The 71,910-nt window shown below is 39.7% G+C and overlaps 4 protein-coding genes and 1 long non-coding RNA gene across 7 annotated transcripts in view; 3 read left to right on the top strand and 2 right to left on the bottom strand.

Moving 5' to 3' along the window:
* The window catches only part of LOC146467179 (mitochondrial amidoxime-reducing component 1-like), a 43,538-nt gene extending 13,770 nt beyond the window's left edge, over positions 1-29,768 (top strand). Inside the window, exons 6-7 of one of the 2 annotated variants that reach the window (XM_085126149.1) lie at positions 7,477-7,548; positions 29,481-29,768. In XM_085126149.1, the coding sequence (XP_084982275.1) occupies positions 7,477-7,548; positions 29,481-29,607 (199 nt within the window). In that variant the 3' untranslated portion in view covers positions 29,608-29,768. Of the gene's footprint in view, positions 1-7,476; positions 7,549-9,184; positions 10,980-29,480 lie in introns of those variants that run through there. The other variant, XM_085126148.1, reaches the window with a different exon arrangement.
* LOC146467180 (uncharacterized) lies at positions 24,222-29,285 on the top strand. The gene is made up of 11 exons (XM_085126064.1): positions 24,222-24,736; positions 24,835-24,897; positions 25,005-25,270; positions 25,684-25,822; positions 25,978-26,141; positions 26,346-26,425; positions 26,531-26,741; positions 26,988-27,224; positions 27,325-27,399; positions 27,508-27,661; positions 27,943-29,285. Exons 1-11 carry the CDS (start codon positions 24,577-24,579, stop codon positions 28,377-28,379), a joined length of 1,986 nt encoding a protein of 661 aa, XP_084982190.1. The 5' UTR covers positions 24,222-24,576; the 3' UTR covers positions 28,380-29,285.
* LOC146467181 (uncharacterized) lies at positions 24,596-28,026 on the bottom strand. 2 transcript variants are annotated; one of them, XR_014867764.1, is made up of 4 exons: positions 27,890-28,026; positions 27,007-27,215; positions 25,151-25,246; positions 24,596-24,840 (listed from the first exon to the last, which is right to left on the bottom strand). It is a non-coding gene; the product is annotated as an uncharacterized LOC146467181 (long non-coding RNA). The 2 variants fall into 2 exon arrangements; XR_014867763.1 differs by having other exon boundaries at positions 25,151-25,243.
* Positions 29,769-41,502: 11,734 nt separating the features above from the next.
* On the bottom strand, positions 41,503-44,870 carry LOC146467178 (uncharacterized). Its single transcript, XM_085126023.1, has one exon. It carries the CDS (start codon positions 44,839-44,841, stop codon positions 41,503-41,505), a length of 3,339 nt encoding a protein of 1,112 aa, XP_084982149.1. The 5' UTR covers positions 44,842-44,870.
* A 16,378-nt stretch (positions 44,871-61,248) lies between these two features.
* Positions 61,249-70,244, top strand: LOC146467177 (mitochondrial amidoxime-reducing component 1-like). The gene is made up of 7 exons (XM_085126150.1): positions 61,249-61,495; positions 63,783-63,956; positions 64,991-65,153; positions 66,704-66,844; positions 67,769-67,836; positions 69,221-69,292; positions 69,696-70,244. The coding sequence occupies exons 1-7, from the start codon at positions 61,287-61,289 to the stop codon at positions 69,820-69,822; spliced, it is 954 nt and encodes a 317-aa protein (XP_084982276.1). The 5' UTR covers positions 61,249-61,286; the 3' UTR covers positions 69,823-70,244.
* The last annotated feature ends 1,666 nt before the right edge of the window (positions 70,245-71,910 follow it).

The following is a 71,910-nucleotide window of genomic DNA, read 5'->3' as shown; positions in this document are numbered from 1 at the left end:
TTTGTGTAAGCTTACAAAGCGTGAACCTACACGACAAGATCGAAAGGAGCTTTTCTGGGTTTGTGTAAGCTTGCGAAGCGTGAACATACACGACAAGACCGAATGGAGCTTTTATAGGTTTGTGTAAGCTTACAAAGCGTGAACCTACACGACAAGACCAAAAGGAACTTTTCTGCGTTTGTGTTAGCTTACGAAGTGTGAACATACACGACAAGATCGAAAGGAGCTTTTCTGGGTTTGTGTAAGCTTACGAAGCGTGAACGTACACGACAAGACCGAAAGGAACTTTTCTGCGTTTGTGTTAGCTTACAAAACGTGAACATACACGACAAGATGGAAAGGAGCTTTTCTGGGTTTTTGTAAGCTTACGAGACGTGAACATACACGGCAAGACCGAAAGGAGCTTTTATAGGTTTGTGTAAGGTTACGAAGCGTGAACATAGAGGACAAGACCGAAAGGAACTTTTCTAGGTTTGTGTAAACTTATGAAGCGTGAACATAGACGACAAGACCGAAAGGAACTTTTCTGCGTTTGTGTAAGCTTACGAAGCGTGAACATACACGACAAGACCAAAAGGAGCTTTTCTAGATTTGTGTAAGCTTACGAAGCGTGAACATACACGACAAGACCAAAAGGAGCTTTTCTAGGTTTGTGTAAGCTTACGAAGCGTGAACATAGACGACAAGACCGAAAGGAACTTTTCAAGGTTTGTGTAAGCTTACGAAGCGTGAACATACACGACAAGACCAAAAGGAGCTTTTCTAGGTTTGTGTAAGCTTACGAAGCGTGAACATACACGACGAGACCGAAAGAAACTTTTCTGCGTTTTTGCAAGCTTACGAAGTGTCAACATACACGACAAGACAAAAAGGAGCTTTTCTAGGTTTGTGTAAGCTTACGAAGCGTCAACATACACGGCAAGACCGAAAGGAGCTTTTCTGGGTTTGTGTAAGCTTGCGAAGCGTGAACATACACGACAAGATCGAAAGGAGCTTTTCTAGGTTTGTGTAAGCTTACGAAGCGTGAACATACACGACAAGACCGAAAGGACCTTTTCTAGGTTTGTGTAAGCTTACGAAGCGTGAACATACACGACAAGACTGAAAGGAGGTTTCCTAGGGTTGTGTAAGCTTACGAAGCGTGAACATACACGACAAGACCGAAAAGAACTTTTCTACGTTTGTGTAAGCTTACGAAGCGTGAACGTACACGACAAGACCGAAAGGAGGTTTCCTAGGGTTGTGTAAGCTTACGAAGCGTGAACATACACGAGAAGACCGAAAGGAGCTTTTCTAGGTTTGTGTAAGCTTACGAAGCGTGAACGTACACGACAAGATCGAAAGGAGCTTTTCTGGGTTTGTGTAAGCTTACGAAGCGTGAACATACACGACAAGACCAAAAGGAGCTTTTCTACGTTTGTGTAAGCTTACGGAGCGTGAACATACACGACAAGACCAAAAGGAGCTTTTCTAGGTTTGTGTAAGCTTACGGAGCGTGAACGTACACGACAAGACCGAAAGGACCTTTTCTAGGTTTGTGTAATCTTACGAAGCGTGAACATACACGACAAGACCGAAAGGACCTTTTCTAGGTTTGTGTAATCTTACGAAGCGTGAACATACACGACAACACCGAAAGGACCTTTTCTAGGTTTGTGTATGCTTACGAAGCGTGAACATGCACGACAACACCGAAAGGAACTTTTCTAGGTTTGTGTGAGCTTACGAAGCATGAACGTACACGACAAGACCGGAAGGAACTTTTCTGCGTTTGTGTAAGCTTACGAAGCGTGAACGTACACAAGAAGACCGAAAGGAGCTTTTATAGGTTTGTGTAAGCCTACGAAGCGTGAACGTACACGACAAAACCGAAAGGAACTTTTCTAGGTTTGTGTAAGCTTACGAAGCGTGAACATACACGACAAGACTGAAAGGAGCTTTTCTAGGGTTGTGTAAGCTTACGAAGCGTGAACATACACGACAAGACCGAATGGAGCTTTTATAGGTTTGTGTAAGCTTACAAAGCGTGAACCTACACGACAAGATCGAAAGGAGCTTTTCTGGGTTTGTGTAAGCTTGCGAAGCGTGAACATACACGACAAGACCGAATGGAGCTTTTATAGGTTTGTGTAAGCTTACAAAGCGTGAACCTACACGACAAGACCAAAAGGAACTTTTCTGCGTTTGTGTTAGCTTACGAAGTGTGAACATACACGACAAGATCGAAAGGAGCTTTTCTGGGTTTGTGTAAGCTTACGAAGCGTGAACGTACACGACAAGACCGAAAGGAACTTTTCTGCGTTTGTGTTAGCTTACAAAACGTGAACATACACGACAAGATGGAAAGGAGCTTTTCTGGGTTTTTGTAAGCTTACGAGACGTGAACATACACGGCAAGACCGAAAGGAGCTTTTATAGGTTTGTGTAAGGTTACGAAGCGTGAACATAGAGGACAAGACCGAAAGGAACTTTTCTAGGTTTGTGTAAACTTATGAAGCGTGAACATAGACGACAAGACCGAAAGGAACTTTTCTGGGGTTGTGTAAGCTTACGAAGCGTGAATATACGCGAAAAGACCGATAGGAACTTTTCTGGGTTTGTGTAAGCTTACGAAGCGTGAACATAGACGACAAGACCGAAAGGAACTTTTCTGGGTTTGTGTAAACTTATGAAGCGTGAACATAGACGACAAGACCGAAAGGAACTTTTCTGGGGTTGTGTAAGCTTACGAAGCGTGAATATACGCGAAAAGACCGATAGGAACTTTTCTGGGTTTGTGTAAGGTTACGAAGCGTGAACGTACACGACGAGACCAAAAGGAACTTTTCTGGGTTTGTGTAAGGTTACGAAGCGTGAACGTACACGACAAGACCGAAAGGAACTTTTCTGGGTTTGTGTAAGCTTACGGAGCGTGAACTTACACAGCAAGACCGAAAGGAACTTTTCTGCGTTTCAGTTAAGCTTAAGGAGCGTGAACGTACACGACAAGACCGAAAGGAACTTTTCTGGGTTTGTGTAAACTTATGAAGCGTGAACATAGACGACAAGACCGAAAGGAACTTTTCTGGGGTTGTGTAAGCTTACGGAGCGTGAACTTACACAGCAAGACCGAAAGGAACTTTTCTGCGTTTGTGTGTGTTTACTGAGCCTGAACGTACACGACTAGACATAAAGGATCTTTTCTGGGTTTGTGTAAGCTTACGGAGCGTGAACGTACACTGCATCCCGATGTTTGGGTCGTTTAATATTGGTGAAAGTGTGTTGAATCAAATTTTTTAAATTGGTTTAAACTTTCGCTCAACATCTTCTTAACATTTTCCTTGTTCTTGAAAATGTTAATTGGCTTTGAAACTGTTTGAACACTCCGTTGATCCAACATTTGCCCAACATTTGTTCAACTTTTGTTGAACGAATGTTGGGCATATGTTCAAACCGTTTAAACGGACCTTAAGTGATCAACCATGCATAGAAATTCCAATTTGTTTTGTCATAAAACCGCTCCATAACTATAGTTGACGACAAGAGAACACTTGCTGTCAATCAAAACCTGATTGACCAATCAGCATTCCGCGTTTTCGATACGTAGCCCAGCGCCTTAGTGTAATCAAAGCACGATACAGATGTTTGGCTCTAATTTTATTTCTACTAACTGAACCACAAAACAAATACATGTTCCAACAGTATCAGCTTCCTTAAAACATTTCTTTATTTCAAGGCAATGCGTTCATGATTCCAGCCATACTTTTTCCGCCATAGTTCTTCTCTGTCCGTGTAATGTTCTGTTGGTTCAAAGAAAAAGAGACAGTCATACAGATCTTTGAAAGTAGCTGCAGAGATATAATAAACGCCAGCTCGCGGCTAATGAGGGAGAGGGGAGGGGGGGATGTTGTATTTATAGGCTTATTATTGAAATTGTAAAAATGATGCTCTTCGCTATTTTTACTATCTCGGTGAAATCTGTCACATTAGATTATTGAAAATTAATTTTCAACATAAAAATGAGACTAATATTCTCGGCCTGTCAAACGCACGTTATGACAAATGTAACTGCCTTCCGCCGTTATCTTCTGAGTTTTTTTCCCAGAGCTCATTAATAATGAATTTTTTTCCCAGAGTTCATTAATATACCGTTTGTAGTTCCAAGTGTTAAATTTGGTAAAATAAAACTAAACGTAACAAGAAACGGCCATTTACCCTATATTCCGTCAGTCCGGGGGTTCGTCATTTTCTTCGGGCTGTTTCAGCCTCCTGTTTCTTCTCCTTGCTTGTTCAGCATCTTGGGTTTCTTGAATTCCCAATCTCGGCCTGACCGGCTCCCCTTCCATCACACGGACAACCAAGATTCTGATTTTCTTCATAACATAACACATCACGTGGAAGACAACCATTGCAAGAGTAAACCCAACCACCAAGCTCATCAGATCCTCCAAGGGTAGCATCTCTTTGCCGTCTAACGTACGTTTTGAAAATAATCTTTCTGGCACTTGCGGCGACGGCTGGAGCAACTAATAGAAGGCTTAATTTGTTACCGATAATTTAACCAAAAATTGACCAATCATACTACGCTGAATAATACAATCATTTTACTGCGAGGGTGAATCAGCAGATGACCTTGGATTTCTTGAATTCCCAGTCTCGGCCTGACCGGCTCCCATTCCATCACACGGACAGCCAAAATCCTGATTTTCTTCATAACATAACACATCACGTGGAAGACAACCATTGCAACAGTAATCGCAACCACCAAGCTCGTCAGATCCTTCAAAGGCAGCATCTCTTTTCCGCATAACGTGCGTTCTACAAGACGAATCCTCGTTCTGTGTACTTGAGGTGTCAACTGGACCAACTGACAATTGACCAATCAGCCGGATTATTCCGGATGAGCAAACAATATACATTTTTTAAACGGTGGACTGATAAATTGCTCCTTGGTTACGTTTTTCAGCCATGTTGTTGCCCTCGTACAGACGTCTCCTATTTCCTTTGTTGCACGTGACCCCTGCATGGGTTGAAACTATTTAGAGTTTTTCATTTCATTTATATAAACTATGATTTGAAACTCTGGGAATTTTAGGACATTTAGACAAATCGAGAATGAAAGCAGTATCGAGGTCGTTATGTATCAGTATGTGAACCAAATGATTTTCATTGTTTACGTTTTGTTTCGAGCGCCAAAAATAACTTTTGATTTTCGTTGTACCTGGCCGCACCCAAGCAACTCAAAACAGCGGGAGTCGATTTTAATTGATAAATTTTTTTAAACAGGCGTCAAATGAGGTCACAGTCACAATTACATATTGATCAATCAGGTCTCCGTATTTACATCACGTAACCCAAAGCCTAACTTAAAAATACTAAGAATACAAGCATGATACACATACAGTTTGCCGTAATTTTATTTTTACTATTGAACAACAAAACAAATACACGTTCCAACAGTATCAGTATTCGTAAATTACTTCTCATTTCAAGGCTCTGCGTTCATGATTCCAGCCTGACTTTTTCCGCCAGAGTTCTTCTCTGTCCGTGTAATGTTCTGTTAAAAGAAAAAGAAAAACAGACAGTCATGCAGATCTTTGAAACCAACAGAGATATAACAGACGCCAGCTTGCGGCTTATGGGGGGGAGGGGAGGGTGGGGATGTTGTATTCACAAGCGTATTATGGAAATTTGTCACATTAGATTATTGAAAATTAATTTTTAACCTAAAAATGAGACAAATATACTCGGCCTGACAGCTACACCTCATTTAAAGTGCTTTCCGAGCCTGTGAACCGCACGTTATGATAAATGTAACTGCTTTCCGCCGGGAGTTTTCTTCTAGCTTCTGTGTGTATATTGTGTTTTGTTTTTTTCTCCAACTCCAAAGTTTATTAATATACCGTTTGAAGTTCCAAGTTTTTGATTTGATAAAATAAAACTAAACGTAACAAGAAACGGCCATTTACCTTATATTCCGTCAGTCCTGGGGTTCGTCCTTTTTCTTCGGGCTGTTTCAGCCTCCTGTTCGGCTTCTCCTTGCTTGTTCAGCATCGTGATGTTCTTGAATTCCCATTCTCGGCCTGACCGGCTCTCCTTCCATCACACGAACAACCAAAATTCTAATTTTCTTCATAACATAACACATCACGTGGAAGACGACCATTGCAACAGTAAACTCAACCACCAAGCTCGTCAGATCCTCCAAGGGTAGCCTCTCTTTGCCGTCTAACGTGCGTTTTAAAAGGAATCTTCCTTCCAGCTGTCCTTCTGGCACTTGCGGCGACGACTGGAGCAACTAATAGAAGGCTTAATTTGTTACCGATAATTTAACCAAAAATTGACCAATCATAGTACGCTGAATAATACATTTTCCTGCGAGGGTGATTCAGATGTCCTCAGTGATTCATTAGTTAGAGACGAGAATGCACGTGTGACAGGAAAATAAACAGCAGAAACAAAAGACGACAAAAACAGTGATCAATCAGGTTAAGGCTGAATGAGCACTTTGAATAATAATTTTCCTGCGAGGGTGATTCAGTTTACCTCAGTTGTTCATTACATAGAAACGAGTGCACGTGTGACAGGAAATAAACAACAGAAGCAAAAGACGACAAAAGCAGCGTGATGCAACCAATACATCTGTGATGGGCGCTCATATATTTATAACTCCAGTGAGTACAGTGAACTTGAAAACTGACCAGATCGACCAGCACTGCATTCAAGACTCCCTCTTATGAAGAGAGTAACAGACAATAGCGTCCTTTTCTACGACCCTTACCGATGAAATTGGCTTAGCTTTCGGAACTGTTGTCTTACATTACTGTGGTGATATTATAAAATAGTGAGGCAGAGGATATTTAAGGAAACAATTTGCCACGACTGAACCGTGACGGCGTCTAAATTTAAATTTTACCTTACAATTTGTGGATGTGAAATGCATCTAGACGAAGGGGCTTTTTCTTTTGGTTTTGTAGTAAACCGGAAAAAGAAGGAACTTGAACATTGCGCGTGTTGCATAATAATGAACCCCCCTAAAGAGCTTTTTTAACATGTGCTTTTGTATTTGCTTTTCTCCACTTTATTTTCTCGATTGAGTTTTTGTGGAACTTTGGATAGGAAGATAGAGTGTATTTACTCTAATTCTAAGAACACCAAAGGGAATACATTTGACCTTTTCATTTAAGCGGAACTTGCTTTTCCGTAATGAAACTGTGCATTCTTATCAATATGTTGAATAATAAAACAATTATCGCATCGTTTTAGCCAACCTACGGTCTCGTCAGCTAAGTATCAGGCAATATTCCACGCGATTTGACAGGATTATTGTTAAAATGAACTTTTTTTTTCTTTATTAATAATGTTTATTAGTAATATTGTCTTATAAATTAGTATTGTATCGTATTGTATTGTCTTATAAAGTAATGTATTGTATTGTCTTGTAAATTAGTATTGTAGTGTCTTATTATAAGTGAGTTTTACAATATATTTTTACAGATGTGTCCTTACAACAGTTAATCCTGAAAGTGGAGAGAAGGACGGAGAGGAACCTTTGGTTACTTTAAGAAGGTGATTTTAATTTTTTAAATATAACTGCTCAGTGCGCTAAACCCGTGTTCACACTAAACGTTAATTATATTCCGCTGGGCCTGGTTGTTCAAAGAGCAGACAACGTTATCCTGTGGATAAAATGCAATGTATTTTATCCACTGGATAGCGACTTTTATGCGTATGTTGGATAAAGTTATCCACTCTTTAAACAACCCGGACCTGAAGTATAATTGAGGCTATCATACTCCATTAAATTTTGTTACAGTTGTGATTCAGTTCACATCTAAAAGAATTGGCAGGGTAACCTCGCCATCTGAAGTTAAAAACAAAATGGCGCCCAGTTGCAATCAAAAGCGGCGATTCTCAGGCGAGAAAAAAGGCCTGGAAAGCTGCCGTTGCGAATTTTGCAATATTTCTGCTGCAGGGCCCAGTTGTCCAAAGCCCAATTAAGCTATTCCTGGGTTAACGTGAAGTTTGATTCGACTTTAATTAGTAACCAGTAATCATTTTTCAAAAAGATTTTTGCCCTTCAGTTTTGACTTAGGGCGCGTTTTTTTATTCACAATTCTGGAATGAGAATGGACAGAATGTAAAATGCGCGCGTTTTTCTATTCCGCATTCTTATTCTGGAATGGACAGAATGCCATTCCATCCATTCTGCTCTTAGGGGCAGAATGAACAGAATGTTGCGAATGAAATCCAAGATGGTGGACGGCGAGATGAGCGCTGCGGATTTAAATACGTCTCTACAAGGGAAAAAATCAGGTTACACTTTTGGACAAAATGAAACATTGCTTCTAATTTCGTTGTACCAAAAGTACAAGGAAAATTGCTGCGATAACGGCTGCAATGGCAGCCTCTTCGTCGGCCGCCACATTTGTTACGCAATGTTTACTCGGCCAGGACCGACGGGGGTTTTTTTTATGCAGACAATCCGAATTATTCCTAGCATTCCGTACCAACCATTCTTATTCCAGAATTGTGGATAAAAAAACGCGCCCTTAGACTTTCCTTTACCTTGAGCTCTTTTAAAAACATTTTTGACAACCAAGATGAAAACCTCGGTTAATTTTTAATCGAGGGTTAGCATAAATCGGCTTTCAAAAACTGGGCCCAAGTTGTTAATGTTAACACGACACTGTTGCGCACTTCTTGTGTACCTTCGATCCGCCGTTTCTTGGTTTACTTGAAATTTTAAAAGGTTCGGCCAAATCACACGGCACCGCAACAGCCTTCATTTGGCTAACATCGTTATGCACGAGCAAGTCCCCAGCAAATGAGGAAGAGGAACACCAAGCAAAGACGCTTGCAATTATTAAAGAGTGGACAGGACTTACCACCAGGGGAAACGCAAAACTGTTGGAGTTGTTCAACATTTGTGTTTTTGATATCAGGCCGGATGAAATATTGTACTGAATAAAGTGACTCAAGGAAAACTTGCTTTCTTTTTATGAGTTGGTGACGAGTTTGTGTGTGCGAGTCACGTAGATTTAGCTGAAGCAATCTTTGGGAGTTCAACTGTCAGGCTAGCCTGTTTTTCTATGTATCAATTTCCGTCTTTCTCCCTCTCTATCCATCCGTCTAACCTGTAATGCAGCCATCCATCCCTCCATCTTTGTATTAACAGTGCTTTGATTTTTTTGTTTCATTTCAGAATGAGGCTTCCTGAAGATAGGGATCCAAGGCAGGGCCAATCCCCTCTCTTTGGAGTCCATGTTGCTTTGCAGGGTGATAAAGTCGGGGTTGTAAAAGTTGGAGATAGTGTTATGGTTTCCTGCTGACAGCAAACTCTTAAAGAGTTAATTAATATAGTGGGTGTTTGTGGTTTTTTCAAACTTATTTTTGTTCTAAAAGCAATTTTTGTAGTAGTATTTATGCGCAATACAAACAGCCAAATGGAACTTAAAATAATGCAACTAAAGTAACATAAAGAGCAGTACAGCTTGCATATAGCTATATAGCAAATAAAACGTCAGGGTTACAGTTAGAACGTTAGAATATTAGAACGTTTAGCACACATGTTAAATGACGTTTGTTCAACATTTTTTGTTAAATAAATGTTTTAATTTCGATCAAACACTTCGTCCAACATTCAACAGTGTTTAATCGTTTAGCCAGCTTTTCAACAATGTTACATGTCAACTATCAATCAGATTTAAACTACCAGTGCCCAATCGACAACGTAGGCAATTCAAAGTGGAGGAGATCGTCGAAGGGACGAAGCTTTGCAATGAAGGGGTCGATTTTGTCTAAAATCTCGGAAAAGTGATCTCGGTTCATCCTTATTACTTTCCTTAACCGGGTAAATCCCCTATAAAAGTAAACAAGTAACTCATTATAAATTGGTCGAAAGACCATGAGGAATAGCGTGCAACGTGGAGAAAGGGTTGTGTAGGCCTAATTCAACCTTTTTGTAACCGTATCTGAATGCTCGGGCTGTAGCAATCAATTAAGGGAGCAGAAAGGGATTGTGATGCCAAGCATCACACGGCGTAGGGGCAAGTATAATGTTGCCTTTTAACAATAAAAAGGCAACAATTTTACAATTAAACAAGACTGCCTTTTTGAAGAAGTATGCACGAAGAAGTGGTAAAAATCGCATTTCAGAGTTTCTTGATTTCAAAATTTTCCGATTTAACATGCCTCCAGAATCCCCTAAAGGCTTGCACCTTCAGCGCTTGCAACACTTACCTGCCCTTTCCTGAAAGTCTCGCTACGGCCTTGAGTTGTTGACACCATGATAATGTTAGAGAACTTCGACAGCAACGACGGCAACGCCAACGAAAACGTCCCCTGAAATTTTAAGTTTATTTCATTTGTGCTACTTCGCTATTATTTTAAAAGCTAGTTCGACTTCTACAGGAACGGCAAAAAACCCAGGAACCAAATTGGTAGGAGTGGCGTTCAAGTTTGAGTTAAGGAGGAAAATGAAACAATGACCGTCGTGTCTTCACGTTCTCCACAAAACCTTGAATTTGGTCATTTCACGTTGTTGTTTTGCAGAGGACGGCAAAGAAATGTACCAAAATTTAAAACGCACGTGCAGAGCGATTGTTTATGCTCATAAAATCGATTGTTTTACGGCGTCGTCGTTGCTTAAGCTCCCTAATAATTCAATTTACGGCTCTCCTTCGAAAAATCCAAACTGCCTCCTTGTTAGTAAGTGTCGTCTTGGAATAATGGTTTGTTTAAGGGGCTTCAAGCTCGTCAACTTCAAAATAACCACTTAAAGCTACAGAAAAACACCAAAGAAAAAAAAAACAAGAAAGCTAAGAATGAGCGTGGATGGGTAAATGTAGACAAGATTAAAAGAGAAACTTCAAAAAAGGCGGCTCGCCTTTTTCAAGTTTATCTCAATTTTTATGAAAGTGTGATCTAATAAAGTTCAGAGATCGTCTTTACTTGTTATGTGATAGTGATTTCATCAATAAATGAATTTTGCATCGCCATTTTCACGTTTAGAGTTCGTAATTAACGAAAATGCACACAATCACGCAAAATTCCCTGATCTAGCCCCTTTAATAAACACCCTTCCTAACAAGTACTCCCTTGGTGAAGAGCGCCCTTTGCTAGAGATTTCGAATGATTTGAAATTTTGATAGCTTGTGTAGCTAACAATGTTGTCCACTTAAAGCGGCCATGTCAGCTGGGGCACGTGCGCACTAGAGTCCGATTGAGACTAATTTGTATACAACTCGTCGCGGGAGTTTGCTTTTCCGCCATTGCAAAAGCTTTCAACAACAACAAATAGCTTCTTTTATTACTAAAGAACGTTTGTAGATAAAACATACAGCTAACTTTCCGAAGATTAACGCGATTGGGTCCGGATGAAAACAGCTTCCTTAACTCTTGGATGGTATTTGGAAAAAAAATGGGCCAACGATTTCAGTGCTTCTCATTAACGCGCGCATGCGCTTGGGGTGACATAGTCCTTTTGACACAACGGCAAAATGAGTGCGCATGCTTGTCACGCGTAGGCAATCTTCCGCGGCGAAATGGCGGTTTTTTAAAATTTCCATTGTTTGTTTTCGTTTTGCGGGGATAAGCCCAAATCAAAATAGATAAGGTTGCCGCCTTCAGGAAAGGTTCCTTCGAACTTCCTCGATGACATATCTTAATCAACAGAAAAAATATTGTGGTAACAGGTGTGAATTTTGCGATTGAAGTGGAGCATTCGTAATCGATTCTCATTCGAATCACAAATCTGCGGAGCATGCGCACTTTTTTGCCGCTGTGGTTCCTTTTAATAGTTACGTTTTAAGCATGAGCAGAGTGAGCCAACTCAAGGAGGGGTACAAGTTGCGAGTAGTAATCTGATTGGTTACTAACTTTACCTACCTCTTTTACTAATGTTGCGTTAAAATACTACAACTATGTTTTGTTAATGGTCCATGCACGGTGCAAATGAAATTTAGATTGGATGAGAGCTCTGAACATTCATTCAAGTATTTTAAAATATAAAAATTCTGTACTCAGGGCGCAATTAAAACTTAAAAGTAGGATATTTCGTTCTGATCCACCAAACTTTGTCAGACACAATGTGTGGCTGACAAAGTTTGGTGGTTCAGAACGAAATATCCCACTTTTAAGTTTTAATTCCGCCTTGAGTACAGAATTTTTATATTTTAAAATCATGATTCCAGAGAAGGAAAACAATATATTTGATTCTGTTCAATCAAGTGTTCGATGATGCTTACATTTTTCCTAAGAAAGAAAATTGCTTTGTTTGTAATAAAGGAGATGGGTGGACTCACTAGAACAGAGCATTGAGGAAGCCTGAAATTGTCTCAAAACATTCCCAGAGATAAGTGCTAAAATTGTTCTAAAGAAACAGCATGAAGATGATGGCTGCGAAGGAACTCTGGAAAATATGTTGAGGCAATTCTGCCCGTTAGCAAGAGTATTATATTTTCAATCTCTGCAAATATTACAAAGGAACATTAATGCCGTCCGATATGACTTGTGTGCTCGTACTTTATCGAGGGCCAAATAGCTGGAATCATTAAACATCAAAGCAGTTTCTCTATTTTGCAGCGGAAACATAATTAGATTAAGTTTCAAGCTAGGGAGTTTAGAAATGCAACTTTCTTTTTATCGATTGGCTGGTTTAATTGGAGAAACAACGTGATAAAAGTGGACTTACATTCCAAATACCCTTGTTTTCTGGTAGGTAGTGTTTTCTTCTGGCGCGCTTGTCCCCCTAAACTTTACCTTCGTGTAGATAAGCAGGCTTTACTTTTGAAGATGTTTTATCTTTTTTAAGAGGATGAATGGGCAGCCAAGAAGATTAAAGTCGGAGAAGTTGAATTTAGATTTCTGAAGCGCTGTGGAAGGTGGGACAGTAATCATTGTTCCTTCTTTTAATGTGTCTTTCTAGGTTTTCTTTTTTAAGGAGATAAGAGTTGAGCCCGTCTTGGTGGACACCCACCTCATACGGATACCTTTACGTTATATGGGCCGGCGGAACTGAGGCGATTACATTTTCTCTACATTAAGGACGGTGTCTACTAATACCGAAGCATTTTTTCGCGGTTTATGAATATGCTGAAAAAAAAAACAGATCTTAGCAAGGGCTATTGCAATCCAAAAAGAAAATTGGGGGTAAGCACGCATTTTTTAGAGATAATTAAGCAACAATTGTTCTAAAAAGCAGTAAAATAAAGCAATGTATGTTGGGTTCTTTTTTTCCAAATTGGAGCTTTATGTGGAAAATGCATGGTTACCCCCAATTTCCTTTTTGATACCAAAAACACTTGCTAATTTCGGCTTTCTCCTCATAGTTTTAAACCGCGCAAAATATCCCTGTATTAGTAGGCACCACCCATAGGAAAACCGAGTATCTCGAGATGTGCAGAACGTATGCGCAGTAACGAAAGTGGGCACCGTCCTTAATTAGTCAATCAGCTTTATTAACCCTTTAACCCCTAATATCGTGATCAAAGAACAAATTCTCCTATCTTGTCCCTATACTTTTCGTATAATAGTTCTGGGGAGAAGTTGTTAAAATATCAACAAAAGTGACCTTGGGTGATCATATTCTTAATTCTCATGACCTCAGAGGTTAAATAAGCATTGATATTACAAGGAGAAATTTGATGCTGATCACTGTCAGTCTTTGCTTGCCAATGGAAGCCACCCTCTACTAATTGGGGATACCTATGAGAAGATTTAACTATTAACTTACTATTAAATTAAAAAACGTAAAGAATGATTTATTTTAAACAGTAACACACTACGTAAAACTAATCAGAAATATTTACATTATGAGTTACACCAGAAGCATATCACCCCGAAGCGTCTAAATTCCGCTATAATGTTTTGAAACAAGCTGGGGTTTATCAGCCGACCAATCAGGAGCAGGAATGTATTTTTTGCCCAAATATGGAAGGATTCATAACAAACAAAATAGCGTCCGCTCGCAAAGAGACCGTCAAAAAACTCTCGAGAGCGAAGATAAATTCGATCAGTCTAGCCGGGAAAACGCTTTCGGAAGAGGTTGTGGTGGAAAGGATCTTCAGAGAAGCTAGAGCGAACTTTGCTTTTTTTTTAATTCGAGCACGCCAGCCGATGTGGATGTGCTGGAGGTAAGTGGACCGCTTCGTGGGTTAGTGAAGCGTTGCAATGACCATTTCTTTGATTTATTTTCCGAAAGAGTTAAGGGTTCGTTTGACAAGCATGCGTTAATACAGGTGAGATGGTACGAGTAAGTAAGGCACGTGCTAGCTAGCGGAGATATGGAGGAAATAGTGAAGGCATTGTTTACAAGGCGAGGCAGCTTTTCCCTGAGCACTCGCGCGAGGCTCACGCAATGGTCGCGAGTATCCATATTAGGAAGTAAATTCTGATAGGCTTATCTCGCGCGCTTATGAAACCCAGCTTTGCGACAGACCTAATCGCTTCGAGGTTATATGCTTCTGGTTACACAAAATACAATTTGAACAATTATTGTAATCTATTTACAAATTTAGACCACCTTTCATGAATACAGTTTTAAAGTCGCACAATGTAGGCAGAGTTCACGCTCCTCCTGCAAGCTTATTCCACAAGTTCAGTTCCAGATATTTTAGCGAATGTTTTCCATAAATATTTCGACGTGCTCTGAAATCTAGAAACGGTAACCTCCACTACCCTTTGGTTATAGGGTGAGTCATGCGTGTGAAATTGCACGGTATATATTTTATATGCTCATGTAAAATGGAGTTACTTGTCGTTGTAGTGCGTGTTTCACATATCACAACTGGCAATTTTCACCGACAATTTAGAACGCCTGTATTTTTGAAAAGCCTAAGGGGCTCAATTTGATCGTGTAAGTGAAGAAAATTGAAAGCCAAAACTATTTTAGGTTGAATTTATAAATTTTTGACGCTACACCCCATGAAAGTAGAATTCTTAGCTTTTGTCTCTGCTAGAATCTTGTTCAAGCGAAATTATATACCCTATACAATTAACCACTCCGCTATTTTTGTTTTAAATGTTTGTTTGTATTTTAAAAGTTCTTTATATATTAAGATTGCGTGTGAAGTCTCGTTGCCCGTGAGACGTTTCGATGACTCGCTCATCATTTTCAAATTAAACAGCCGGAATGTAAATATTCTTTATATTAAAAATGCGTGTGAAGTCTCGTTGCACGTGAGACGTTTAGATGACTTGCTCATCATTTTCAAATTAAAAAGTCAGATTGTTAAAAGTTCTTTATATATTAAAAATGCGTGTGAAGTCTCGTTGCACGTGAGACGTTTCGATGACTCGCTCGTCATTTTCAAATTAAAAAGTCAGATTGTTAAAAGTTCTTTATATATTAAGAATGTGTGTGAGGTCTCCTTGCACGTGAGACGTTTCGATGACTCGCTCATCATTCTCAAATTAAAAGGTCAGATTGTAAAAATTTCTTTATATATTAAGAATGCGTGCGAAGTCTCGTTGCACGTGAAACGTTTCGATGACTCGCTCATCATTTTCATTTAAAAAGTCAGATTGTTAAAAGTTCTTTATATATTAAGGTTCAAATAAAAAAGCTTTTTAATTTGTGTGAGACTTCGCACGCATTCGTGGCTTTCAGTTGGCTTCCCTTTTCCTATTGGTCAAGTACGCTCTCAAGTGTATTGTTGGCCATACTTGGCGGGGTACTTCGGCTTCTTTGAACTACGAACGTTTCAAGTTGGTAGGTTTTACCCCTTCACACTCAAAGTAGGTTTCAAGTGCACTTAGATTATACTTACAAGCTCTAGTGTGAAGCCCCCAATTATGAGAATGATGCAACGTCTCACGTGCAACGAGACTTCGCACGCATTCTTAATATATAAAGAACTTTTAACAATCTGACTTTTTAATTTGAGAATGATGAGCGAGTCATCGAAACGTCTCACGTACAACGAGACCTCACACGCATTTTTAATATATAAAGAACTTTGAACAATCGGACCTTTTAATTTGAGAATGATGAGCGAGTCATCGAAACGTCTCACGTGCAACGAGACTTCACACGCAATCTTAATATATAAAGAACTTTTAACAATCTGACTTTTTAATTTGAAAATGATGAGTGAGTCATCGAAACGTCTCACGTGCAACGAGACTTCACACGCATTCTTAATATATAAAGAACTTTTAACAATCTGACTTTTTAATTTGAAAATGATGAGCAAGTCATCGAAACATCTCACGTGTAACGAGACTTCACACGCATTTTTAATATATAAAGAACTTTTAACAATCTGACTTTTTAATGTGAAAATGTTGAGCGAGTCATCGAAACATCTCACGTGCAACGAGACTTCACACGCATTTTTGGTATTTACAATGAATTTCAATTCTCAGTCTTGGAAAAATTAACGTTTACAAAGTTTGGAAATCAATACTTCTAAGGCACATTTTCGTTCATCAAAGATAGACAACAGATTCTTCCAGACGTTAGTGATTAATTCAGTGAGAGAAATAAAACGAAGCATTTAGTCACAATCAATACCACCGTGAAAGCGAAAGTCATGTATCGGTGTTTAGTTTGAATTATTGATTTGTTAAGTCATCTGTGAAAGTAGACAATTTCATTATGTTAGAGGTGACAAAAAGCTGTAAATGATCGAGAATTGACTTTATACTTTTTTTCCATAACCGCTGAAAAAGCTCAATATTTCTTAGACGTTCGCAGCTGGAGCATTTCATTTCTAAGTACGTAAATTATGATCATCGTGGTGAGTGTAGTTGTGGGTGAGGACCTGTGATATGTATGTTAAATACTGTTTGAGGAAACCTGAGCGGAAGTCATATTCAGAGTCAAGTGTTCCAGTTGAAAATCTTTGCACCGCTTCAAAGTTTCTTTCAAAATCCCAGTCACAAGCACATTGACCAATCAGGTTTCCGCATTTTCGATACGTAGCCCTTAGGCTAAGGGCAATCAAAGCACGTTTAAACGTACAGTTCTTTGTAATTTTATTCCTACCACTGAACAACAAAACAAGTACATGTTCCAGCAGATTAGTACCAGTATCCGTAAAATGATTTCTCCTTTCAAGGCACTGCGTTCATGATTCCAGCCGTACTTTTTCCGTCAGAGTTCTTTTCTGTCCGTGTAATATTCTGTTGATCCAAAGAAAAACAGACAGTCATGCAGATCTTTGAAACCAACAGAGATAAAATTGACGCCAGCTCGCGGCTGATGGGGGAGAGGGGAGGGTTGGGATGTTGTATCCACAGGCTTATTATTAGGGGTATCGAATGGTCCCATTCAATTTAAAAGTGCTCGCAAAATTTGGCCTTTGCTCGAATTGCTCGCAAAAAATACACGGGTGCTCGCTTGCTCGTGCTCGCAAAATTTTTGCAACTGCTCGCATGCTCGCATTCTCGTTAACATGTGCTCAATTGCTCGAAATTTCGTTAATCCTACTTTGTAGTTATTTTTTATTCATATATAAACGATAAATCAGTTATGATATGGTTAAAACAAAAAAGTTGAAACATCCTTACCTCTGGCTTCAGTCTTTCTTCAACAGTTCAGCCTGTAACTATTGTTTTGGAGGTGTCACCCAGATAATTAGCTATTACTTTGCGCAAAACAACGTATCCTATTAATAAAAGAGAGATTACGGTTGGCGGAAAATTTACGAAGTACTCGAAGTGCTCGCTGCTCGCCATCTGTACTTTTCTAAAATGCTCGCTGCTCGTCATCTGTAGTTTTTAAAGTGGTCGGAAGAAAAATTTGACAACTGCTCCTGCTCGCAAAAATAAACACACTGCTCGCATGCTCGAAAAGACCATTCGATACCCCTATTATTGAAATCGTAAAAATGAATGCTCTTTGCCATTTTTACTATCTCCGTGAAATTTGTCGCGTTAGATTATTGAAAATAAATTTTCAAACTTAAAATGAGACAAATATACTCGGCACGACAGCTACATTCATATGCTCTCCGAGCCTGTGAACCGCACGTTAAGATAAATGTAACTGCTTTTCGCCGGGCGGGAGTTTTCTTCCGGTGTTTTTTTCCCTTCAGCTTCAAAGTTCATTAATATACCGTTTGTAGTTCCAAGTTTTTTATTTGATAAAATAAAAGTAAATGTAACAAGAAACGGCATTCACCTTATTTTCCGTCAGTCCGGATGTTCGTCATTTTCTTCGGGTTGTTTCAGCCTCCTGTTTCTTCTCCTTGCTTGTTCAGCATCTTGGGTTTCTTGAATTCCCAGTCTCGGCCTGACCGGCTCCCACTCCATCACACGAACAACCAAGATTCTAAATGAGTTAAATATACTCGGCACGACAGCTCCACTTCATATGATCCCCGAGCCTGTGAACCGCAGGTTATGATAAATGTAACTGCGTTTCGCTGGGAGTTTTCTTGTGTGCGTGTTTGTTTTTTCCTCTAGCTTCAAAGTTCATTAATATACCGTTTGTAGTTCCAAGTTTTTAATTTGATGAAATAAAACTAAATGTAACAAGAAACGGCCATTTACCCTAAATTCCGTCAGTCCGGGGGTTCATCATTTTCTTCGGGCTGTTTCAGCCTCCTGTTTCTTCTCCTTGTTTGTTCAGCATCTTGGGTTTCTTGAATTCCCAGTCTCGGCCTGACCGGCTCCCATTCCATCACACGAACAACCAAGATTCTAATTTTCTCCATAACATAACACATCAGGTGGAAGACAACCATTGCAAGTGTAAACGCAACCACCAAGCTCGTCAGGTCCTTTAAGGGTAACATCTCTCTTTCGTGTGAAGCGCGTTCTGAAGGGAATCCTAGTTCTGTATGCTGGCGACGACCGAAGACTGCGACAACTAATATAAGGCTTGAGTTTACCAAAGTTATTGACAATTGACCGATCGGATTACACTAAATGAGCGATGACGTCACCCTCTTACCTTATGCTCAACGATGCACAGGTAGCACCATCGGAATTCAGATCCCCGAAAAACTCGACAAAAACAGTGTGACGCAACCAATATACATAATGCATGGTCTCTTATTTATTTATAGCTCAAATGAATACGGTGACCTTAACAGCACTGCAATCCAGGATGAATGTGAATGTACACTGAGCTCTTTCAGTTTAATGACATAACATACGTTTATTCGAAGCGCTAAAAAATAAAATTACAATAAAACGCTATGACAGGGAGCCCTGTGTTGAAAACTAAAACAGAAAGAATAAAAGCTAGAATAAATTACATTAACTATATTTGCATCATCTAAAACCTAAAGAGGATTAAAAGAATACTTGCAAACAAGGAAATATTAAAATTATAAAATACACAAGATGCCTCGAACTTCCGCCAGACCGAAAGCCTGACTAAAATACACAAGATGCCTCGAACTTCCGCCAGACCGAAAGCCTGACGTTGCGAGTTAGAGCTTACGCGTATACGCCACCGGACCGAAAGGGATTCGGCTGTAATTTCGCGATTCTGGGTGCCATGGGTGGGAAGAAGAAACAACAAAAATTTGCCTGTGTGATTTATTTGTTGTAGGGGTGAGCCATTGCTTAGTTTGGTAAATTTGTCAATATATTGGCCGGTTATCGCGTGACGTTTTCCAACATCGTTAATCGAACTGCGGCTGTATGTTTTACACTGAAGTGATTAAAGACAATGTCTTTCCTTGCCAAGGATGAACGAGGATTTATGCCCAACTAAGCACGATATAGAAATAAAAAAAAACATAACAGTTTTAAAACAATTTTTTGTTGTTTCCGTGTGGAGGGGGTAAATGCACCTTAAATATCATGATAAGACATCAGTTATTACGGTCAATGGACAGTTTTTTTCTGGTCAAGACTGAAACAACTCAAACGACAGCTATGTATTTATCTATTTGGTTAAAAAAATTGCCTGGTTTGGTTTAATCATAGCTTTTTTTATTGTTGTAGTGGGTTTATAAGTTGAAATACAATGTATATTTCCCGTGAAAACAATAAAAGGGATAGGTTACTTCATCGATGTGAACCCGATAAATACAGACCATCCTTTTATACCGACAGTTTCAGTTATTCTCTTGTTGTCTTGTCTCGTTGTCAGCGGTAAAATGAAGGGATAATCCATGAAAAGCAGGGTTATACATGTATTGTTACCAATTTACAGACATTTATTTTTATTGTTCAATGCATTGCAACACTGTCGTGCGTAAGATCAGCATTCGTCATCTGCACACAACAGATATTTAGCCTCACAGGCTTATTATTGAAATCGTAAAAATGAAAGCTCCTTGCCATTTTTACTATCTCGATGAAATTTGTCACATTAGATTATTGAAAATTAATTTTCAACCCAAAAATGAGTTAAATATACTCGGCACGACAGCTCCACTTCATATGATCCCCGAGCCTGTGAACCGCAGGTTATGATAAATGTAACTGCGTTTCGCTGGGAGTTTTCTTGTGTGCGTGTTTGTTTTTTCCTCTAGCTTCAAAGTTCATTAATATACCGTTTGTAGTTCCAAGTTTTTAATTTGATGAAATAAAACTAAATGTAACAAGAAACGGCCATTTACCCTAAATTCCGTCAGTCCGGGGGTTCATCATTTTCTTCGGGCTGTTTCAGCCTCCTGTTTCTTCTCCTTGTTTGTTCAGCATCTTAGGTTTCTTGAATTCCCAGTCTCGGCCTGACCGGCTCCCATTCCATCACACGAACAACCAAGATTCTAATTTTCTCCATAACATAACACATCAGGTGGAAGACAACCATTGCAAGTGTAAACGCAACCACCAAGCTCGTCAGGTCCTTTAAGGGTAACATCTCTCTTTCGTGTGAAGCGCGTTCTGAAGGGAATCCTAGTTCTGTATGCTGGCGACGACCGAAGACTGCGACAACTAATATAAGGCTTGAGTTTACCAAAGTTATTGACAATTGACCGATCGGATTACACTAAATGAGCGATGACGTCACCCTCTTACCTTATGCTCAACGATGCACAGGTAGCACCATCGGAATTCAGATCCCCGAAAAACTCGACAAAAACAGTGTGACGCAACCAATATACATAATGCATGGTCTCTTATTTATTTATAGCTCAAATGAATACGGTGACCTTAACAGCACTGCAATCCAGGATGAATGTGAATGTACACTGAGCTCTTTCAGTTTAATGACATAACATACGTTTATTCGAAGCGCTAAAAAATAAAATTACAATAAAACGCTATGACAGGGAGTTCAGGAGCTGGCCCTGTGTTGAAAACTAAAACAGAAAGAATAAAAGCTAGAATAAATTACATTAACTATATTTGCATCATCTAAAACCTAAAGAGGATTAAAAGAATACTTGCAAACAAGGAAATATTAAAATTATAAAATACACAAGATGCATCGACATTCCGCCACTAGACCGAAAACCGGACTTCGAGGCGCGTTGCGAGTTAGAGCTTACGCGTATACGCCACCGGACCGAAAGGGATTCGGCTGTAATTTCGCGATTCTGGGTGCCATGGGTGGGAAGAAGAAACAACAAAAATTTGCCTGTGTGATTTATTTGTTGTAGGGGTGAGCCATTGCTTAGTTTGGTAAATTTGTCAATATATTGGCCGGTTATCGCGTGACGTTTTCCAACATCGTTAATCGAACTGCGGCTGTATGTTTTACACTGAAGTGATTAAAGACAATGTCTTTCCTTGCCAAGGATGAACGAGGATTTATGCCCAACTAAGCACGATATAGAAATAAAAAAAAACATAACAGTTTTAAAACAATTTTTTGTTGTTTCCGTGTGGAGGGGGTAAATGCACCTTAAATATCATGATAAGACATCAGTTATTACGGTCAATGGACAGTTTTTTTCTGGTCAAGACTGAAACAACTCAAACGACAGCTATGTATTTATCTATTTGGTTAAAAAAATTGCCTGGTTTGGTTTAATCATAGCTTTTTTTATTGTTGTAGTGGGTTTATAAGTTGAAATACAATGTATATTTCCCGTGAAAACAATAAAAGGGATAGGTTACTTCATCGATGTGAACCCGATAAATACAGACCATCCTTTTATACCGACAGTTTCAGTTATTCTCTTGTTGTCTTGTCTCGTCGTCAGCGGTAAAATGAAGGGATAATCCATGAAAAGCAGGGTTATACATGTATTGTCACCAATTTACAGACATTTATTTTTATTGTTCAATGCATTGCAACACTGTCGTGCGTAAGATCAGCATTCGTCATCTGCACACAACAGATATTTAGCCTCACAGGCTTATTATTGAAATCGTAAAAATGAAAGCTCCTTGCCATTTTTACTATCTCGATGAAATTTGTCACATTAGATTATTGAAAATTAATTTTCAACCCAAAAATGAGTTAAATATACTCGGCACGACAGCTCCACTTCATATGATCCCCGAGCCTGTGAACCGCAGGTTATGATAAATGTAACTGCGTTTCGCTGGGAGTTTTCTTGTGTGCGTGTTTGTTTTTTCCTCTAGCTTCAAAGTTCATTAATATACCGTTTGTAGTTCCAAGTTTTTAATTTGATGAAATAAAACTAAATGTAACAAGAAACGGCCATTTACCCTAAATTCCGTCAGTCCGGGGGTTCATCATTTTCTTCGGGCTGTTTCAGCCTCCTGTTTCTTCTCCTTGTTTGTTCAGCATCTTGGGTTTCTTGAATTCCCAGTCTCGGCCTGACCGGCTCCCATTCCATCACACGAACAACCAAGATTCTAATTTTCTCCATAACATAACACATCAGGTGGAAGACAACCATTGCAAGTGTAAACGCAACCACCAAGCTCGTCAGGTCCTTTAAGGGTAACATCTCTCTTTCGTGTGAAGCGCGTTCTGAAGGGAATCCTAGTTCTGTATGCTGGCGACGACCGAAGACTGCGACAACTAATATAAGGCTTGAGTTTACCAAAGTTATTGACAATTGACCGATCGGATTACACTAAATGAGCGATGACGTCACCCTCTTACCTTATGCTCAACGATGCACAGGTAGCACCATCGGAATTCAGATCCCCGAAAAACTCGACAAAAACAGTGTGACGCAACCAATATACATAATGCATGGTCTCTTATTTATTTATAGCTCAAATGAATACGGTGACCTTAACAGCACTGCAATCCAGGATGAATGTGAATGTACACTGAGCTCTTTCAGTTTAATGACATAACATACGTTTATTCGAAGCGCTAAAAAATAAAATTACAATAAAACGCTATGACAGGGAGCCCTGTGTTGAAAACTAAAACAGAAAGAATAAAAGCTAGAATAAATTACATTAACTATATTTGCATCATCTAAAACCTAAAGAGGATTAAAAGAATACTTGCAAACAAGGAAATATTAAAATTATAAAATACACAAGATGCCTCGAACTTCCGCCAGACCGAAAGCCTGACTAAAATACACAAGATGCCTCGAACTTCCGCCAGACCGAAAGCCTGACGTTGCGAGTTAGAGCTTACGCGTATACGCCACCGGACCGAAAGGGATTCGGCTGTAATTTCGCGATTCTGGGTGCCATGGGTGGGAAGAAGAAACAACAAAAATTTGCCTGTGTGATTTATTTGTTGTGGGGGTGAGCCATTGCTTTTGTCAATATATTGGCCGGTTATCGGCCAATATATTGACATTTTTTGTTGTTTCCGTGTGGAGGGGGTAAATGCACCTTAAATATCATGATAAGACATCAGTTAATACGGTCAATGGACAGTTTTTTTCTGGCCAAGACTGAAACAACTCATACGACAGCTATGTATCTATCTATTTGGTTAAAAAAATTGCCTACTTTGGTTTAATCATAGCTTTCTTTATTGTTGTAGTGGGTTTATAAGTTCATCGGGCAGAATGGCCAGACACTTACGCATATTAATGAGCCATGGCGGCAGAGTAATTAAGCGTGAAAGTTGAATGAAAGTGCCGCAATTAGAGAGAAAAGGAAGGAATTTGCTGAAGTAGGCTCGCTAAAACCGCCATTTCTCAGTAAGAAAATGTACTTTTCTTCAGATGATAGAGCGGCTTTTTGTAGTTGAAGGTTCATTCTGTCATTTTAGCCAAAAATCAAGTAAAAATATCGAGAACAAGTTGTAGACTATTCACTTTGAAAACTGTGCTTTTTACGGTTCTGTTAGTATGGGAAAGGACCCTTGTTATATTCAAAAGTTCATTTTCTCCAAAAATAGCAAATGCGAGACGCTCGAACTGGAAGCTACCGACATAAAGGCAGACCCTTCAGTGACGTTAGCAACAAGCAACAACAACGGCATCTGCAGGAAATCCAGTAAGTTTAACACGATTTTTAGTTCTTATTTTGTCTAGAAGTTTACAAAGAGATAGATAAATATGAAGCAACAGGCAGTAATTCATTTTTTATTACGATCCATACACAATTTGTCACTATGGTTACCAAGGTAAAAAGCTAATGAAATCACTGTTCTATCTTCACGTTGATACACATTAATGACGCGCTGATTAGTATAAATACACAGGGCGTACAAAATGACTACATATCTACTAAATTCAATTCCATAACAAGGCAAAATGTGCCAAGCAGCTACATTACTTAGAGCAAGGCTAACCTGTTGTATGGTGCCTGTACTCAACAACAATTAAAAGAGTAACAATTCCCTTTATTATGATACACAGGAAAAAGACTAAGGAAGTTCTCTGGTTGGCTGACACTTATGGCCTTATGCCAGAGTCCCTTGTGTTGTGCGATGACAATGGTCAGACACACAGAGTGGTCATCAATGGCTCTTCGCCCTCCACCGTTGCCACCTCCTCCTCCTCAGAAGGTAACTCAGCGTGCTCTTTGATATCACTCCATTACATGTACTATAACAAATTTAAATAATTTCACAAGTAATTAAAGTTTTCTTTCATCCCTTGCCAGGAGACACTGTGGAAAGAAGCAAGGAGGTTACTCCAGACCAAACTGAGAACACAACTTCAAAGGGTAAGCCAGAAATTCAAAATATGGCTGAATATTAAAAAAAAAAAAAAAAAAAAAAAAGATAATTGTCATAAACAATGTATAATAATATTCTTATCTTCTTTACACAGAAAAGAAATCACAGTGCTACAATACCCTCCCAGAAGAGGAAAAACAAAAGGTGAAGGCCATTCTCTACATCATGGACAAGTTTTCCATCTCCCAGGAAGCATATCATGAATTGACTCAACGAGAAAGTTCACTACCAAGATCGTACCTGGTAAAAGCCTGCCAGCAGTCCTTAGATGAGCAGTGGGATGTGAAGAAGACTCCAGGAGAGTGCCCCGGAGCTGAGCTTCCCTTTAAGCTTCTGCTGGAAAAGGAATTAAAAGCACATGTAAGTATAACCATCACTTTACTAATGGTTAAGTTAATCTCAGTTTCTCTATTTGTGCAAAATTTAATCACATAAAGAGTAAAAAAGACCATTACACAGTAACTGCACTGGATTAAGACTTCCATTCTGGCGCACTTAGTATTTTATTGCCATGACATGTGGGTTTACTAATGTTATGTAGTAATGTTATGTTCAGTTTGTATATTTATTTCATTGATTTATAGTGTCCCCAATTAGTGCCACAGCGGTAAATACTTAGACGCTTAACTAAAGTCATTTATCTTAGACACAGGCATGATTGTGTATTTTTAACTTTAGATCCAATGATGTAAATCCATTTTATATTTAAGATTGATCAATAAAGCTTATTATTATGTATAATCATCTTGTAATGCTGTGAAATTTGTTTGCAGTTAAAGAATTCAGATGAAGAAGAAACTACGGTCAAAGTGAAGATCTCTGGGGATGGGGCCCGTATGTCCCATTCAAGTTCTTTATTTGTATGTTCATTCGCACTACTTGAAGAGGGTCAACACATGCTGTCAAGTGCAGGTATGTTAATTTTCCCTTGCACTCTGATAAGATAGGTTTCTTCTTCAGAAACTGTACCAAATGTATAATATATATAATGTATATTCCATTATAAGTGTAACTGTGTCAGTAGATTATACTGCTTTCTTATAGTCTTGTGTATCCATCTTATACAGGTAACCACACCATTGCAGTGGTCAAAGGTCCAGAGGAGTACGAGACCTTGAAAACAGGCCTAAAAAATGTCCGTGAATCAGTAAATGAGCTAATAGAGGAAGGCTTCATGGTGATTAATGGCAAGAAAGTGAACCTACACTTTCATTTAGGAGGAGATTACAAAGTAAGTAAATTGATTTTGAGAGATGACTAAATACAGTTGAACATAAAAACGGATTATTAGTTTCTATTAAACGGTTGAGAGATTTTGAACATAAAAAAAGTTATTATAGTAGATTCTATTAAATTGCTGTATCCCATTGAGCTGTGGTAGATAAATGAAGTTTGCTTCCAAATAAATGTGTTTTTATTTTTTCCCTTAAAATAGTTTTTGCTAGTTGCAATGGGGATGAAGGGTGCAACGTCCAATAATTCCTGCATCTGGTGTTTAATTCACAAAAAAGACAGGTAATAAGAAAACTGTTTAAATGTTGTTGCTATTGTCTTTCCAGAGAATTGGAAAGCACACATACCCTATAATAGCTAATTGCCCCCTTTCTATTTTGTTGATAGGTGCAACATGTCAGTTCCCTTCAGTCACTATAATTCAGATAGCATGAAGAGAAAATCTGGACCAAACTGGTACAAAGACCCCGGTTGTCATCACCAGCCAATGTTTAACATCCCCCCTGAGGATGTAATAATAGATGAATTGCACCTGATGCTTCGAGTAACGGACCGGCTGGAACATGGTCTCATTTTGGAAGTCATTGACTGGGACGAGGTTTGTGATTATATTCGCTATGGGCTGGTTTTTAAAACAAAGATGCATTTCTAATAATAATAATAATAATAATAACAATAATAATAATAATAATAATAATAATAATAATATTATTATTATTATTATTATTATTATCATTATTATTATTATTATTATTATTATTATTATTTTGTCATTTACCACATACTAGTGCTACAGTAGCAAACATAGTAACCATTGGTCAAATTCTATTTGATTTCTTGATAGGATGAAAACAAAGGCAAACCTGTATCACAGAGGAAACAAATACACTTGGATGCTCTCTTGGCAACAACAAGGTCACTGGGTGTCTCCTTGAATGTGTGGAAGGCTGCTGACAGCAAAAAATATGAATGGACATCTCTTCTTGGCGGTGAAAAGCGCATTCTTTTGAGAAAGCTTCCGGAGTCATTCGACAAGATCCTTCCCGCTGAAAGAGCACCCACCATTCAAAGGCTATGGAATGTAAGTTAAAAATCAAAGAAATAATTCAGCAGTGACATCAATTCCAAAAGCTACATACATTTATGTTAATGACCTACTTAACAAATTGCTTTTGTTTCAGGGTTTCAGGGAGGTACTTGATCTAGTGAACAAACCACAACCCACTGTTCAGGACATTAAGGATCTTCAAGGAAAGGTGTGAAACATGTATTGTATTTTCTGACTTAATATTCAGACTAACAGAATGTTTTTACACTAATCAAGTATGTTCCACTTAGTAACATCTAAAATTGTTTATCACCAGGCAAAGAATTGGGCAACAATGATGGTCAGCATGGCTGGAAGCGGTCCAGGTTACCTACAAGACACTATAATCACCCCCTATATGCACGTCTTGGTGTTTCACGTCCCAGAAATGATCAGAATCCACGGATCATTGAAAACATTCAGTGGCCAAGGTATTTTTAGCACACTTCATATATTAAAATTAATTTTCCATACAAAATCCAACTAGGTTACTGCTTGAGTGAAGTTGTAATGAGGCAAATGGTTATAACAAGTGTACTTGATGGGGACCCATTTAGGGGCCAACACAGCACAACAGCAATCTTAAAAGCTATAACAACTAACTTTTTGGCCTAAAACATTTGAGACAAGGACATCACATTGTACAGTGGGGATCCTACCTGAGTACAATAGTTTTGACTTTTTCCATTAAATAACATACATTTCTTTCCAGGTGTTGAAAAGAAGAATGATGATTTCCGTCGATACTTTCACCGGAAGATAAACAGATGGGATGCCTGCACCAGCCTCCTCCTCGTAGAAAAACGCCAAGAAACCTTGAAAGAATGCCAAAGGCAGCCACGCAAGTACTTCAAGAAAGATGATGCCTTCTGGTGCAGCGGTGGTAAAAAAGAGGTGGCCAAGAAATACCCACGTATTTCACTGGTGAAAACACCACCTCCTCAAGAACCCACATCTGTAATGCACCAAACTGAAGCTCCAAAAAGAGTCTTGGATCAGACCAAACAAGATCTAACAAAGCTTAAGATCAGTGAACTTGTAAATCTTCTGACTGACATTGTGGGCCATCAGCCAAATCTTCCCAAAAAGCCACGAAAGCCAGACCTGCTATCAAAAATTCTTGATGTTGCCACTCCAAGAGGAGATTAAAGAACTACTCCATGATATTTGGAGTCTCTTATGAAATATAAAACAAAATAATGTAAGATTAATGGTGGATTTCAGTTTGTAAATACAATGTATATAGTTTACCTTATTGCAAGGACAAAGAATATCTCAAACTTGTAAATAGTCGCAAATTATGTATTCACAAATTATATACTGTAATGAACTTTAGACTGAACTCACAAACTTCTTTTTCATTGATGGTTAGAAGATCACTATCTGTTTTATAATCCAACATGATTATTGTTTTACTTCATAAATGAAACATAGCTTAAATGTTTGAAATTTCAGCACACAAACACACAGCAAAGCTAAGTTTTGAAATTCAAGATAATATTGTTTCAGCTCATACACACAACAAAGCTAAAACTGATTTCAAGATTGACAATATTGTTAAATCATGGAATAGTAATGCAATTTTCAGTATTAAAAACAATTAAAAATTTATTATCATATTCACAATGAGAAATGATTAACTTTGCAAAATACTCTTTTCAAACTAAGGACTACAACAAATACAGAAAAGTGTTGTAAAAAAAATAACAGCTTGTTATTAATTAATTTAATTCATGGTAGTCAGTAACTAAAATTTTTAAGCATAGATTATTATTAGTGATTATTTCATCTATATGAAGGCTGTTTTCATATTGACAGTAACTTTGTTACTTCACCACTATGAAAGACAAAAAATGAACTTAATCCATAAGTTTTTGTCAGACAATATCATATGGAGATATAGTTTCTTATATATATCAAAATATATAATTTTATGACTAAATTACTGATGTTGCTCTGATAACAAAATATATAAGTTAAGCATTATAAGCCAATATTGTAATCTTAACATCTTATTATGAGAATATTTAAATAAAGTCTTAAGTTAAGAAGTAACTTAGACTCATCTGTTATGGTTTCACTATTTATATGTAATACAGCAGTAAGATTGAGACTAAATGGCATGATTTCTATTTAATGAAGCAACAAAGCTATTAGCTTACTGCTTCATAAAGTGAAATACCATGGCCTTTGGTCTCAAGCTGTTAAATTGTGAGACTAACAGTGCTTTGATTTTTTGTTTCATTTCAGAATGAGGCTTCCTGAAGATAGGGATCCAAGACAGGGCCAATCCCCTCTCTTTGGAGTCCATGTTGCTTTGGAGGGTGATAAAGTCGGGGTTGTAAAAGTTGGAGATAGTGTGATGGTTTCCTGCTGACAGCAAACTCTTAAAGAGTTAATTAATATAGTGGGTGTTTGTGGTTTGTTCAAACTTATTTTTGTTCTAAGAGCAATTTTCGTAATAGTATTTATGCGCATCACAAACAGCCAAATGACTGTAAAATAATGCAACTAAAGTAACATATAGAACAGTACAGCTTGCTTATAGCTATATAGCAAATGAAAAGTTAGGGTTACAGTTAGAACGTTAGAATATTAGAACGTTTAGCACCCATGTTAAATGACCATTGTTCAACATTCTTTGCAAAATAAATGTTTTGATTTCGATCAAACATTTCGTCCAACATTCAACAGTGTTTATCGTTTAGCCAGCTTTTCAACAATGTTACATGTCAACGACCAATCAGATTTAAGCTACCAGTGCCCAACCGACAACGTAGACAATTCAACATGGCGGAGATCGTCGAAGCGACAAAGCTTTGCAATTAAGGGATCGATTTTGTCTAAAATCTCGTGAAACTGATCTCCCCCCATACTCATTATTTTCCTTATCCGAGGGTAACGTTTGTTGAAAGTTTCAGTATGAAATTTCCACCTTTTTTTTTTCATCCACTGACGTATGTTACGTTTTTGAAACTGCGGGACTTGATTCGTAGGACATGTAAGACAGCAATTGTAGCGAAGGCTTTTTTTTTTTTGCAACAAATGCTCGCCATTTTGTAGTTCCCGGAAAAAAAGTAAACAAACGCAATCAGTGTTTGCGTGATGTTCAAATGTCGTTTAGCACGCGTTTAACATTGTTATTCCATTAGTTCCTAGGCCTCTCTCTGGCTTTCATCTCGGTCAATCCGTTTCGGATCACGTGGTCCGAGCGAAAAAGCGTTCGGCGGTTACGTCACCGAAACGAATTGATCGTGAAGGCCTGGGAGGAAGCCGTGCAGGGACTAGGCAAACATTACAATACAATAAAGGTTGGACGTGTTATATAAGAATGTTACACTGTTTAGCGGGGGCTTTACGTGTTTTGGCTTCCAGTCGAGTACTTATTGGTTCATTGAGCTATGCGTGGCTCAGTGTTATTATTGGCCAGAGTAATTACTGTGGCTTTGGTTTATCTGACACTCAGTTGAAACGGTCAAATGCCTTATTATAGGAAATTAACGCGAATTTAAAAATTCGCGTTAATTTTTGTTAACGTTCATTTTCGCGTTTTTATAGGGACCTCACGAAAACACGACGGCGACGGCAACGAAATCGCCTCAAAACGAAAGGATTATTGAGCAAAATTATCGCTCTGGACGTGCGTTTTAAGTTTTGGAATATTTCTCTCTCGTCGTCTGCGAAGAAACAACGTGAAATGACCAAATTCGAGGTTTTGTCGAGAACGTGAACACAAGACGGTGGATTTTTCATTCTCTTTCTTATCTTAAACGCCACTCTTACCAGTTTCGTTCCTGGCTAGTTTGGCGTTTGTGTAGAAGTAGAACGAGTTAAAACAATCTCGAAGTAGCACAAATGAAATAAACTGTTATATTTTCAAGTGACGTTTTCGTTGGCGTTGCCGTCTTGCATTCGTAAAGTCCCTATTATTTGAATCATCGATTTGTTTAGTCATCTGTGAAAAATGTTAAAGAAGTAGACAATTTCATTATCTTAGAGGTGTAAAAGATAATCGAGAAGTGATTTTATAGTTTTCTCCATAACCGCTGAAGAAGCTCAAAATTTCTAAGAGGTTCGCAGCCCGATCATTTCATATCTAAATACGTAAATTACGATCTACCGGGTGAGTGTAGTCGTGCATGAGGAGTCATCATAAGAGTCAAGTTGTTACGCTTCAAAACCCGCAGACCCTAAGGGCAATCAAAGCACGTTCAAACATACAGCCAGTTTGCTGTAATTTTATTTCTATCACTGAACGACAAAACAAGTACATATTCCAACAGATCAATATCCGTAAAACGATTTCTCATGTCAAGTCACTGCGTTCATGATTCCAGCCATACTTTTTCCACCAGAGTTCTTCTCTGTCCGTGTAATGTTCTGTTGGTCTAAAGAAAAAGAGACATTCATACACATCTTTGAAACGGTCAGCTGCAGAGATATAATAGACGCCAGCTCACGGCTGATGGGGGAGAGGGGAGCGTGGAGAAGCTGTGTTCACATGCTTATTATTCCGAATGGTAAAAATTAATGCTCTTTGCCATTTTTACTTTCTCGGTGAAATTTGTCACGTTAGATTATTGAAAATTAGTTTTTAACCTAAAAAAGAGATAAATATACTCGGCTCGACAGCTACACTTCATATGTTCTCCGAGCCTGTCAACCACACGTTATGATAAATATAACTTCTTTCCGCCGGGAGTTTTCTTCTGTTTTTTTTTTTTTCTCCAACTTCAAAGTTCATTAATATACCGTTTGAAGTTCCAAGTTTTTAATTTGATAAAATAAAACTAAACGTAACAAGAAACGGCAATTAACCTTATATTCTGTCAGTCCGGGGGTTCGTCATTTTCTTCGGGCCGTTTCGGCCCCCTGTTTCTTCTCCTTGTTTGTTCAGCATCTTGCTGTTCTTGAATTCCCAGTCTCGGCCTGACCGGCCCCCCTTCCATCACACGAACAACCAAGATTCTGATTTTCTCCATAACATAACACATCAGGTGGAAGACAACCATTGCAAGAGTGAACGCGGCCACCAAGCTCATCAGATCTATCAAGGGTAGCATCTCTTTTTCGTGTAACGTATGTTCTAAAGAGAATCCTGGTTCAGTATGTACGGCGTTCTAAAGGGAATCCTATTTCTTTATGCTGGCGACAACCGACGACTGGCTTAATTTACCAAACTAATTGACAATTGACCAATCCGATTACATTGAATGAGGCTGAGCGAAGCACAAGTGGCCAAAGGAAGCCGAAAACAGTGTGACGCAACCGATATATATGCGTGGTCTCTTATTTATTTATAACTCTTATAACATAGAGGGCAAAATTACTGAATGCTGATTGGTCGAAACAGAGGGCATTAACTCGCAACATGCCTCGAATTCCGATCTGACCATTTGGTAAATTAGCAACATTACCATAATTAACGTGTTGTCACGTGACGAACTGAGGCTAAGTGCTTTACACATAACTCAGTGATTAAATACAATGTTTTTTCTTGTGAAGGATGAACGCGGATTTATGCCCGAGTAAGCACGAGACGGAAACTTACAGGAAAATAACAAATTTAAAACAAGTTAAGTTGTATTTCACCTTAAACTTCATGATATTGTAAGATAGCCATTAATACAGACAATGGACAGATTTTTCTGGTCCAGAATGAAACAACTCATACACAAGTGTTCTTGTTAATAGGGACAATTTGGTTTATTCTAAGCTTTTAAATCTTGTCAAATGTGCTACATCAGACAGCTATACATATATCTATTTGGTTCAACTGAAGAAAATTACCTACTGGTTTAATCGTATTTGTATTTCACCTTAAACATCATGATAAGACATCAGTTAATACGGTCAATGGACAGTATTTTTCTGTTCTAAACTGAGACAATTCATACACACGTATCCTTGTTTTAAAAAGGGACAATTTAGTTTATTCTCAGCTTTAAAATCTTGTCAAATGTTCTTCCTTAGTTAGACACCTTAGTTAGGTGTCCCCTTTTACCTGAGGGCTTATACGCTTACCCTCTGCTAGATATTTTATTGACACGTCAATAAAGTTTATTCATTCATTCATTAATCCGACAGCTATGCATGTATCTATTTGGTTCAAAGAAAATTGCCTACTTTGGTTTATTCTAAGCTTTAAAATCTTGTCAAATGTGCTACATCAGACAGCTATACATGAATCTATTTGGTTGAAAGAAAATTACTTAATTTGGTTTAATCGTAACTTTTCCTGTGCCGTAGTGTGTTTATAAGTTGAAATGCACTGTATATTTCGCCTGAAAACAATAAAATGGATAGATTACTTCATTGATGTGAACCTGATAAATACAGACCGTCCTTTATTTTTACAGACAGTTTCAGTTATTCTCTCGTTGTCTTGTTGTTAAGGTTCAACGGTAAAATAAAAGAATAGTTCATGAAAGGCAGGGTTATACATGTATTGTTACCAATTTACAGATATTCATTTTTATTGTTCAGTGCATTGCAACACTGTCGTACGCTCGATCAGTATTCGTCACCTGCACACAACCGATATTTAACAATTACTTCACAAGCGCGCGTTGGGTATGAGATGATAGCCAACGAGGCGCGTTTACACCTGAGTTGGGTATAAAGTTAAAATTAATTTGGTGCAATTTCCAAACTAAGCGGGTTTCGCTCGACGAAACTCAAAATTTACATTCACCTCTCCTCCGGCCATGGAGCTACTACAGGTATCATTTCCACTCGTCTAGGCACGACTTTCTGCAAGTCCTCTTCATCAAGCGGAGACGGCTGAGAATTCTCTCCTTTGTTACGTTTTTCAGCCATTTTGTAGCCTGCGTACTGACGTCTCCTATTTCCTTTGTTGCACGTGACTCCTGGGTTGAAACCATTTTACAGTTTTTCATTTCATTCATATAAACTATGATTTGAGACTCTGGGAATTTAAGGACATTTAGGCAAATAGAGCATGAAAGCAACAGTGAGGCCGTTATGTATTGGTATGTGAACAAAATGACTTTCACGAGCGCCAAAAATAACTTTAGTTCCATTTTCGATTTTCGTTGCACGTGGCCGCACACAAGCACTCAAAACAGTGGGAGTCGATTGTATTTGATAAACAGGCGGGAAGGGAAGTCACAATCACAATAATATTGATTAATCAGTACTCCGTATTTTCATCATTAGCCCAGCGCCTAAGGGCTTTATTAGAAATACTGAGAATACAAGGATGTCACACACATTTTGCCGTAATTTTATTTCTACCACTGAACAACCAAACAAACATTCCAACAGTATCAATATCCGTAAAACGATTTCTCATTTCAAGCCACTGCGTTCATGATTCCAGCCTGTCTTTTTTACCGCCAGAGTTCTTCTCTGTCCGTGTAATGTTCTGTTGGTTCAAAGAAGAAGAAACAGTCACAGAGATAATACACGCCAGAGGGTGGGGATGTTGTAATCATAGGCTTATTATTGAAGTTGGAAAAATGAATGCTCTTTGCCATTTTTACTATCTCGGTGAAATTTGGCACATTAGATTATTGAAAATTAATCTTCAACCTAAAAATCAGACAAATATACCCGGCTCGACAGCTACACTTCATTTAAAGTGCTCTCCGTCTGCTCTGCCTGTGAACCGCACGTTATGATAAACTGATGTAACTGCTTTCCGCCGGGAGTTTTCTTCTGGGTGTTTGTTTTTTTCTTCCAGCTTTAAAGTTGACTAATATACCATTTGAAGTTCCAAGTTTCTAATTTGGTAAAATGAAACTACCTGTAACAAGAAACGGCCATTTACCTTATATTCCGTCAGTCCGGAGGTTCGTCATTTTCTTCTGGTTGTTTCAGCCTCCTGTTTCTTCTCCTTGCTTGTTCAGCATCTTGGGTTTCTTGAATTCCCAGTCTCGGCCTGACCGGCTCCCAACTCATCACATGGACAGCCAAAATTCTGATTTTCTCCATAACATAACATATCACGTGGAAGACAACAATTGCAAGTGTAAATGCAACCACCAAGATCGTCATATCTTTAAAGGGTAACATGTCTCCTTCGTGTAACGTGCGTTCTAAAGAGAATCCTGGTTCTGTATGCTGGCGACGACCGACGACTGACACAACTAGGCTTAATTTACCAAACTAGTTGACAATTGACCAATCAGATTACACTAAATGATCGATGACGTCACACTTTTAGCGTGTGTTTTGGGCGACAACTTCAAGTATTGCTGTTTTATCACCAAAACACGAACAGACCGTTGGCTACTTTAGCCATTCGAAAGATGTTGCGAGTTAGAGCTCACGCGTACACGCGACCAGACCAAAAGTAATTCGAGGCATGTTGTGAGAAAGAGCTTACGCGTATACGCGAGCAGACCCGGCGAAAGGGATTTGATGCATATTGCGAGTTAGAGCTTACGCTTATACGCGAGCAGAGCGAAAGGAATTTGATGCATGTTTAACAAATCGACGGCAGTTTTTTATGGTCTATACTCTTATAGACCATAAAATGACGTCAAAAAATGTTCAAAGCTCAAGTGGAACCACGAGCCGCGCGCAGGCGAGTGGTTTCACTGCCAAGTTTTGGACGTTTTATGGCGTCATTTTATGGTCTATAAGAGTATAGACCATAGAAAACTGCCGTCGATTTGTTTTTTTACATTAAAATGGAAAAAGTACGAGCGGAATTGGCTATTTTTACCACAACTGCTTCTAATCTCGCAATCTGATTGGCTAATTTTCCGTTGTCGATAAGAGTCTAGACAACGCTGCTCGCGTCAATCAGCGCGCGGAAATTTTGACAGTTATTGTAAAAATTTTCTTTGACGTTGATATTGTGGTAAAAAACAAATCGAATGTGGTTTAGCGTTGTCTGCACTCTTATCGACAACGATATTCGTCATCACAGTGATCAAAATTTGTTGTGGACTCACGAGGCGCATTGTGACTACTGTGATGACGAATATCGTTGTCGATAAGAGTACAGACAACGCCAAACCACACTCGATTTGCTAATTTTTTCGTTGAGAAAGCGCGCGCGTTACATCTGACGTCATTTTTATTGTCTGTACTCTTATAGACAATAGCTACGAGCCAATCAGCGCGCTGGAATTTGGACAGTTATTGTAAAATGCGAGTTAGAGCTGGCGCTTATACGCAAGCACACCGAAAGGAAATCGAGGCATATTGCGAGTTAGAGCTTACGCGTATACGCAAGCAGACCGAAAGGAATTTGATGCATGTGATGTTGCGAGTTAGAGCTGGCGCGTATACGCGAGCACACCGAAAGGAAATCGAGGCATATTGTGAGTTAGAGCTTACGCATTTTCGCGAGGAGACCGAAAGGAATTTGAGGCATGTTGCGAGTGAGAGCTTACGCGTATACGCGAGGAGACCGAAAATAATTCGAGGCATGTTGCGAGTTGGAGCTTACGCGTATACTCAGGAAGACCGAAAGGAATAGACCATTTCCTAGTTTCTGTGAACCCCATTAGGAAAGCGAGCTAAGCTTTTCATATGAAAATTAGTTTTGTTTGCATATGAATGAAAACTAATTTCATAATAAAAACTTTGCAACTCGGAAATGACCTATTCGAGGCATGTTGCGAGTTAGAGCTTACGCGCGTTCGCGAGCAGACCTAAAGTATTCCAGGCATGTTTCGATTTAGAGCTTACGCCTATACGCGAGCAGACCTAAAGTATTCCAGGCATGTTGCGAGTTAGAACGTGAGCAGACCGAAAGGAAATCAAGGCATATTGCGAGTTAGAGCTTACGCGTATACGCAAGCAGACCAAAAAGGAATTTGATGCATGTTTCAAGTTAGAGCTGGCGCTCGTACGCGAGCAGACCTAAACTGGTATTCCAGGCATGTTGCGAGTTAGAGCTTACGCGAGGACGTGAGCACACCGAAAGGAAATCGAGGCATGTCGTGAGTTAGAGCTTTCGCTTATACGCGAGCACACCGAAAGGAAATCGAGGCATGTCGTGAGTTGGGGCTTTTGCTTATACGCGAGCACACCGAAAGGAAATCGAGGCATATTGCGAGTTAGAGCTTTCGCTTATACGCGAGCAGACCGAAAGGAATTTGAGGCATGTTTCGAGTTGGAGCTTACGCGTATACGCAGGAAGACCGAAAGGAAAAGGCCATTTCCGAGTTTCTGTGAACCTCATTAGGAAAGCGAGCTAAGCTTTCATATGAAAATTAGTTTCGTTTGCATATGAATGAAAACTAATTTTCATAATGAAAACTTTGCAACTCGGAAATGACCTATTCGAGGCATGTTGCGAGTTAGAGCTCACGCCTATACGCGAGCATTTCCTTTGTTGCACGTGACTCCTGGGTTGAAACCATTAGCAGTTTTTCACTTCATTTATGTAAACTCTGATTTTAGACTCTGGGATTTTAGGACATTTAGACAAATCGAGCATGAAAGCAACAGTGAGGCCGTTATTTATCGGTATATGAACCAAATGATTTTCATTGCTTTAAAGTTTTGTTTTGAGCGCCAAAAATAACTCAAGTTACGACTATATGTTCATTCAATCCTGACCTCGGAATAAAAATAATAATAAAGACAAAATGAAATCACGTGACAACGTGGAGCTCACGGTCGAAACCTACGTTTTTGCTCCGATTCCCAGACCTTGTGATAAAAATTTAATATAAGTGACCATTATTTAACGTTAGTTCCACTGTCGTTGCACGTGGCCCCACACAAGCAATTCAGAAGAGTGGGAGACGATTGTAATTTATAGAGGTCACAGTCACAATCACATTTATTTATCTGGTTTCTGTATTTTTATCACGTGGTCCAGCGCTTAAGGGCTTTATTAAAAGTACTGAGAAATCAAGCATGATACACATACAGTTTGCGGTAATTTTGTTTCTACCACTGAACACACACACAAAAAAAATACATGTTCCAACAGATCAATATCCGTAAAACGATTTCTCATTTCAAGGCACTGCGTTCATGATTCCAGCTATACTTTTTCCGCCAGAGTTCTTCCCTGTCCGTGTAATATTCTGTTGATTCAATGAAAAAGAGACAGTCATACAGATCTTTGAAACCAGCAGAGATATATTACTATAATAGACGCCAGCTTGCGGCTAATGGGGGAGGGGGGGGGGGATGTTGTATTCACTGGCTTCTTATTGAAATCGTAAAAATGAATGCTCTTTGCCATTTTTACTATCTCGGTGAAATTTGCCACCTTAGATTATTAAAAATTAATTTTCAACCTAAACATGAGACAAATATACTCGGCACAACAGCTACACTTCATTTAAAGTGCTCTCCGAGCCTCCGCCGATAGTTTTCTTCTGTGTTTTTATTCTCCAGCTTCAGATTTCATTAATAAACCGTTTGTAGTTCCACGTTTTTAATTTGGTAAAATAAAACTAAACGTGACAAGAAACGGCCATTTACCTTATTTTCCATCAGTATAGGAGTTCATCATTTTCTTCGGGCTGTTTCAGCCTCCTGTTTCTTCTCCTTGCTTGTTCAGCATCTTGGGTTTCTTGAATTCCCAGTCTCGGCCTGACCGGCTCCCATTCCATCACACGGACAGCCAAAATTCTGATTTTCTCCATAACATAACACATGACGTGGAAGATAACCATTGCAACAGTAAATGCAACCACCAAGCTCGTCAGATCCATCAAGGGTAACATGTCTCTTTCGTGTATTAAACGTGCCAGCAGGAGAATCAAACACGATCGACCAATCAGATTACGCTCAATGAGCACATTGGACAATAGACAACAGAACTGAAAATATAGGACAATAGACGGCAGCAATATGTTATTGGCCCGAGACAGGCTCATGAGTTCTGAGATTCAGGAGGGCCAATATTGCTAGGTATAATAATTTCACAGGGCATGCAGAAAAGGAATCCGCCAAAGACAGTACAGTAAGCAATATCTTAGACGCTGTCAGCGTCGCGTCGGCGTTTATTTTATTGCACAAAATCTTTCATTTTCGCAGAAGCTTGAAACTTTGGCAGAATACCGCAAACTTTGTCAAGAGAATCGTTGCTTCTAAGTCTTCAAAAGCAAAATAGCAGAATTTTGTAAACAGCGAAGAAATAGTCTCTTTTACACGTTACAATTAATTGTCAATTGCTAAACTGAGTTGGTTTTGCTAGACGGGGACAAATTTGCATTCACCTCTCCTCCGGCCATAGAGCCACTACAGGCATTATTTCCACCATCGCCCACGAGTTTTTGCAAGTCCTCTTCACCAAGCTGAGACGGCTGAGAATTTACTCGAGACGGCTGAGAATTTGCTCCTTGGTTAGGTTTTTCAGCCATTTTGTAGCCTGCTTACAGACGTGTGCTATTTCCTTTGTTGCACGTGACTCCTGGGTTGAAACTATTTACAGTTTTTCATTTCATTTATATAAACCATGGTTTGAGACTGGGAATTTTAGGACATTTAGGCAAATCGAGGATGAAAGCAATTTAATTTTGACGCCGTTGTGTATCGGCATGTGAACCAAATGATTTTCCCATTCCATCACACGGACAACCAAAATTCTGATTTTCTCCAAAACATAACAAATCACATCGAAGACAACCTTTGAAAGAGTAAACACAACCACCAAGCTCGTCAGATCCTTTAAGGGTAACATGTCTCTTCCGTGTAACGTGCGTTGTAAAGGGAACTTCAGGTTCTGTGTGTTGGCGACGACTGGTGACTGGGACATCTAGGCTTATTTACCAAACTAATTGACAATTGACCAATCAGATTACACTAAATGAGCGATGACGTCACCCTCTTAAGAACGGCTTCAACGAAGGGTTTGTTTTGAGCACAAACAAACTCAAGTATTGCTGTTCTACCACATGGGGCATTAGCTACTTAACATAACATTAGATACTTAACATTTTCTACTTAACGTACACGTAGCCTAAATTAGGAATTAAACTTTCATAACTGGGGGCGGACAAGCAGCCATGCACCCACACCATATAACAATAAAAATACAATTCAATAGCGTTCGGTTCTACTCCACTAACCTCATTAAAACTTCACTCATTCAATTATTTACAAAAGACCCTACCAGCTGCAAAGCTTAAATACTCATCGTGTTTAAATAAAAGTTACTGACTTACGCAACCAGACCGAAAGGAATTCGGCCGGCTGTAATTTCGCGATGCTGGGTGCCATGGATTGAAGAAGAAACAACATAAAACTTGCCTGTGTGATTTATTTGTTGTAGGGGTGAGCCATTGCTTAGTTTGGTAAATTAGCCATATTACCTTGTACCTTAATTAACGTGTTGTCGCGTGACGAACTGAAGCTAATGCTTTACTCTGAACTTAGTGATTGAATACAATGTTTTTTCTTGTCAAGGATAAACGCGTAAGCACGAGACGGAAACTAGAAAATGACGTACAAATTTAAAACAAGTTAAGGCCGGAATTTCACCTTACACTTCATGATACTGAAAGGCATCCGTTTATACAGACAATGGACAGTTTTTTCTGGTCCAGACTGAAACAACTCATACACAAGTGTTCTTGTCAATAGGGACAATGTGGTTTATTCTAAGCTTCAAAATCTTGTCACCCAAATGTGCTAAATCAGACAGCTATGCAAGTATCTATTTGGTTCAAAAAAATTACTTAATTTGGTTTAATCGTATCTTTATCAGTGCCGTGGTGGGTTTATAAGTTGAAATACAATGTATATTTCGCCTGAAAACACTGAATGAAAGGCCCGGGATAGATTGCGTCATTGATGTGAACCTGATAAAGGTCGATAAATACAGACCGTCCCTTATTTTTACAGGCAGTTTAAGTTATTCTCTCGTTGTTGTCGAGAACTTAGCCCCGTCCACTAGGGTTTCTTCCCGAACTTATAACTACGACAATCAGTAGAGTCGATTGTACCACTCTTTTTTTTAATCTCTTCTGGTTCACGTATCAGTATTCACTTTTACAACAGGCGTGTAAGAGCTACTCTGAACACACACAAAAAAACGCTTGGTTTTACACGGGTACATTAGGAATCTGATTGGTCGTTGCTAGGTGATAATCAAAAAAGGTCAATCAAATGTCTGTCACCAAAATGTTCATTGTCTCTTGATGTCTAGACTTATTTCAAACAACTGTCACGCGCGCACACGAAGTCATTAAGTCTCCGACACACTCCCCCATGCAGCATTGTATGCAAGGGTGCATTTACTTAGGAGACTTAAAGAAAACTATAAGACGATTCCAAAAGGAGGAAAAAGTCAAATCAAAAAATTTGCTACCAATCACTTTTTTCAAGTTCATAATTGTTCAGTTTCTTCATCATCCGCAATTTCTTTGATTCTCTCAGCTGCCGCAGCCGCAGCGGCTCTTCTCGGTCTGAAAATTGGCGCGTCAGAGTTCAACTGCTGTTCTGCTCCTGCTGGAACTGTGGGCTCACACTGCAACTCTAGGGGATAGAGGTGCTGAACAGGACGCTCTAAGACTCCTTTACTTGTTCTCAGCTGCACTACACGGATGTGGCCGTCACGTCCTGGATAAGTCTGCTGGACAACCGCTAGTGGCCATTTTCCGCGATTCTTGGTGTCAGATCGCACTAACACTGTGTCGCCAACTCTGACTTGGTAGTTAGCTGTCTTGTGGACAAGGTTATGGCGCTCTCTCAAAGCTCTCAGGTATTCACGCTGCCATCGGTTCCACATGTGATTTTTGCAGGTCTGCAAGAATTTGGCTCGTTTCCGCAAATTCGTGTCTTCAATTCTCCAGGTCTGTTCCTCAGGAAGCTGGTTAGTTCGCTGGAACATAAAACTGGCTGGTGTCAGGATCGGTAACTCTACATCGTCTTCAACGTAACTGAGTGGGCGACGGTTGACTTGAGTCTCTACATCAAGGAGCACTTCAGTTAGTTCATTCCAGGACAGGGTAGCTCCCCCTATCACCTTGTACATCGTTGTCTTGACGATACCGATTAAGCGTTCAAATTGGCCGCCCCACCAAGGGGCGCGGCTGAGATTGAATTTCCACTGTATGTCATGGGACTCAAGGAAGCCTTGAAACTGCTCGTCACTTCGTACTTGCCTTAACCACTTGGCTGCCTTGACAAATGTGCTGCCATTATCAGAGTAAATGACAGTCGGGCGTCCTCGTCTGGCTATGAGGCGTTTAAGACAGGGCAGGAACGTACTAGTTTCCAGGTTGAGAACCAGCTCTAGGTGTACCGCTCTTGATAGACTGCACGAGAATATCACCAAGTATGCTTTCCCTTCTCGTTTCTGGTTCAGTTTGTAGCAGATTGGTCCTGCGAAGTCGGTTCCGATGACCTCAAATGCTGCTCCACCATGAGTACGGTCTGTGGGTAGTGGTCCAGGGGGTGGTACTGTTAAAGGTAATACTCTGAAGCGTTTACAGCCCCAACACGCAGATCGCACAGACTTCACTATCTGTCTCAGAGTTGGGATCCAGTATTCTTCACGGATCGCTGCCATGGTGAGGGACACGCCCCCATGTAAGGTCTCGGCGTGAATCCGCTGTACAAGTTTCCTGGTGAATAGGCTGTCGGCTGGCAAATAGACTGGGTACTGTCCTTGGATTCTGCCATGACATTCTAGCACTCCGTCGGCATTTGGAACGAGGTTGAGCGTACGCCTGGTCTGTTGAAAGTGAGGCTTCTGTGTGTCTTGGGACTGGACTCTTTTGATCCACCAATTCCTCGTCTCTTGTAAGTCTTCATTTGTTAGAGGTCCTTTGCGTGCTCTGTGAGTTGTGAAACGTCGCACCCAAGCTTGGATGCGCAGAGTTCGACGGAGGTCATGGCGCTCGAGTAGTTCGACGAACACGTTTCGTTCTTGTTTAGGCTTTTCATTTGCTAGGCTAAGCACTTCTCTAATTACTTTCGCCTCTTCTTCTGACGCTTGAGTTTTCATTGTGACTGGATTCTCTGGCCACATTTCAGGATCACGTAGCCACGTCGGTCCATTCCACCAGAGCTCTGCATTGGCAACCTGGCCTCCTCGGCTCGCCAGGTCTGCTGGGTTGTCAGTAGTGGGCACATGCCTCCACTGGATCTGTGAGTGTTGTCTTATCTTCTGCACGCGGTTGGCGACAAACTGTCGGTACTGGCCATTTCCTACAATCCAGTGGAGGGCGACGGTGCTGTCCAACCAACCGTAGACCGTGGGCTCAGGTAGGTCTCTCAGTGCGTTTCTCACGTTTGCAACTAAATTGGTAGCCATGTGTGCGCTGACCAACTCCAACCTTGGGACGCTTAGTTCCTTCTTGGCTAATCTTGATTTCGCTGTAACAAGGGTTTGAGTGATTCCGTCTTCTTGACGTACGACTGAGTACACTACTGCTCCGACCCCATGGGTTGACGCATCTCCAAAGACATGCAACTCAACTGAATTAACCGGTTGCTGGTACAGTGCTAATGCTCTTCGTGTGGTTACTTCCGCCGGAAGTGACTGCTCCCACTTCTGCCAGCGTGTGCGGAGATTCTCTGGGATAGTTGCGTCCCAAGATACTTTGTAGTCGCACGCTTCACGATATATTTGTTTCCCTTGCAGCGTAGTAGGGGACGCTAGACCGAGGGGGTCATAGACTTTCGCTAGTTTGGATAGGATTTCACGTTTTGTCGGTGCGCTACTTTCACTTGGGAACTGCACGGAGATAGTATCTTCAGATTTGTTCCACTTCACACCCAACAGCTTAGTTTCACTTGGCTTGTTTAATAATTGCTGTTTGGCATAGGACTGATCTTCACTTGTTTCAGGTTGGGAGCTGTCTTCTCCTTGTGTAGGTTGAGGATTGCCTTCTAGCTGAGGATAGTTTGAGTGCCACTTGTGAAGCTCAAATGTAGCGTCGCTCATGATCTCTTGCGCGAGTTTCTTGCGTGTTTGTGCTTGTTTTACATCTTGACCGCCTGTCAACAGGTCATCGACGTAGAAGCTTCGGCGTAGTCGCTCTGCCTCCTCCGGGTATTTCTCAGCCCAGGTGTCGAGATGACATTCAAGAACCCCGCCTAGTAGAAAGGGCGAGGGGGCGAGCCCGAAGAGTACTCTCGTGAATCGGTATGTCTGCACGTCGGAGTTGAGATCAGCTTGCCAATGGAAACGGAGTGCATCTCGTTCAATCTCGTGAATCCGGATTTGTAAGAAAGCTTTCTTAATGTCCCCCGCTAAGACTACTGGGTAGGCTCTCTGCTGGATGAGTACGTCCCATAGTTTGTTTTGCAGTGCAGGTCCTGGGTACAGGCAATCGTTCAGTGATGGTGCATCGGGTGTCGCTCGAGCGGAGGCGTCATAGACGATTCGCATCTTTGTAGTTTCGGCGGACTTGCGTATTACGCTCTTGTGAGGGATGTAAAATTCTTTCAGTGGTTGTGCAGGTGAGATAGGGGGTGCCTTTTCGATGACGCCTTCTGTCAGCTGCTCTTGAATTATCGCGTCGTATTGTTCCGTTAATCCATCGCGCTGAAGTCTTCTGCTAAGATTCTTGAGTCGTTTTAAGCTCCCTTCCTTGTTCGAGGGCAATTCTGTGTGGTTAGCTTTCCACGGGAGGGTGGTCTCGTACCAGCCCTCTGGCGAGCGCGTCAAACGTTCTTTAAACTCGTCAAACACCATTGACTGGTCATGATCTGGCATGTCACGCAATCCCAAAACGTCCAGCCTGCACAGTTCTTCATAGTCGCTTTGACTTGTCTGGGTGAGCAGCATGGTGTTCTTGTCAAACTCCGTTCCCGGGGACATTAGGAACCATCCGAACTTAGTGAGTTCCGCGATTGGGTCATTTTCTTGCCCGATTCTCGGCTTTGTTTCAGTTTTAATTCTAGCGTACTCCCCGCTGCCAAGCACCACATGAACTGGTAGAGACGCTTTTGTGTCATCATCGTTTACATTAACACCTTTCAAATGCGAGTACTTGGCAATTAGCGCGCGATAATTGGGGTTTCCAATGGACAACAGTTCTGTCTTGTCTACTTTGGTCGCTTTGACTGACAGCGAGAACTGATGGTTGACAGCTTGTAACTGGAGATCGTAGACTTCGAGTTTGGCAACTTTTGAGGTCATTAGCATATCTATCGTTTTCGTCTGGACTTCAGTGGGCTTCACGCGAAGTAATTCGATCAGTTTCGCTGATACGTACGAGCTCCCAGCTCCAGAATCGATAAGCGCTCGGCACTTGATACCATTGACTTCAATCACAATCACAGGGAACAGACCTTCGCCGGTTTGGTTTGTTGTCAAGGCGACTCCTCTTGCAGGCGTTGGTTGATTAGACTCCTGGGTGGGCGTTTCACAAATGGACGTGTGGTGACGCTTGTGGCATTGTTGACAGCCGGATCTGCTGGGACAATAGATGGCGCGATGGTTTCCTAGGGTACAATTAAAACACAGGCGCTTGTTTAAGAGAATTTGTCTTCGATCAGCGACACTTGCTATTTTAGTACATTCGGCGGCTCTGTGATCTTCACCGCAGTAAACGCAAGGCCAACAGCGGGGCTTCGAGTCGGCGTCGCGTCGCGCATGAAAAATTCTTGAAGGGCGTATCGGGGGGCGTATGTTCCTTTTCACTTGTTGTTGTTCTTGCTCACGTTCGCGTTGGCTTGTGTCAACTGGATTTCTTCTTATCCACAGACGAAGAGCTTCGGACAGTTGTGGGAAGTCCCATTTCTCCCAGTCTGGATCGGTCCGGACCAGATCTCCCCGGATTGCTGGCAACTTGTCTAGCGTCATGGACACCGCCCCATTCACTTGCTCGAGTTTCTTCATTGTCTGCAACGCTTGTACACAATATGTTAGCTTCTCGCCAAATTCGCAGATTTTCTTCGGACTCGCGTTCGGTACTGTAGGCAGATCCAAGATTTCTTTCGTGTAGGCCTTGACTATCTCGGACTCCTTTCCGTATTTCTCTTGCAGGATACTCTTCGCCCTATTGTATCCTTCGGAAGTGAAGGGCAGTGCTTCGATTGAGCGCTTCGCCTTAGTGTCCAAGAGTTCTCTTAAATACGAAAACTTGGTAATTGCTGCTACACTTGTTTTGTCAATCGTTTCCGAGAACTGTCCCCAGAATCGCGGCCAGTCCATGAAGCTTCCGTCAAATTTTGTAATCACCAGTTTCGGTAATTTCGCTTGTATGCCCGCGCTAGGTGTCGTGGCTTGTTGGGGGTGTGGCGCAGTTTGGATCTCTGCCTGCATCTCTAGCTTCGTTTTATGAAACTTCAGTTGCTCTTCTTGGGCAATCGCTTGCGCTTCTCTTTTTCGTTCTTCGATCCATGTGCGCGCTTTCTCTACTTCGCAGTCCGCTTTTCCCAGTTGTGCGTCGATCTCAGTGTTCCAAGCCTCGATGTCTGTAATCTCTTCTTTCTTTCCGATTTTTGTCGCTTCCAATTCCAGACGCATTCGATTTATTTCAGTAGTGAGGGACCGTAAAGACGAAAGATGTCTCTCAATGGCTTCTGGGTTTTCTGCTTCTAGAACAGTGTTCGTTTTTCCGATAGTCATTTTTAGCTGGGTGAACTTGATGTCCAAACTTGCTTCGGTCGCCTCCATTTCTTCGTTCTTCACTCGGACAGCAACAAATCAGGACTAATTATACTTACAAACTGGTCCTTATTCCTTCTTCAGTAGTTCCGTTGCCGGAGGTGCCACGTGTCGAGAACTTAGCCCCGTCCACTAGGGTTTCTTCCCGAACTTATAACTACGACAATCAGTAGAGTCGATTGTACCACTCTTTTTTTTAATCTCTTCTGGTTCACGTATCAGTATTCACTTTTACAACAGGCGTGTAAGAGCTACTCTGAACACACACAAAAAAACGCTTGGTTTTACACGGGTACATTAGGAATCTGATTGGTCGTTGCTAGGTGATAATCAAAAAAGGTCAATCAAATGTCTGTCACCAAAATGTTCATTGTCTCTTGATGTCTAGACTTATTTCAAACAACTGTCACGCGCGCACACGAAGTCATTAAGTCTCCGACATCTTGTTGTTAAGGTTCAGTGGTAAAATAAAGGAATTTGTTCATGGAAATCAGGGTTATACATGTATTGTTACCAATTTACAGATATTCATTTTTATTGTTCAGTGCATTGCAGCACTGTCCTGCGCACGATCAGAATTCGTCATCTGCACACAACAGATATTAAACAATTACTCCACAAGCACGCGTTGAATCTGAGATGATAGCCAACGAGGTGCGTTTATACCTGAGTTGGATATAAAGTTAAAATTAATTTGGTGAAATTTCTAAACTAAGCGGGTTTCGCTCGACGAGACAAATTTACATTCACCTCTCCTCCGACCATGGAGCTACTACAGGTATCATTTCCACCATCGCCCACGAGTTTCTGCAAGTCCTCTTCATCAAGCTGAGACGAGTGATAATTTGCTCCTTGGTTAGAATTTTGAGGCATTTTGTAGCTTGCATACAGACTTCTCCTATTTCCTTTGTTGCACGTGACTCCTGGGTTGAAACCATTTGCAGTTTTTCATTTCCTTTATATAAACTATGATTTGAGACTCTGGGAATTTTAGGACATTTAGACAAATCGAGCGTGAAAGCAACAGTGAGGCTGTTATGTATCGGTATATGAACCGAACGATTTTTGTTGTTCTCACGGTTTGTTTCGAGTGCCAAAAATAACTTAGTTCCGCCTGACCTCGGAATAAAAGTAACAACAATAAAGACAACATGAAATCACGTGACAACGTGGAGATCACGGTCGTAACTAAGGAGGAGAGTAACCTACGTTTTTGCTCTAATTTCTCGGACCTTGTGACAAGAATTAAATATAATTTGACGTTCGTTCCACTGTCGTTGCACGTGGCCGCACAGAAGCAATTCAAAAGAGTAGGAGTCGATTGTAACTGATAAACAGGCGTCAAAAGAGGTCATAGTCACAATCACATTGATTATTAAGATTTCCGTTTTTTCATCACGTGGCCCAGTGCCGGCTTAAATACTGAGAATACAAGTATGTCAGGTATGACACGCATACAGTTTACCGTAATTTTATTTCTACCACTGAACAACAAAACAAATACATATTCCAACGGTGTCAATATCCGTAAAACGATTTCTCGTTTCAAGGCACTGCGTTCATGATTCCAGCCATACTTTTTCCGCCATAGTTCTTCTCTGTCTGTGTAATGTTCTGTTGGTCCAAAAAAATAGGACAATCATACGCATCTTTGATATGAGCAGAGATATAATACACGACTGCTTACAGGCTTATTATTGAAATCGTAAAATTGAATGCTTTTTGCCATTTTTGCTATCTCGGTGAAATGTGTCACATTAGATTCTTGAAAATTAATTTTCAATCTAAAAATGAGACAAATATAATCGGCATGACAGCTACTTTTCACATTCTCTCCGAGCTTGTCGACCACACGTTATGAAAACTAGGGGTATCGAATGGTCTTTGCGAGCATTTGCGAGCATGCGAGCAGTGTGTTTATTTTTGCGAGCACGAGTAGTTGTCAAATTTTTCTTGCGAGCAGCGAGCACTGTTAGAAAAATACAGATGGCGAGCAGCGAGCACGTAAGAAAAATACAGATGGCGAGCAGCGAGTTTTGCGCTGAGTAATAGCGAATAATCTGGCTGACACCTCCAAAACAGAACAATAGTTACAGGCTGAACTGTTGAAAAAAGACTGAAGCCCGGCAGAGGTAAGGATGTTTCAACCTTTTTGTTTTAACCATATCATAACTGATTTATCGTTTATATATGTATAAAAAATAACTACAAAGGAGGATTAACGAAATTTCGAGCAATTGAGCACATGTTAACGAGAATGCGAGCAGTTGCAAACATTTTGCGAGCACGTCAGTAAGCGAGCACCCGTGTAATTTTTGCGAGCAATTCGAGCAAAGGCCAAAGTTTGCGAGCACTTTTAAATTAAATGAGACCATTTGATACCCCGAAAACTTCCTATCCGCCGGGAGTTTTCTTCTAGCTTCTATATGTGTGGGTGTCTTTTGTCTTCAGCTTCAAAGTTCATTAATATACCGTTTGTAGTTCCAAGTTTTTAATTTTATAAAATAAAACTGGTTACAAAAACGGGCATTTACCTTCAGTATTCCGTCAGTCTGGGGGTTCGTCATTTTCTTCGGGCTGTTTCAGCCTCCTGTTTCTTCTTCTTGCTTGTTCAGCATCTTGCTGTTCTTGAATTCCCAGTCTTGGCCTGACCGGCTCCCACTCCATCACACGGACAGCCAAAATTCTGATTTTCTCCATGACATAACGCATCACGTCGATGACAACCATTGCAAGAGTGAGCGCGACCACCAAGCTCATCAGGTCCTCCAAGGGTAGCATCTCTTTGCCGTCTAACGTGCGTTTTGAAAATAATCTTCCTTCTGGCGACGACTGGAGCAACTAATAGAAGGCTTAATTTGTTACTGATAATTTAACCAAAAATTGACCAATCATACTACGCTGAATAATACATTTTACTGCGCGGGTGAATCAGCAGATGACCTCAGTGATTCATCATTAGATAGAGACGAGACAGCACTGACGAGAATGCACGTGTGACAGGAAAATAAACAGCAGAAGCAAAAGACGACAAAAACAGTGACCAATCAGGTTAAGGCTGAATGAGCACTTTGCATAATACATTTTCCTGCGAGGGTGGTTCAGAAGACCTTGGTGTTTTTTATTAGATAGAGACAAGAATGCACGTGTGACAGGAAAATAAACAGCAGAAGCAAAAGACGACAAAACAGCGACCAATCAGGTTAAGGCTGAATGAGCGCATTGAATAATACATTTTCCTGCGAGGGTACTTCAGATGATGTCAGTGTTTTATTGGATGGAGACGAGAAGCAAAAGACGACAAAAACAGTGACCAATCAGGTTAAGGCTGAATGAGCACTTTGAATAATACATTTTCCTGCGAGGCTGCTTCAGATGATGTCAGTATTTCATTAGATAGAGACGAGAATACACGTGTGACAGGAAAATAAACAGCAGAAGCAAATGACGGCAAAAACAGTGACCAATCAGATTAAGGCTGAATGAACACATTGAATAATACATTTTCCTTCGAGGCTGCTTCAGATGATGTCAGTATTTTATTAGATAGAGACGAGAATTCAAGGCTGACAGGAAAATAAACAGCAGAAGCAAAAGACGACAAAAACAGTGACGAATCAGGTTAAGGCTGAATGAGCACATTGAATAATACATTTTCCTTCGAGGCTGCTTCAGTTGATGTCAGTATTTTATTAGATAGAGACGAGAATTCAAGGCTGACAGGAAAATAAACAACAGAAGCAAAAGATGACAGAAACAGTGACCAATCAGGTTAAGGCTGAATGAGCACATTGAATAATACATTTTCCTGCGAGGGTGATTGACATGACCTCAAATAACAGAAGCAAAAGACGACAAAAACAGCGTGATGCAACCAATACATCTGCGATGGTCGCTCATATATTTTTAGTTCCAATGAGTACGGTGAACTTGAAAACTGATAAGATCGACCAGCACTGCATTCAAGACTCCGTCTTATGGAGAGAGCAACTGACAATAGCGTCCTTATCTACGACCCTTATTGCTGAAATTGCTTAGCTTCCGGAACTGTTGTCTTATACAGTACTGTGGTAATATTATAACGTGTTGAGGCAGAGGGTGTTTGAGGAAACAACTTGCCACGACTGAACCGTGACGGCGTCTAGAAGGGGCTTTCCCTTTTAGAGCGGTGTAGAAAACCGGAAATAGAAGGCACTTGAACATTGCGCGTGTTGTATAATAATGAACCCCCGTCAAGGGCTTTTTGAACATGTGCTTTTGTATGTGCTGTTCTCCGATTTATTTCTCGGTTAAGTTTTTGTGGAATTTTGGATAGGACGATAGAGTGTACTTACTCTAATTCTAAGAACACCAACGGGTGTTATTTATTCAGAATACATTTGACCTTTTCTTTTAAGCAGAACTTCTTGTTTAGTAAATGAAGACCATCTCTTGCTTTTCCGCAATGAAACTGTGCGTTCTTATCGATATGTTGAATAGTAAAACAATTATCGCATCATTAATGGGAGGATTATAAAATAAATAAACCCCTCAAAATTTTACATTTGCCCTCGAAGCTTCGCTTCTCGGCCAAATATTGATTTTACGGGCAATCTCTCAGCCGCGGACATTATCAGCCGACATACCAGCCGCCTGAAGAGGTTTATTTACTAAATATTCCACGAGATTTGGCAGGATAATTGTTAAAATGAACGTTTAATTTTTTTGTTTTCTTTATGTATTCTTTATGTTTTCCTTTAGTGAGTTTTACAATATATTTTTCAGGGGCACCCAACGGACCGTTTAGGTAAATTGTCTGTTCGGAAGGCCCTTAATCCCCTACAATTTTCTAAAGGAAATTTTCACCTCGAACTTTCGTGATATGGGAAATTTAAGGCCTAGTGTTTTCGGATTGATAAAAATGTCGCTTCGTGTGCCGTTAAAAGGTCAGCTAAGATTTTCGGAAAGGAAATAAGACCTAAGGTTTTCGGGAAATGGACAAGGATGCCCTAGTCGGAGAGGAACCTTTGGTTACTTTGAGAAGGTGATTTTAGTTTTCAATATAACTTTTCAGTGTACAAAACCCGTGTTTACACTAAACGTTAATTATATTCGACTGGGCCTGGTTGTTCAAAGAGCAGATAACGTTATCCTGTGGATAAAATGCAATGTATTTTATCCGCTTGATAGCGACTTATATGTTGGATAAAGTTATCCACTCTTTGAACAACCCGGACCTGAAGTATAATTGAGGCTATCATACTCCATTTAATTTTGTTACAGTTATGATTCAGTTCACATCTAACAGAATTGGCAGGCTAACCTCGCCATCTGAAGTTAAAAACAAAATGGCGCCCAGTTGCAATCAAAAGCGATTCTCAGGCAGATTTTGCAATATTTCTGTTTCAGGGCCCAGTTGTCCAAAGCCCAATTAAGCTAATCCTGGGTTAACGTGAAGTTTGATTAGAGTTTAATTAGTAATCAGTAATCATTTTTCAAAAAGATTTTTAACCCCTTCAGTTTTGACTTAGACTTTCCTTTACTTTGAGCTTAAAATCAGCTTTTAAAAACGTTTTTAACAAGAAAGATGAAAACCTCGGTTAATTTTTAATTCATCATATATCCTTTTCGTGCCTCGTGGCACATAGGGCCTTCACAGAGCTTCTCCACTCCTCTCTATTGGTTGCTGCGGTCCGCACCTCCTCCCACGATCTCCAACCTGCTTCTTGCCTTTCTTTCTCTACTGTCCGTCTCCAGGTGGTTTTTGGTCTTCCCCCTTCTCCTTTTACCTTCTGGTGCCCAGCTCATGGCAACATTGCAATCATCATTGCGATCTTTCCTAAGAATATGGCCAATCATTTTCCATCTTCGAGACATCACTTCCACACTCAGTGGCTTCATGCTTGCTCTTTCCAGTAGCTCTTTGGTACTGACATGGTCTTGCCATCGGATTCGGAAGATCTTACGTAGGCATCTATTATGGAACACATTCACTGCTTTATCATCTCCTTTGTTCATCTTCCATGTCTCAGATCCATAGAGTAACACTGGCACTACCAGTGTTTTATACAGCCTCAGTTTTGTTTTCCTCGAGATGTTATTAGAGATCCAGATCTTCTTTAGTTTGTTAAAGGCACCTCTGGCTTTCGATAACCTGTTCTTCAAGTCCTTCATACCGCCTCCCTCTTTACAAACTTTCGCCCCCAAGTACACAAACTCTTCGACATCTTCAATATCCTGCCCATTTATTATGATGTTTTCTTGGTTCCTTGCATTGATCCTCATCGTTTTTGTCTTTTCTCCGTTGATTTTGAGTCCCACCCGTCTGGCCTCTTCGTCCAGCCTTGTCGTTTTATCCTGAATCTGCTGCTTGGTGGATGAAAGCAGAGCTATATCGTCCGCAAAGTCCAAGTCGTCCAGTTTTGAAGTAAACTTCCACCTAATACCGTTTTCACCACTGCCAACCGCTCTTCGCATTACCCAATCCATAACAATCAAGAACAAGAATCCCGACATATTGCATTCTTGTTTTACCCCAGTTTTTATGTCAAACCACTCACATGTTTCCCCCTGATCTTCTACAGCACACTTGAAGTCGTCATAAAATACTCTTACCATTTTCACGATCTTCTCCGGGATTCCATACTTAGCCATTATTACCCACAGGCTTTCTCGGTGGATAGAATCAAAAGCCTTCTCAAAGTCTACGAAGTTCAGGTACAGGGTTGCCTGCCATTCGCTGACCTGCTCAATAATGTTCCGCAGGATGAAGATCTGGTCTGTTGTACCCCTCCCCTTTCTATAACCTGCCTGTTCCTTCCTCAGCCTTCTATCCACTCCATTTCTCACTCGCTCTATGATGATTCTACCGAGTACCTTCCCCACAACGGACAGTAAGGTTATTCCTCTCGAATTTTTGCATTCTTTGAGATTCCCTTTCTTCGGCAACTTGATAATTAGCCCTTGCTTCCAGGGTTGGGGGATCTTCTCAAACGTCCATACTTTTCCCAACAACTGATGGATTTTTGTTGCTGAAAACTCTATGTTTGCTTTCAATAGTTCGGCCGTGATAGAGTCAGTTCCTGGCGCTTTCCCATTCTTCAATCTTTTTATAGCTTGTTTGACTTCACCTAAAGTTGGTTCACTGATTGAGATCTCTTCAATGACGTCATTTAGTTCTAATTCATATACCTCATCACTTAAGACTGGGTTTTCTGGTTGGTCTCTATTGAGTACTTCCTTAAAGTGCTCCGTCCATCGTGCCTGTACTTCGCCTTTTTTATTGAGAAGGTTTCCATTTTTGTCAAACACTGCTGTGCTTTGCTTAGGTTTTTCATTGCATAATATCTTGGTGAGCCCGTATAGTGTCTTCATGTGTTGGTTTCCTGCAGCCTCCTCCGCCTCACAAGTGATCTTCTCCATCCATTTCTTTCTGTCTGTCTTTATGCTTCTCTTCACTTCCCTGTTCTTTTCTGCATACTTGGCCCTAAGCTGCTTCTTAACCCTTTCTGACCGTGTTCCCAGGATCTTCCTATTAATTTCCTCTCTTTGGTCTATGAGGCTCCATGACTCCTCACTTATCCACGGCTTCTTCTTCTTCCGAGGTCTACCTAAGACTGATTCCGCCACCTCTGTATATGCCTTCTTCATCACCTCAAAGTCTTGTTCCACTTCTTCGCTTTCTTCAACTGCTGTTTCCTCGTTCTCCAGGACTTGGTACCTATTTTGCAAGGCAACGTTAAACCGCCGTAACACCTCTTCATTCCTCAACCTTGCTGTATCGTACTTGACTCTACATCTTTTCTTCCCTGCTGTTTGTTTACTCAATCTCAACTTGACTACTGTACATACAAGATGGTGGTCGCTTCCGATATCTGCAGACCTGTATACTCTCGTATCTTTCACCGAATTCCTAAATCGCCTGCTGATTAGTACATGGTCTATCTGGTTCATGGTATTCCCATCGGGGGAAACCCACGTTACTTTGTGGATGGTCTTATGAGGAAACAATGTCCCTGTTATAACTAGTTCATTCATATCACACATATCGCAAAGCCTTTCTCCATTATCATTTCTTTGCCCCAGCCCATGTTTACCCATCACACTTTCATACGCCCAGTTGTCGTTTCCAACCTTAGCATTCATGTCCCCCGTGACAATTAACATATCATGCTCATTGACACTGTCTAGCACATCCTGTAGCCTCCCATAGAACTCATCTTTTATCTGCTCATCTGTATCTTCAGTGGGTGCATATACATGTATGATCGTAAGTTTTATGTATTTGGAATAAAATCTGGCTTGAATAATTTTTAATTGGGGGTTAGCATTAATGGGCTTTCAAAACCGGGCCCAGGTTGTTAAAGTTGACACGACACTGTTGCGCACTTCTTGTGTACCCTCCATCCGCCGTTCCTTGGCTTACTTGAAATTTTAAAAGGTTCGACCATGTCACACGGCACCGGAACAACCTTTCATTTGGCTAACACCGTTATGCACGAGCAAGTCCCCAGCGAATGAGGAAGAGGAACACCAAGCAAAAGACGCTTGCAATTATTAAAGAGTGGACAGGACTTACCACCAGGGGAAACGCAAAACTGTTGGAGTTGTTCAACATTTGTGTTTTTGATATCAGGCCAGATGAAATATTGTACTGAATCAATGCAAGTGACTCAAGGAAAACTTGCTTTATCTTTATGAGTTGGTGACAAGTTTGTGTGTGCGAATCACGGAGGTTTAGCTGAAGTAATCTTTGGGAGTTCAACTGTCAGGCTAGCCTGTCTTTCTATGTATCATTTTCTGTTTTTCTTTCTCTCTATCGGTCCATCCATCCCTCCATCTTTGTATTAACAGTGCTTTGATTTTTTTGTTTCATTTCAGAATGAGGCTTCCTGAAGATAGGGATCCAAGGCAGGGCCAATCCCCTCTCTTTGGAGTCCATGTTACTTTGGAGGGTGATAAAGTCGGGGTTGTAAAAGTTGGAGATAGTGTGATGGTTTCCTGCTGACAGCAAACTCTTAAAGAGTTAATTAATATAGTGGGTGTTTGTGGTTTGTTCAAACTTATTTCCTGTTTGTTCTAAAAGCAATTTTTTTAGTAGTATTTATGCGCAACACAAACAGCCAAATGGAACACAACATAATGCAACTGAAGTAACATAAAGAGCAGTACAGCTTGCATATAGCTATATAAAAAAAAGAAAAGTTAGGGTTACAGCTAGAACGTTAGAATATTACAACGTTTAGGTGACCTTTGCTCAACATTTGTCCAGCATTCAACAAATTTTGTAATCGTTTAGCCAGCTTTTCAACAATATTACATGTCAACAACCAATCAGATTTAAGCTACCAGTACTCAACCGACAACGCAGGCAATTCAGAATGGTGGAGATCGTCGAAGCGACGAAGCTTTGCAATTAAGGGATCGATTTTGTCTAAAACCTGATGACACTACTGATCTCGGCTTATCCTCATCATTTTACTTTATCCGAGGGTAACCTTTGTTGAACTTAAAGCCTTAAATTTCCGCCTTTTTTTCATCCACCGACATTTACGTTTTCCCAACCTCGGGACTTGATTTGTAGAACATGCAAGACAGCAATTGTAGCGAAAGCCTTTTTTTTTTTTTTTTTCGCTACAAATGCTCGCCATTTTCTAGTTCCCGGCAAAAAAATGTAAATAAACGCAATCAGTGTTTGCGTGATGTTAAAATGACGCTCAGCCGCGCGTTTAACATTGTTATTCCATTAGTTCCTAGGCCTCTTCATCTCGGTCAATCCTTTTCGGATCACATGGTCCGAGCGAAAAAGCGTTTGGGGTAACGTCACCGAAACGAATTGATCGTGAGGGCCTGGGAGGAAGCCGTGCAGCGATTAGGTAAACGTTGTTATACAATAAATGTTGGACGTGTTATATAACAGTGTTGCATCGTTTAACCGGGGCCTTACGTGTTTTGGCTTCCAGTCGAGTACTTATTGGTTCATTGAGCTATGCGTGGCTGTTTTTATTGGCCAGAGTTATTACTGTGGCTTTGGTTTATCCGACACTCAGTTGAAACGCTCAAATACCTTATTATAGGAAATTAACGGGAATTTTTAAATTCGCGTCGCGGGCCTTTTTCATTGCAAAAGCTTTCAAAAATAACGCATTATTGTTATTGAAGAACGTTCGCAAATACAAAATTCAGCTAACTTGTCGAAGACGAACGCGATTCAAACAGATAAAAAGAACTTCCTGAACCGACTCTCCGACGGTATTTGAAAATGTTAGGCCAACGCGTCAGCGCGCGCATACGCATGGGGTGATATAGTCCCTTTAAGTAATGTGAGCCTGAAGGTAAAGAAACGTGACTTGGCATTCAACTTATGGCATTCACTTATGGCATTCATAAACCCAACGGTTTATATCGCGCGGTGGATATCTCTTTGAATTTTCAGAAATTTGGATTTAGTTGTAAAGAAAATCCGCAGTTTTCTTCGGGAAAATGTCAGCTTAAAACCTCGTAATACTGGAAAACTAGTTCCTTTCGTTTCGAAGGGGAAATGTGTCCTGAAAAAAAATGCGACAAAAAAGGTCAGCTAGCTTTTTCGTAAAACCAACAACAGCTAGCAAATCCGGAGATAAAATTCTGGTGTCCTAAAACTTTCTGCAACTTAAATTTTCAGCTTCAGCATCCGAACAGATCAATCTGTATTAGCTTACACAATGTCTTTTTAAGGATATAAAACGATCTGGGAACACAGAAGGATTTTACTTAATTGTTCTCGTTGGGTGGTTGATACAATTGATGAGAAAAGGATTGAGACTTGCTTGTAGCATTTTAATTTGTATATCAACCATGGAGAAAGAGAAGAGATCATTAGGCAAAGCTGCATTGACATAGGAAGCGCTCGACTATCAAAATAAACGTAGATGAAAATTTGCCACTTTGCGTTTCGTTTCTTATTGTACGTAGTCAAGTTATGTGAGATAAGGAAGAGATAACTCTAGTAATTGTTCTTGGCAGGTGATGAGAAGCTACTAAGTAGCAGTTGTTGTAGACTTTACGGCTTTCTCGGGGAATGACCGTGTCAGCAATAACAGTTGACTGAGCTACAAGAATCATCATCATCATCATCATCATCATCATATCTTTATTTACCCTCAGATTTGTAAGAGTAGCTTAATATAGCTAATATCTCCGAGCATTTACCCACCCACAAAGACCAGACCACAACACCGGGAACTACGTCCCCTACGGCTAACAGATGGAATGTTAAAACATCTTGTTAGTTCAAAAGTCCTCCGCTTTGTTGTGAACGAAGAATGGAATTCTTCTGAAACCTGCGTAGCCAGCAGCAAGAGCATCCTATTTTTCTGCTCGTCTTTCACTTGCCCAGAAGGGCCGCAAGCCTGTGAACTTCGGGCTTTGCAGTGTAAGAAGTAAAACTGTATGGTCAAAATCGTTCCAAAATTACCAATTTATGTTCAGTGTTTTCTTTGCTTTGACATTAAACATTTTTGTCTCCTTTGGTGAACTTTACTTTACCTTTCCCAACTGAACCAGAAGTGGGATTTTTTAACCAAAATGGTGGGCATGTTTTATAACTTTTATCAGTACTGCAGCTGTTTTTCCTACTTTGGCTATCTTTACTTTTTCAAGCTAGTTATCCAAATTTGGAGTTTGGGTGGACGTGAAAACACAAGTACGCTATCGTGGACCGTGCATTGTTTCTATTTGTAAAATAAAGCTTTTCATTTTATGCATGCTTCGTAGTTTTTGTCTCTGAAAAAAGGCTTTAGCTGATTGCATATCGTTTCTTCTATCAACTGAAGTTCAAATGTGGTTACTTTAGTGTTCTGCGAGAGTTTTGACATTCGTAACGTTAACATAAGCATGTTTTCTATTTAACAAGGCCTTGAGGTCAGAAGAATACAACAGGTTTTTTAGACGTCCAATTCTTTCAAACGAGTTCACAAGCATAAATTACGAATCAAATGCATTTAAACTTACGTTTTATTCAACATTGCTGATCCTGATCTACACAAAGATCCGGTTACACTTTGCTACTGTTTGTACAGGTGATCCCTGCACTATTCAAGAGCTACCTTATTAAATTTAGAATGTTGTTCATAGCGAGAGGCCAGCGAGACACAACATTCGTGATAAACCCTTGGGATAAATCAGTTTGAACTTTCTGGGACACACACAGTGCGATGAAGGCGACATTCGTCTGATCTCGCCGATTCTAAGAGATGAAACAAACATTTTCTATAAAGGGTAGCTTGCGTTTTTTGAGGCGAACGGAGGCAAGCACGAGAAGAGAGCGCGGAGCTCGGGTCACGCGCGAATAGAACCACACATGTCAACTCCACCCGTGCAGCGAAGTTGCAATAGCAACAACGAAATTCTCTGTGGTGCACGCAGCACACAACAATTAGCTATCAACTATACAGAAGGAAGAAAAACATTGGTTCTACTCTATCGGTGTCCCATAAGTTAATGGTGCTGCTGTTAAAGTCTTTGTCTGTTTACTGCTTTTGAACGTTTTTCTTGTGCAGTATCAGACTTGCCGGCGAGTTCGTAAAAAAGAGAAAAAGCTCTGACAAGTTTTAAATCATATAACAGCAAAAACGAACGATAAGAGTGATCTTGACACCATTGTCAAGGGAACCATGTAACAGATCAGATCACTCCGAAACGTCGGCTTTTATGGTTCGTTTTTGCTGTTATATGCTTGAGCAAATCTCTTTTATTATTAAAAACTGGATCATTGTATAATGCAATTCCAGGGATTTGATTGGCTTAGCGGCCATGATATATGAGCCATTATACCATGCCCAAGAAAGAGCGACCATTAAATTGTCTTCTGGTTGTTCTTGGAAAGCAAAACCAGCAAGATCTAGCAACATTTCTTGATTGTTTTTAATAAGACAATTATTCCACTCACGCTTGTTGGATATGAGATGATAGATAGCCAATTCGGCGCTACGCGCCGAGTTAGCTATCTATCATATTCATTCATATCCAACAAGCGCGAGTGGCAAAATTGTTAAGTATAACAGTTTCAAATCAACAAGACAAACTAACAACAACAAAGTTTTAAAATGGTGTTCATTTTCTGGAGTATTTTTGTGTGGTTTATGACTAATCGGGGAAAGCAGATCTAAGCAAGGACTATTGAAATCCAAAAAGAAAATTGGGGGTAACCATGCGTTTTTCTAGAGACAACAATTTAGAAAGGTTTATTTTCTAACCGACGAAGCTATTAAAAAGACAAACCCAGTGGATGGTAAGCCTGGGGTTGAAAGTTAATTATTATCTTATTAAATCTATGAAAAATATAAGGAAGAAATAGCAATAAAATTGAAAAGTAGATAGTGCTACTATGACGAAATTCACGTCTTACTAATCTTAGCCAATTTAAAACATAAACAAGTTTGTAAGAGAAGAAGAATGCTGCTTACTATTTTCCAATATCTCTTTTTGTTCCAGAGATATTCAAGTTTTTAAAATATGCAAATTAGCCAACTGATGACGTCATAAACTCAACCGAATTTTGACCGAATATTTTGAAAAAATATATCTCAGCCAATTTGTATAAGAAATGCTTAATTCTTTGCAGTGACATTGTTCTAGGTGCGTTCCACAATATGAGCTTGTCAGTTTTGTTTCCAGTCCTCCCTGATACTTAAGGCTTTGCTGCCCACCTTTGGCGTTCTATTTTGATATTTGCCAATGGTGCCTCATCTGCATGATCCAGCAAGCGTATAAATATGTTAGGTCGAGTTCGTGGCCTTGTTAAATGTTTTTCAAGGTGAAAATCACTAAAATATTGAAATCAGGTTGGAGGAGATTGGAAAAGAGTGAGTTGCCATGAGAACCAAATTTCTTATAGCCGTAGGTGTATTGCCTTTAGAACTATTGGCCTGCCAGGTTTCAATGGTCTCTGCTGTAAATTTATTGAGATAGCTCTATTTATAAACTTGATGTTATATTGAGTTGAGAGTATGACGTCATGAGTCCTCTCATTTACATATTTTCCACATTTTACAAACTTATATATCTCCGGAACCAATGCAGATATTTAGAGCAAACAATAAGCAAGGAACCGCGCAACGAAAATGCTGCAGGTATACGCAGGATCTGTAAAAGATCTAATCAGCCAAAATATAAATGACTCAAATTTCTGCAAGGCTGGACTGCGTAGAAAACTTAATACGACAGTGACATGATAGAGACCAAACCGAGACGTGGACAACTGTTTCGAACTGGTTGCTCTCATCAGCACGGTGTAGCACAGCAAAAAGTAGAACACCAACGCGAGTCGAGTGGTGAGATATTTAGAAACGTCGAAACGGCGTTTTTAATCTTTCCTAGAATTCTATGTGATAAACCTTAAAATTTAAGAGGTAAAAATTTGATCATAGTAGCACTTTAACCATTTTTTTAAGGCTAAAAGGAGGGGGGTGGGAGGGGGGAGGGGGTAGTGGTAGTGGCCCCCGCGCCTCCGTCATTTTTGTTTTTGGGAAAGAAGACCAGGTTACCAAGCCTAGTCGACCTGAGTCATCCTGAGTCACAAAATCAAGATGGCGACTTTTAACAAATATCTGCTGATTGCTTTACCTGTCCTCGCCCTGGCTGGTTTAGCTGCACTTTGGTGGCAAAAGAGAGAGAGAAAAGGAACTTATGAGGAGGTGGGACATGTTACTGAGATGTTTATTTACCCTGTCAAGTCGTGCAAAGGAATTCGAATGACTGAGGCAAAATGCTTCAAGGAGGGCATGGAGTTCGACCGGTGAGTCACGCAACTTAGAACTTATGGTTTGTGGTTTATTAAAGTTATATACGGTTTGAGTGATCATGATGGCGACCTACGATAAAAGGAGTGTTCATGCAGATATGAGTTAGTCTGGAAAATGAAGCAATTTCAGAAAAAAACGTTTAGGTTGAAGGTTGTGCACGTGGTCTTCTGGTTAAATTTGAAGGTACATGTATTCCTTGAGATATCGATTGTGACTAAAAAGGCCATTATAAAAGGCAGTATTGAAGCAAAGAAAACCGATTTAAGGTATTGGGAAGCTATTTAACTGCATTGTTCCCTCATTTTTTTATCAACTTGAGCAAGGTTTTCTATGATTAATCATTTCTAGTAATTTCTGTATGGAACTTTTTTACGCGGGATGCCCTGAGGGGGCATACCGTGTCTAAAAACGGGACGATTTCTTTTTCTTCGTCGTAGCTTCAAATCGGTACATTAATTTATTCATTAAACTCACCCCTCTCCTACTCGCGGTGTACTGTTTTGATTGTCTTCAACAGAAGCAGGCCAATCAAAATCCATTCTTGTCGCTTACATCGCGAGGGAGGGGACCCACTCACCCCTACCTGCGTGATGTCAACGCATCATTTGATATATTTATTAAAAACGGATTAAATTTGGCTCTATATTGTTTATAACATGTTCTGGACTCAAGTGTGCCGTTTTCAAAAGAAAATTTCACCATTTTGAAGCGGCAAATCCAAAGAATAACTTCTAAGAAGCACTCGACATTTAAAAGGGTGGAAAATGGTGAGTTCATGGCGAAGGAATCGTGCTTTGTTTGACAGTCCTTGACCACGAAGCGAGACTAAAAAGAGGTCATTGAGAAGCTTACGTTATCGTAATGGAATTCCACACATTTCCGGTGAAAGTCTGCGTCGCGTAACACAAGGAAAACAAGGTAACGCGATCGTCGTGACTCAAACTATTCCATTAGCAAGGATAGTTTTATCAATCGGCGAAGCATACAGTTGGAAAAAATGAATCAGCCCCAGCATCACGCGTAATGCCAGTAAAGCAGGCATCTTGTTTGGCTTTAGGGGTGACTTTATAATCCAGTGTAAAAATAATGCATCATTTTGACCTTCTGTTCTAATGTTAAGCTATAGCTGCTCAGTACATGACTGCTAGTACAATACTGTGAATGATGCAGTTTTTTGAATTTCAATGTTTGATGGCTCAAGATTCGTGTAACAGCAGTAAATTTATGGGATGCACGCTTACTCCTTTTGGCCGAAGTGTGGAGTACAGTCCACAATTTCTTGAACAGTGCTAAACGTGTGGAATCTAGGTCATGTTTTGCAGAAAATTAAATGGCTCAAGATTTCATGAATTGTACAGATAATAAAATGCACACTTCTCATTTCTTGTTAGATTTGTGAGAATTTTCATCCAAAGCACCATCTCATCCTAACCACTCAGTCATGTATAACAGACATACTTGTCTGTTCTTTTATACACCCCAATAAAATTTATTGTTATTATTTTAACTGTAGGTATTTGAAATTTTACATAATAGCAATTTGTGTTTTATTATGATTACTGTAGGTCCACATCAGCCTTTGGCTGCCTCATTTCTAACCTGGGATAACAAATTAAGCATACATGTATGTGTATGACATTGTAATAATTGTAACAAACTTGTACATGTATGGTCTCATCACCCACAGTATGTTTCTTCATGGTGAAATTAAAAAAGATATGATAGACCCCCACCCCCTTGGGATAAGACCCTCCCTCCTTCCCTCCCTGGAGTGGGATATTTGATATTTGATATTTTTGGGAACCACACATTGTACATGTATCATAATTATACACATTGTATGCATCCTATCATACAGTATGTACCTTAGGTTGCATTTGATTGACCTTATTCTGAAATAAGAATATAAGCAGAATAGCTGTTAGATTTCTCTCTTTTAAGTAATTTGGGAAGACACTTCTGCAAACGTTTGTTGATATATGATAATTTAAGAGCTGTCTTGTACTCCAGTAACTCTAGAAACCTCTTATGAGGGATTTCTTGTCATCGTTGTAGGTATTCCTATTCTGGAATAGAGTCAATCAAGTGTACCCTTAGTAGGGAACCACTCAGATCGTTGAAAACTGCAATATCCAGTGATGCATTTTACAATAATTATGGTGTGGCAAAATTCACACAGTGCAGTGAATAGAAATTATTTGGTATAGGTAAGCAAAATTTGATTTTGTACAAAAACACAGCCCTTGGCCTATGACTTACACCTGTTTTGTTTGTTTGAAGGCGCTGGATTATTGTAGATGAAAATGAGACCTTTGTCTCTCAGCGTAAGGATCCAAAGCTGGCTCTGGTTGTTCCACACTTTGAAGATGGCAAGTATCTTTGCCTTACTGCTCCAAACATGAAGACTCTAAAAGTGGATATACAAACAGACAATGAAGAACTCAAGATGATAAGGTGTTTTATTATGTTATGCTAAATTTTTTTTACAACTAAAAATTCCATGCTGTAAGTAAATATAGCTGTAAACAAGGTACATGTACCTGGTAGTTTCTTGTTAATTTTGGTTAATTGATAGATTAGTTCAGAAATTGGTATGTAAGGAGCACAAGTCCCTTTTTTGGCCAAGTTATTTGTAAAAAAGATCGAGCTCCAAATTTAGGTTTTGCATACCTTGCAGATAGTGTACATTTATCCTTTTAGTGAATAGTTGGCTCAAAATCAGTGGTTGTAACACTGTAACAATGAATTTTTAGCCTTCAGGTTAAAATATATATTTAAAAAATTCATTTGCATTTTAAGCACTTAAAATCCCCATTACACTGTACATGCAAAAACTGGTCAAATTTAGTTTTTTTTAACCCTTTAACCCCTAATGTCAAAGAAAAAATTCTCCTATCTTGTCTTATCGCTTTTCTTATAAAAGTATTTTAGAAATTAGTAAGTAAACATGAAAATACACATTGGGTGATCGTATCGTCAATTCTCATGACTTCAGGGGTTGAATAAGCATTGATGTTACAAGGAGAAATTTGATGCTGATCACTGTTAAGGCTTAAAGGGTTAAGAGGGGGGGGGAGGGCTTCAAGAGCAACCATTATGCCCTTCTTGTACCAATTGACTGACTGATTGATTGATTGATTGATTGATTGATTGATTGATTGATTGAATAATTGGCGATTTGGGCAGCACGGATGGGGCAGTGGTGAGAATACTCTCCTCTCACCAATGTGGCTCGGGTTCAATTCCCGGACTTGGCATCATGTGTGGGTTGAGTTTGTTGTTGCTTCTCGTCCTTGCTCCAGGAGGTTTTTTTCTGGTTTTCACCTCTCCTCAAAAGCTGACATTTCCAAATTCAAATGTTATTCGATCAGGAGAGTGTCCCCATACTGTAAAATGGATGTGATTTAGTTTATCTTGTCATGGAATTATGCGCTATACAATGTACAAATTTATTTTTAAATTCATATCTATCAAAATGATCTTGATAGGGTTTGGAGAAATTATGGCGAAGGCCGGTATGTTGGAGATGAAGCTGCAGAATGGATCTCAACTTATTTGGACAAACCAGGCTGCAAGATTTACCAGCTTACCAAGCCAAGAATTATACAGGAGGATGAAAAGTGGGGGAACATTGCTCAACCTGGTGACCAGGTACAATCATGTACCACAAAGTATTTAATAAAGTCAGACAGGTTCATCCAGGATACATTAATTTTATGTAGCATATTTCGTTTGTTAGCTGACACGAGAAGCCTGTACTTTGGATCTTTTTGTGTTTGGTCAAACTCTAAACTTGGATTTTCAATCCATAATTGATCCATAATCCTTAATTCAACCATTAATAATATTGGAATTGCCTGCTCCTTGGGTTTTGGAATCTCTCAAATTCAATCTGAGAAATATTTTATGATGTTTTAGTGTTCAAGCCAAGCCCAGACCTTTTGGAATAGAAATCTAAGCATTTCATTAAGAAGAAGTTTGACAAGTATAGATGGCCAATAGGTTTTCAGTGGTAATAATAACCTGTGCCCTCTTTTTCTCTTCACTTAACCCTTTCCCGTGCGAGGGAAATGGCGAATTTTTCTAAATCGCTAACTATGAACTGGGAGACCACATGTGATATACCATTTAAAAGGTATTTTCTGGAGTGTGCTATAAATCGCACCAACAGAGATGGAGGAGGTCACATATGAGAGTGAGAAAAGTCCAAAACGAAAGAAGAAAAACATTGAAAATTTTCCTATTCGTTGTACATACTGGGTATCCCCCTAAACTATAGCTTAATGTACAGCTCTCAGTGCATTGCTTGTTGTAAGATATCAACTGGACCCTTAACGTACAAAGGAAAAAAAATCCAAAAGTTTGAGGGGTGGTAAATCAAGTCTCATATAGGAGGGGGGCATGATTTTATGCCTTCAATTTATAGATCTTTCAAAGATCTTTTGGTTGTGCAAATTTCACACAAATTGACCAAATACTGAGCTCATAATTGCGTCTTGTGCCATATGGCATTCTTGGTCGGGAAAGGGTTAAGGTAGGGATGGCATGGTGGTGTGGTGAGAGCGCTCACTTCCAACCATTGTGGCCTGAGTTGGAATCCATGACTTGACATTGTTATTGTGGGTTGACATTCTTGATGGTTTTCATCCTATTTTTTTTCTGGGTTCCTTCTGTTTCATTTTGTGTCAAAAATCAAATAAACATTCACTGTACCCAGTATCTAAAACATAATTATTTTGCTCTGAGGGCCACCCTTGGGTTTTGTCAATCCCAAGACTGTTGAGAGGCCTTTATTAATCATTTGTTTTGTTTTGATATATCTACAGGTGAGGCCACTCTGTAATATCTTTTTATTTATTTGCAAAATCACATTACGTACAATACAGGCTAAACACATCATTAAACAATACAATATTCTGCCTACAATACAATTCTTACATTGTACATTACTTTCTATCGCTGGTTACTTACACCACTAACAATACAATACTCTACTTACAATTCAATACGTACCGCTTTGAACATACAATTAACTAGATTACTTACAATACGGGTTACAGGTTAGAATGACAATCTAAAAAAGCTTAACACGCAGGTAGCTATAAGAAAGAAATAATAATAAAATAATAATAAAAAGAAACAATACAAGAAGAACAATAATCATGATAATAATGATAACAATCTTCCATGTCTTCTTTCAGGCATCGTTTGGTGACTTTGCTCCGTACCTGATTACTGTAGATGAATCCCTGGATGCACTGAATGAAGAACTTCCTTTTCCAATCACCATGACAAGATTCCGTCCTAATATTGTGGTCAGTGGCCTGAAGGCATTCCAGGAGGTACATTTGCGCACTATTAGAGGATTATTTGAATTTTTGTGTGTGTGTGTGTGTGTGTGTGTGTGTGTGTGTAATGCCTTCGGGGAGGGTGAGATGGACTTTGGACTTGGATATACACGTGTCGTTAGGGAGTTAACGCTGATGTAAAGGTTATTTGTGTGGCAAAAGTTTAAGATTTTCTTCTTGCCACACTTTCTGTCTGTAATGATTCAATTTAAGACCATTCATTCCTTCCAGTAAGTGAAAGCATCCTTTTTAATAAGCAGCTCCTATGAATGAGTGCTTGTTGATAATTTCTCCTTCCTAATAATTGCTTGTCAAAAGCTCTCTTGTCCTGAAAAGCTCCCCTTTGTACAATGTAATGACTTTGATGAAGGTATAGATGAGATCACATCGTTATGATTCTTACCGTTTTGAGTTTATTTCAGTTATTGCTATTAGAATGATTAAGAATCACGTTTACGGCAAATGGTAAATGTGAGATTCGCGTTTTTGTTTTCTTGGAATAAAGAGTACAAAGATGAGAACAGTGCAAACTAATTCTGGCCTTTGATGCTAACGCAAAACTACTCGATTTGACAGAGAAACTGAAAACAGCGAGCGGCAAATATAGGATAAACATGGCCACGTGGTCATTTCTCACGTTTGCTGTCTGCGTAAACGTCATTCTTAACCTCTCTATTGTTTATTGGGTGTTACTGCACTCTCAGATGATTTGTAAAACAGAAACTTGCGCCCTGTCTCCATTAATCACCTCAAATAGAAAGTAGCGCCCCTCCCTCAGAGAGTAACTCAAACGTTTATGCTAAGTCAAGACATTTTGTCTACGCGCTCTCTCTCTCCCTCTCTGTTCTACATAAGATTACGTTGCTGTTGATAAAGTGGTCTCTGACTTTTCAAGACATCTTTTTTTTTTTACTACAGGATGAGTGGGCGGCAAAGAAGATCAAAGTTGGAGAAGTTGATTTTAGATTTCTAAAGCGCTGTGGAAGGTAGGACTCTCATCAATGTGTCACTGTATCTGTATCATTCTGATTTAGAGAAAAGATTAATTTCGAGATAGTGCAATGGCGATAATTCAAACCCTCAATTTTTTGACCCAAAAGTTGTTTCCCTTGGATTCGCCCAGGTTAGATTTTTACTTCCGATTTTTTCAAGCCAAATTCAGTTTCCCTAGGAGAATCGAAAAATCGTCATTCCACTATATGAACAGCTTCCTCGCCCGGATTGACCTCATCAGCCAACTCCGGACACACTGAAGCAGCTCTACTACCTAAGAGATGTCATGGTCATCTTTGACTATGAAGGACGAACAACATTCCGCTGTATAATGACAGATAATTAAGTGTAATGAAAACCAATTGCCTGACACCACGTAATCCCAAGTAAAACGAAAATCATGCATGTATGTCCATGGCAAAGAAAAAAAATCATATTGCATTTTTCCTGTAGGCAAAGTAAAGTGAAAGAATAGTTTATGTAAATCAGGATGAAATCTTTATCCAATTCACAGATACAACTTGTATTCATTAAACTTTCATTTCTTTTGTATACAGTCGAACCTGTATATAACGGCCACCCTCGGGACTTGAGGAACTGGCCGCTTAATACAGGTGGCCGCTTAATACAGGATCGCTAAAAAATACTCACTTGGCGTGGTCTAATGTCAATTTTGATGGCGTATCATACAAAAATATTTCATGCAAGGAAACAATAGGACAATCAACACTCTTTCAAGCGATCAATACGTTAAACAAAGTCGTTAACTGTCGACACTGCCAGCGACAATTCCTGTTATCCATGGTACTGCGCTAACGCCCGTAGTTGTTCTGCATGTTCTATAGCATCTGACAGTGATCTTTGGAATCGATTCATTCTCCATCACATGGCTGAGGAACAAGCTAATTAAAGAGGAATTTCTAGCTAAAGAGTGAAGCATATTCAAAACAAACTTGTTTTACCGTTTGTGATATGGTATTATACTTCAGCACATTGCGGACATCTGAAAAGTGTTAACGATACTAAATGGGCGAGTATCAGCCTACAGTAGCTTTGTACATGTCGCATTTTAAGCACAATCAAATACCGCATAAAATAACATATGGCTTAGTTCCCACTGAAGGGTGGCCGCTTAATACAGGTAAAAATAACAAAGAAAGACAAACATAGGACTGCTACAGGGTGCGCCGCGGCCGGTTAATAGAGGTGGCCGCCTAATACAGGTAACAAATACAGCGTTTGTATAAGCGAAAAAATCGGGACTTTGAAAACTGGCCGTTTAATAGAGGGTGGCCGCTTAATACAGGGCCGTTATATACAGGTTCGACTGTATTTCTTATGGATTATCAGTGAGTAATATATCTTTTGTACATTTAGATGTCTCCTTACAACAGTCAATCCTGCACTTGGAGAAAGGGATGGAGAGGAGCCTATAGCGACTTTGAGAAGGTGATTTTAATTAATTTGATAACTGTTCAGTGTGCTTCTTTTTGAAGCAAGCTGCGACAGTTGTCAACTTAATGCATGAATATTGAATGTAAAGTTTTGTAAATTTTTTGTGGAAAACCTCAATGATAGAATGCAAAATGATGAAGGGAAAGTTCTCAAATATGAGTAATACCAGTAACTGTTTTACAATACAAAGGAAGCTCACATAGTGATACGAATCTTGGTAACTTGAGCCTACAATAGCAATTCCATCCTTCCATCCATCCATACATCCATCCATCCACCCATCCGTCCAAAATTTTAATATGCATAAATTTCATTTGATAGAATTCCTTATAAAAATAAAAATTCGTCCATCTTCATTGTATTGATAGATTGTTTTGATTTTTTTTATTCGTTTCAGAATAAGGCTTCCTGAAGATAGGGATCCAAGGCAGGGCCAATCCCCTCTCTTTGGAGTCCATGTTGCTTTCGAGGGTGATAAAGTCGGGGTTGTAAAAGTTGGAGATAGTTTGATGGTTTCCTCATAACAGTTTAAATTTGTCTTTGTTCTGAAAACGATGGCATTTTAGAGAAGTTAATGGGTATGCAGCATTCATATAGCGACTGGAAAGCAAAACAAATATAAAACGAAGATATATCTGCTTGCTACATGTAGTTTCTTAGACGCGGGTAAAGTGTGGAAGGAACGTTTTAGTCAGGGAAAGGTATGTCCGAAGTAAGTACAAGCTGCTTTAAGTCAGTTTAGGAGATCTGTCTCTGATGCCAATTGATAACTAACTAAATATAACTAAATAAATTAATCTGAGACTGAAGGAAAATAAAAGTGTTGGAAGTACAATTTATCAAAATGCAATTGTGGTGTGGACCTCGCAAGGAAGATGAGATGAAATTAGGCAAAACAATGTGGACACAGAAAGTGCTTGCATCACTATAAACGTGAAATGTGTTACTTTGTGGTTTTGACTTAAAAGACAAGGTCAAACAGTGCGAGGTGCATGTAAGCAACTGAATTTTCAGGGACTCTTTCGAAATCTGTATAGCCTTCCAAAATCATTTGATTTTACATGTACAGCCTTCATTCACTTGCTATGATGATGAGCGAACAACACGACATGTGGTTCGATGCTCGGTTGTTTTCTAAGTCACTCTTCGATCTTCTAACCGAAAAACCCGTCTTGCTAACAACTGCACTACTTAGGGAAGTGGTCAAAACTATTATACTCGAACAGGGCCCACCGAACCAGAAAATAGGTGGTGGTCTCTGCCTACACCCCACCCCCCCCCCCAACTCAACCTCAAAAGATGGTGTCTTTATTGCATAGCCACCCCTCTATCTAGCAGTAATAAATGACGATAAGATTCAAACTACACTTTTCTTGTTTATCTAGCAATGCTGACTCTTGCTAGCCGAATATTTCTGTGTTAACTCGAATTCTTAAGCCAATAACATTTTGTTGGTAATGTTCACGAGATAGGTGGTGTCTCCAATAACCCCCCCTACCCCCAGACAAGGTGGGTCCTCTTCCAACAAACTTGTTATGACCAGTTCCCTTAAACATTTGACTTTATGTGTGCTTTGAAGCTTTCGCCTTCTAGCAAAACGAAATTTGGATTTTCGTGAAACAAAATGGTGGACATGAAACCACAAGTGTGCTCTTCTGCGGGTCCTTTTCTTTTCTTAGTGTGAATTATGTTTTTTCATTTCCTGTTTGCACCGCGGTTGCCGCTTGATCTCTGACAAAAAAAGAAAGGTTTTCTAGTGATTGTTATTGACAACCAACTAAAATTAAAATGTATTTATTTTGGCATTGGCCACTGATTCTCATGGAAATTATATTTGGGATAAAACGGAAACTTCATAACAAATGATGGCCATTCAAACGGTACTGGGTATTGTGAGAGCTTTCATAATTTTTGAAGTTTTAATTTAATTTATATATATCAGGTTGTTTGAAACTCGAGCTTGTATGTCTTAAAAGTTGTCTCATCTTTTTTTAAAATTGTTATTATTCTATCGCTAACGAAAAATTATTACCATTTGGAACTTTGCCACTGGGTTAAGAGTATAAGTTTCAGGCTTGATTTTCCGCTTCAACTATTTCAAGCCGCGCCCCGTTAGCACGTAATTACAAACTTGCATGCATTGCCTTCCAAAAGGACTTCCTCTCCTGTACGTTTATTTGAATTAGAATTATAAGCAAACCGAGTGACAAGTTCTATTAAAAATACAATTAAGACTACACAGTAGGTGAAACGTTCAATATTTAATATCTACTAAATTCTAACAAAGCAACCAAATCACTTGAATGTAAGGCTTCTGTGTGAAGTTTCAACCAATGTGATGGTAATATTAATAAATGTATACATGTATACCGCACATATCACATAGCGGTTCAGAATCTCCGCGAGGGCCATTCGGTTGAACGCTGAAGGGCGTTATCTCGTCTTTGTATTTGATTTATTCCAAGAGGAAATTTAAGAAAACTTGTACTTTGACTTCAGACATAGGATTTCTTAGTGAATATTGGAGTAGTTTCAGGCTGAGGCTTGATCTCATATTGAGGTTCAAATTGTTCTTTTACAGAGTGAAATCATGTCTGACAGCACAACTTGTT

This window comes from Pavona decussata, unplaced genomic scaffold (assembly GCF_977016875.1).
Source record: "Pavona decussata unplaced genomic scaffold, jaPavDecu1.1 SCAFFOLD_137, whole genome shotgun sequence".
NCBI classification, from domain to species: domain Eukaryota; kingdom Metazoa; phylum Cnidaria; class Anthozoa; order Scleractinia; family Agariciidae; genus Pavona; species Pavona decussata.
The sequence above is the reverse complement of the archived record's forward strand: the minus strand, read 5'-3'. Positions and strand labels throughout refer to the sequence as shown.

What these genes read in the sequence shown, in the direction of transcription:
- LOC146467178 (XM_085126023.1), bottom strand. Translation starts at nt 44,841, where the DNA reads ATGCCAGATCATGACCAGTCAATGGTGTTTGACGAGTTTAAAGAACGT.
- LOC146467177 (XM_085126150.1), top strand. Translation starts at nt 61,287, where the DNA reads ATGGCGACTTTTAACAAATATCTGCTGATTGCTTTACCTGTCCTCGCC. An exon ending in GAAGAACTCAAGATGATAAG is followed by an intron (nt 63,957 to 64,990) that starts GTGTTTTATTAT and finishes TGATCTTGATAG; the next exon opens with GGTTTGGAGAAATTATGGCG. An exon ending in GCCTGAAGGCATTCCAGGAG is followed by an intron (nt 66,845 to 67,768) that starts GTACATTTGCGC and finishes TTTTTACTACAG; the next exon opens with GATGAGTGGGCGGCAAAGAA.
- LOC146467180 (XM_085126064.1), top strand. Translation starts at nt 24,577, where the DNA reads ATGATACACAGGAAAAAGACTAAGGAAGTTCTCTGGTTGGCTGACACT. An exon ending in AAAAGGAATTAAAAGCACAT is followed by an intron (nt 25,271 to 25,683) that starts GTAAGTATAACC and finishes ATTTGTTTGCAG; the next exon opens with TTAAAGAATTCAGATGAAGA. An exon ending in TTAATTCACAAAAAAGACAG is followed by an intron (nt 26,426 to 26,530) that starts GTAATAAGAAAA and finishes TTTTGTTGATAG; the next exon opens with GTGCAACATGTCAGTTCCCT.